Below are 72,089 nucleotides of genomic sequence, written 5' to 3' on the forward strand. Positions count from 1 at the left end.
AGCATTGTTAGTATAATTATACTAATACTGTTATTTACTCTATTTCATGCCCACTTTCTCTCCCATACAGGTGACTCTTACTCTAGCTTTATAGTCATCTCTCTGTACAGATCTTTTCTATGCTCCTCCTACTCCTACATACAGCTGCCTAATGGAGTTTGTTATTTTCTTCAGTGATGCTATAGTACCCATTCTGGAAAGTTCTAAAATGCCCTTCCTACTTCTCCCCTTGCCTTGCATGCCATAAACTTTTCTATTATAAAAACATGCAAACAAACTTTTAGCATATGATGAGGCGGCCTCCATAAATAAGAAAGTATACATGCATTGATACTCACATGACTCTTTCTTCTGATTTGCAAGGCTGTGATTTGATGACAGGTTCATATTCCAAAACTAGGTGTCACCGAAAACATAGGACATGACAACATGTACCACACAGTGTACTAGAAATAGGCCAATAGATGTTAGTTACTAAGAAAAAAAAAAAAAAAAAAAAAAAAAAGCATACCCATTCTCAATGTGCACTAAACAAAAAGTCAAAGTATATTTTTCAGAAGTGTCAAAGGAATGAGTTAGCCTGGCTATGGCATGAGAACTGAGAAATCCTCCCAAATGAGTTATTTAAAGAAGAAATGTTAATTTAAAGTCAGTTAAACATTGACATAAATGTCAACATGATGGACCTCTATGCCACCTGAAACCACTGGTGATTCAAAATGATCTCCATTGCTCTAGTCACAACATGCCCTTCCTCAAAAACTTTCAGCTGTCCCCTACTGCCCACACAGACGACTCTTAATCCCCAGCACAGCTTTCAATGCCCTCCAATACGAGGTCTCTATTCACTTAACTATACCTTGAACTTTCTCACCCCGTTTTTGCTTACAGTCATCTTGGTCAGATCTATCTTCTCTGTTGAAATCCTGCCCATCTTTCAAGACCTTGCTTGAATACCATCCTTTCTATGATCCACTCTCCATGCCTACTACTGCCATGAAATCCCAATGTCTTCTTCAAGAGCTAATTTCTCAGTCTTATGTATTTCTATGTCACTTCTGTTTGTTTCTCTCTTGCAAAAATTACTATATTTTGCTCTTAATTAAAAATTTTAGATATATAGCTTTGGTTAAATCACTCATTCACAGTGAAAATAATTTGTGGCCATGAGAAACAGTAATTTTGGTGAAGGTCTTCAAAATGTAATTCGAAAACTATCAAACACTATACAAATGTAAAATAGTCTTATTACTTTATTTTTATCCTGTGAATGAACATTTGGTTGACTTTCATAGAATGGTCATTCTTAGTTACATTACTTGGCAAAAGCAGGCCAATGAGACCTTAAATGGCATACTTTATACTTTATGTACTTTAAATGAGTGAATTTTATGCTATAATTATAAATTATATCACTATAAAGCTGTTATTTAGAAAATAACAGGTTAAATAACTGTACAGATGGGTCAGTAGGTTTATTCTGCCCCACTACCATGAATAGCACAGCTAACTCTGGCCAATAAGCCCAGACATGCATACATCTCTGGTTCTAAGCAAGAATAGATGAGTGAATCAATAAAAATCCATTCACCTGGATCGTCTCTCCTATGAAATAGGGTCCCCATTAGAGAGCAGAGAAGGAACGAGGCCAGCAGGTAGCTCATAGCAAGGTGTAGCGGGAATGGAGTCCTTTGTGAAATCAGAAAATAGGTTACAACAGGCGTGGATGAAAAAAGATGAAAGTGACTTAAAGAATACGAAGGTCTCAAGGATTTTATATCAGAAAATTTCATGAAATACTGAATTTTAGATGAATTTTAACATTTCATATGAATTTTTTAGATCAAATGCTATTCTAAAAAATGAAGGAAAAGCTTAGAGTGCCTCTGAAGGCAAATATCCTCTTTGCCACCTATGACTTTATAGTTCCCTTCAGTGATCTGCTGTTTAATGACTGTTAAAGAGCAGAACTAAGTTTAAACAAATTATGAGAGATGTCAGCTTTGGGTTTGCTCCTTTTATTTTCTTTTTCTGTTTTCACTTTACTCTAGGGCACCCAATATATTTAGTCACCTCTCTAAAGAAAATGCTCAACCTACTGACCCATTCCTCTCAGGGCCTTTCTCCCCAACAAATTATACTACTCTGAGTGAATCAACAGACTTAGTCAGTCTCTCTCTCTCTCTCTCTCTCTCTCTCTCATACACACACACACACACGAGAAAAAGGCTAATAGAGGTGGATCTAGCATCTCTCCCGGTAGAAAAGGCTTTAAGACAAAGGATGAATTTCCAATTATGAAATTACAGCCATACAGGAATGAGGTGAGGAATATCCTCCTACTGTTTTCCCTACCCTCCATGTCAAGAAAGTCATAAAGGCATAAAGCAATTTCTACCTGTTTTGCCTGTTCATAAAGTGTAATACTTACCAAAGAACCCAGTGCACTCTCAAGCTACGTAATAGTTGCAAAGGTTGTTTACATTTACATTTTAAATGTAAATATCTAGAGTGGAAAATATGTCTTTTTGATCTGGGAGTAGGGCAATGTATATATATATGTATATCTATATATATGTATATATATGTATATACATATATATATGTATGTGTGTATACATATATATACACACATACATACATATATATATATATTTTTTTTTTTTAGGTCATCCCACACTCATGGTAAGTTCGCAGAATTACAATGCCCATGATAAGCCAACATTTTTCAAAATAAATGGTGACGTTAAACTTACTCCTTTGAAGTTTCTAAGAGACATGTTCTTTACAAAGAACTGAGAATGCAATTTTGGCCTCTAATGTTTTCACCCCATACACCACAAATACATGTACAGTTTTGTACTTGCTTTCTTCTGAGAATACTTTCGAAATAGGCTTCACGCCAGATACCAAAAGACAACTCTGTCTCTGGCCTGCATTAGCACAACCTAGACTGATTAGTTTATCTATTCACAATTTATCTGTTCACGGTTGCAGTACATTTCAGGTTGTTTCTAGCTTTTAACGATTATGAATACAACTGTTACTAAAATTTGCTTATAAGTTTTTGAAAGAATACCTTTCTCATTTCTCCTGGCTTAATACCTAGGAGTGAAATTCCTGGATTGTATGATAAGTACATATTTAAATTTATAAGAAACTTCCAAACTGTTTTCCAAAGTGGCTATTCCATTCCCACCAGCAATGCATGGGAGTTGCAGTTGCTCTACATTCGTGTCATAGATGGTGTCAGTTTTCTTGATTTGAGCCATTTTGATAATAATTAAGGAATTTTTGATCTAGCCTGGGCTATAAAATGAAACATTCTGCTGGCTACATGCACTGAGTTGAATAATGTCCCTCTAAAATTCACATTTACCTGGAACCTCAGAATGTGACCTTGTTGAAAATAGAACCTCTGCAGATATAACTAGTTAAGTTTAGAGGTGGTCTTACTGGGTTAAAGTGGGCCTTAATTCCATGACTGATGGAAGCCTATGTGAGGACACAGAGACAAAGAGGACATCATATAACACTGGAGGCAACGATAAGCGCTATGCTGCAATAAACTAAGGAACACTAGAAACTACCAGAAGCTAGAAGAGACAGGAAGGATTCTTCCTTAAAGCAGAGCTCTGGAGGCAGTGTGGTCCTGCTGACACTTTGATTTCAGACTTCCAGCCTCTAAAACTGAGAGAATACATTTCTGTTGTTGTAAGCTAACCATTTTGTGGTAGTTTGTTACAGTAGCCCTAGGAAAATAAGACACTATAAATATAATTTATAAAATACAATAATACAAAGAAGTTTGTAAGGGTATATTTGACTTATATAAGGCTTTCAGTGGATAAAATCATAATTGTTTGTGTGAAGATATAGTTCTAATTAGTATACATATATTCTTAGCAGCTAAATTACTGATAGACATAAAAATACCTGGACTGTCTTTGAATAATCTATAATTCATCTTTTTACTCATTGGACTGAACTTCTACTAATGAGTCCAAATCAGTGAAGACCTACTATTTATCAAGAATTAAGGTTCAGTCCAGAACCAAACCCAAAGGTTCCTAATGCATGGCTGATAAATATGTGAGACACACATTTTTCAGAATGTTCTATAAAGGATTAAGAGTTACTTTCTTTTAGTTCAGTCATTTGTGGTATAATATATTATTGTGAACTTACAGATTTTTAAAATTGTAAAATTATTAGTTCATTTTCCCTATCATGCGGTATAGACCAGTTTTGAAAACAAAACTTCTGTGGCAGAGCCAGTCTTGGCTATTTCATAAGGAACAGACCATATTTCAGTTTCAGCACAAACTTCTTCTGGCTCCTGAGGAAGAAAAAACTATTCTAAGATCCCTATTAGACTTCCTTAGGCAGGCAGAGGGATCCCCATCCCTACCCCAAAACCTGTGAAAAAGGTTGATTCTTCTGTCACTCCATTATTCAGAAAAAAAATTATTAGCCCAATGATAATTATATTAGTTCAATAATACAAAATAAAGGAAAAGCTACAGTCAATATCAGTTTGTGGCTTATGCTAACATAATTTGCTGAGTAGTTATTGCAATTGAACAGAAATTCAGGTAACAGGCGGGGCAGGAGGGGTGGTACAGATGTGTAAGCAAGATTTCATGTTTGTATAATCATTCTTCTATCTACACTATTTAAGCCTCATTTTTTCCCCCATTAGCAACATGAGTTACATTAACAAGCCCACCAATCGAACACTAGATATCATTATATGGAGCTCTGGGAAGTGCATGTGGCACTCACTGAGCCCCTCACGAGTCATCTTCCGAGTACTGTGGTTAACGGCTGTGCCATGCCTATTTTACAGGGGTAGCTGGAGAATACAATCGTGCCTTCCACAAAAAGTTTGCAGAGCAAGGCAGTGCGTCATCTGAACAGAGTCCAGCAATGTTCAGTGACCTGTGTAAAAGGCCATTTTTCCTACCTCCACTCTCTAATCAGCATAAGCTGTTCTTTGAGTGTTTTAGGAGAACGTAAGGTTGGCCTATTTTAGGGGGGATAAGGTTTGATAATGTGGGACCACCCGTTCCAAGTTTGGGCAATTTCAAAGGACCAGGCTTTGGAGACTCGGAACGACCTGTACAATTTCACTGTCACTGGGTCTGACTAAACACAGAAACCAGCCTCCCTTTTAATCTCCATCCCACGTGTGGAAAACCATAAACTGAAGAGTGCCCGGATGCACAAACTAATAAAGAAAAAGAATTAAAGAAAATTTCGTTCCAAAGACATCCTGTAGTGTTCCTTAGGATAAAGCCCAGGGTATGGTGTCACCAGTTTGTGATTAAACACACACACACACACACACACACACACACACACACAAACACTTGAGAACAGATAAGAGAATAAAAGTCGTATTTAAGAAAAATAGTGAGCACACAAACCCCTGGGATCGCCCGTTACAGCCTCTCTGCATCGATGACTACAGCACTACTGCCCGTCTAGAAAAGGCACACTGCGGAAAGGCTTGGTGACCAGGCAGAGAGAAAACTTCAGCTAGGAGTCTTCGTCTCCTAGTCCCTCGAGTTTCCCAGCTGGGCCCGCGCAAGCCCTTTGCTCTGGAGGACATCGGCCCCCTCCATCCTCTAAACTCTGGCAGCGCCCACCCTGCTCCCGCTGATTGACAGGCGATGCAGCGACTCCCAGGAGCCCCCCAGAGATAACAATCTTTACTGTAGCCAATGAGGTCCAAGAGGCGGGGCCTGCAGCAGGGAGGTGGTGCTGGTCAGGTGCTCTGCTCCGAGGTTGTGTGCAGGTGTGCGGCTGCGGGTCCAAGAAGTGCCCTTCGCTCCCGACACCTCACGGCTACTGCCGCGGGTCTGCCGGAGGGAGCCTTCTCCAGATCTCCCCTCCCATTGCCCCAATCCAATGCGGACTGACCCGGTCGCTACGAAGGTAAGAGTCCAGGGGAGTGGGCAGATTGCCTCCAGGGGACCCACACGACTCCTGTGGGTTCCCCAAAACTCTCCCCCAGTTACACTGCGCACGCGCACGCGCGCGCGCACACACACACACACACACACACACACACACACACACCCCACATTAGGACATCTGTCGGCCTCGGTGGGCGTACCCTACGCTGCGACCCTTCCCAGTGGCTAGGATGGAATGCCTGTGGAGAAGATGGGGCGAAGCATCGCCCCCTTTTTGACGTCTATTCGTTCTACACACACATACTCCTCCTCCACTTTCTCTATTCTTCGCGTTCTTGGCGCCCCTTCCCTACAGATTTACAAGGCTGTCTGTGGGGGAAGGATTGCAGTGGAGGAGGAATTGGAAAACAGCCCAGTGAATTCTGGACCCAGAGGTAGGGATTCCGCCGCACTGTGCAGTATTTTTTTGTATGAAAAAGAAAGAAATCTGAGATTTCTTTCATCCCACCCCCACCTTTGTTTATTGCTTCATGTAATGGATGTGATAACGTTGGTTCTGCTTACCAAACATTCCTAAGCTTTAGACAACACTTAGCTTTTGTTTTCCTTTGTTTTGCTTACCATAGCTGCTGAACGATTTACTTAGAGGAAAATCAGGTGTTTCAAATAGTCGATTCTTTTTCTAGTCTTATATTTGATTCATATTAGTCTTGTCTTAGGAAGGTGAAGGAGCGGGAGAATGAGGGAGGAACCACCATCTTCATCCACATATGTTAGTAAATATATTTGCATTTCCCTACTGGAACTGATTGTTAATGTTCCTTCGAATTGGAAATATTATTGCCATTGGAGAATTTTTTAAATTTAATTTTGAACGGTTGTCTGGAGACCAATACGTAAGACAATTTCAGTTTAAGTGGTGTTCTAGGTATAGTGAAATCATGATTTAAAAATAAACAATACAGAATTATTGGGCAGGAAAAGGAGAGAACAATAAATGCTTGATTTGCAAGTCCTATGAGAATTGACAAAATTTCCTTATGTATTGTTTCTCCATATTGCCTCTTATTAGCTTTCTTGAATAGAATAAAAACTTTTTTAGAAATATACGGAAATTTTTTTAAAAACCAATAGCCTTGGTCCAAAGAGATTATTTAACTTGGGAAGTGCCTTTTCTACAGGTATCACTGACAAGATTAAATGTAACAAATTTTGACATTAGGAAGGTCAACATCAAATTTCAAAATTGGGTTTCTGTTTATACTTAGTTGAGAATCTGTTTAGAGAAGGCTGTGACTTGATTATTAAATGAATGTAGATTACACTTCACAAATACATTTGAATGTCACAAATTTGATGTCACTTCAAGAAACCAAGTTCATTTATTTTTTCCTCTCTAGTAACATCTCTAACCACGATAAACCAAACATAAGCCTTGGCTTTGAAAAAGCCAAGGTGTATACACACACACACACACACATACACACACACACACATATTAAATATATATGGACATATATATTTAAAAGCATTATTGGATTTGCTAATGGTACTTCCTTGTTGCTAGGTTCCTACAGTTGGTCTAAACACAATGATACCTATGTTCACAGGTATTTTTCACTTGGAATCTATATGATTTTATTAACCAATGTGACCCCATTAATTTTAATAAATATATATATATATATGTTCACAGGTCTTTGGCTACAGAAGTCTGAGTCAATCTGAAAATGTTTCTAAAAAGTCGTATGTAAATTATGTCATATTTTAAAATGACATTTGGAAGCTTATTTAAATAATTCCTTTGAGGAATGTTTTGATTTTTGATAAATTCTTGGAAAGTTTTTAATGCAGCAAAACTTCTTAGCTTTATTATGCAGGTAGCCCCAGGTCTGTTGTTTAAGATGGAGTTCTACGACATAATCCTTTTGGGCTCTAATTTATGATATAACTGGGATTACTAAGCATCATCGCTCTCAGTTTTGGGTAAAGTATACAAAACAAAATTATTGTTACTAATTTATATATTTTTTTTTTATATAGATCATCTTACATTGAACTGATCAAGTACTTTGAATATGACTTCAAAACTCCTCTTGGAGGCCATCATCCTTGCTGCATTAACACTTTCAATTACATTTTCTCTTTCACCAGACCAGCAAAAGGTTCTACTAGTTTCATTTGATGGATTCCGTTGGGATTACTTATATAGAGTTCCGACACCCCATTTTCATTATATTATGAAATATGGTGTTCATGTGAAGCAAGTTACTAATATTTTTATTACGAAGACCTACCCTAACCATTATACTTTGGTAACTGGCCTCTTTGCAGAGAATCATGGGATTGTTGCAAATGACATGTTCGATCCTATTCTGAACAAATCTTTCTCCTTGGATAACATGAATATTTATGATTCTGAGTTTTGGGAAGAAGCAACTCCAATATGGGTCACAAATCAGAGGGCAGGACATACTAGTGGTGCAGCCATGTGGCCCGGAACAGATGTAAAAATACATGAGAGCTTTCCTACTCAGTACATGCTTTACAACGAGTCAGTTTCATTTGAAGATAGAGTTGCCAAAATTATTGAGTGGTTTACATCAAAAGAGCCCATAAATCTTGGTCTTCTCTATTGGGAAGATCCTGATGACATGGGCCACCATTTGGGACCTGACAGTCCACTCATGGGACCTGTCATTTCAGATATTGACAACAAGTTAGGATATCTTATACAAATGCTGAAAAACGCCAAGTTATGGAACACTCTCAACCTAGTTATCACAAGTGACCACGGAATGACCCAGTGTTCTGAGGAAAGGGTAATAGAACTTGACCAATATCTGGATAAAGACCACTATATCCTGATTGACCAATCTCCAGTAGCAGCCATCTTGCCAAAAGAAGGTAAGTCTGACAGAGTGGTGGTCTGAGACTAGGTCTGCGCATGCCCAGTGCCACTGAGTGGGGAATTTTTGTTTCTATGCCTTTAAAGTATGCTCGCTCGTGTCATGGTAATAGTATGGAATTTAATATTCAGACTCTGAAAAGATAAAATCTCACTCTTTTTTTTTTCTTTCTTTTGTTACCGAACTGAACTTGGGTTCTCTTCTTGGTGAGCAGGGAACTAGATATTACACCAAGAGTGATTGCCACACAAAACAAAATTGATTTGCAGCAGATAAAAAGCCTATAGGGGATACTTTCCAAAGCTGTGGTTCCTGGAAGTGGAGAGCCCCTGTGCTTTTATCCTGTCAATTAATACATATTCATGATGGAAATTTTCATCATAGCATGTAAGGGGGTGGTGTCGAGTTGACACAGGCACAGAAGCAAGGAGGTCAGGCCTCTTCATGGGCACATGTTCAGAAAATAGTATCCAAACTCCTCCCAAATGTGGGGATTTTACTATTATAATGAGCTCTTGGTCACCTTAAATTCATAATAGCTACCCTAAGCAGTTTGAGCTAGTTCTTTTCTTGCTTCTTTTGGGAGTATCTGCAGATGCTTATCTGAAGGAACCAGCTAAGCATACAGGATGCCCCATATTTTCCCTGGAAAATATGCTAACAGGATATTATTTGCTCTAACCACCAACCTGATGGTATCACTTGGAGTCTAATTTTTCACTCTTTGCTAGAATATTGCAATTGATGCTCTCTATGTATTTAACTATTTGGAATCATCAAATATGATGAAAATGACAGCTTTCCTTCTCAGAAAACTTGAGATGGGTATATACATACAAAATTTGCATGCAATTACAGTTATTTCAGGCCCTAAATCTTTCTATAGAGCCTTAGTTAGGCCCTGCTCCATTAGAAAGCAATGGAGTGTGGGAAGGAAAAAGCTTTGGTCAATGTGAAATTTCTTTTTCTTATGTATAAGTAGAGGAAGTAATAATACCTTGAACTTTTTATAAACCTCTCCTGTAAGCCTCATACCTGTCACCTACATGTTACATCCCCAGATCTCAATGTATATGCAGAGCAAGACTCAGGCCTGCTCTTCTGACTTTTATTTTATCACCTCCTAGGGCTGGCTGGGTGTCAAATGAGAGAACAGTTTTTGGAAAGCTGAATACTTCACAAATGAGAGTTCTGTCCCTCCTAGGGGAATTAAGAGGATCATAGAAAACTGACTGTTAAAATATGCATGTCCACCTACACGTAAACTTTTCAACAAATTCGATATAAACCAGCAAGCTTTTTGTTTTTTAAGAAAATCACATTAACTCTTCCATTTTCCTTATAAAATTGGTATGGCGTTGCCTTATGTGGGAGGCAGGGAGGAACCCCCACCAAATAGATTTGAAAACAAGAAAAGGAGTGACTATGGTACCCAGGTTTACTGCATTTGAAGTTATAGAGAGTACGTTTATAACACCTCCAGGGTTTTAAAAAACTTTTCTGTTATAGTCTGCTTTCCCCCTCTAGGCCTTTCCCAGCCCTCACTCTCCACTTTTATATTTTCTTACCTAGAGATTCTCTACTTTGCACTCCTAACTACCAATGTAACTCTTAGTTTGGGTATTGCAATGCCCTAGACATTTTACTTAGCACCTAAGTATGTACATGACTAATTAGTGTGTGTGTGTGTGTGTGTGTGTGTGTGATTAAGACATCTCAAATTAGAGATTTCTGGTTCTAGAAAATGTTCTCTTAATTCTATACGGTGAACTTACTTACAAGAGAAGATGAATTATTTCTGTTTCTCCTTTCAAGATTCTTTCCTCAAGATGGGAGTTCCAAAGTGTCTGGCTATATTTCATTGTGTGTAGCTTGCTGGCTTTTTACTTCAATGGAGTGTCAGCATCGATTGACCTCTATTGCCATGACTGTTTCTTTGATTGTGACTGCGAGTGTCTTATTCTGAATGCCTCGTGTTCTCCCTTCTCTTTTAGGTAAATTTGATGAAGTCTATGAAGCACTAGCTCATGCTCATCCTAATCTTACTGTTTACAAAAAAGAAGAGATTCCAGAAAGATGGCACTACAAATATAATAATAGAATTCAACCAATCATAGCAGTGGCTGACGAAGGGTGGTATATTTTACAGAATAAGTCAGATGACTTTCTGTGTGAGTATATTACAGTATTGCTTTTCGTTCTGCATCTTCGTTTGCTAAAGTGTGTGCTATGGATGATACAGCCAGCCATTTATTTTCCCGTTGAATAACTAGTATCATACATTAATAGCAAATTTAAGATTCTTGGAGCTTTAAAAAGAGGTAAACTCCTAAAAGTGAAATATTTACTTCTCTTGAAGCCATTAGACCAAAAATATGCACAGTGACCTATATGGCTAATTATAATCATTATGTTCTTGAGAAAAACATAACTGAAATTTATAAATTGAATTATTCTGTATCTGTTTTATATTCTGACTTCATAAGAATTTAATCTCTATTTTTATTTGAAATTGCAGCTTTCTAGTTTGTTTTTTTTTTCTCCCTTCTGGCTTTACCAAATATAGGCCAGCTTTGATCCTTGGAAACATTTTTAAAAAGAAGTGAATGTCATGGAGAATAATAATATATCAAGATGTGTTTTCCTAATACCTAGTAATATAATTTTGGAGATATTGCCACTGATTAAATTTAGAATATGATGGAACTTCCTTTTAAAATTCAAATGCACAAAATAAGGCAAAAAATAAATAATTTTCTCTTTTTATAAATAGCTTTGGAAAAATCATGCCCAGTATTTTACTTATTGTGTCTGCCATTTGCATATTTGCTCCCAAGCTCCCTGTCCTTTCTCTGCTCTACTTTGTGTCACCAATGACAAACCCTACAGACTAAATTCCCCAGGCTCCTTTGCAAATTGGTTTCTGGTTAGGTTTGACTTATGGAAAAAGACCCTGGCAGAAATTTGAAAGCCAAGAGGAAGGGAGAAGCTGGGGTATTTGTCCTCAGGCTATGTCTCTAATGATGGCTTCATTTCTTCTGTGATCTCAGCTCCATGTGGACAGTGTCTTTCTCTATGGCCTCAGCTCCTTCTAAGTGGCCCTGTCTTTTGGGCTCTGGTACCACCACCTCTTCCTCTGTCACTCCATCCCTGGGGGCCGTACAGGCTCTCACTGTTCCTAATCACTGAATAAGGTCATCCCATGTTTGCTTCTCATCTCTTCAACCCTTTTATAACTAGTCCCCACATTAAATTCCCTCTATTAGACTACCTGGCATGAGTTTCCTGATTGATTTAGGTAATAGTATGCACTACTGATCAAGTCACTGGAACTTGTTTCTACTCTGTTACTTGAATATTGAAGGAATCACATTGTGTATATATCAAAGACCAATGCACTCCTTCCCCAGCCCGCGCCCCCCCCCCGCCACAAATGCTTTTTTTGGGGCATTGGTCCTTGATATATATTAAGATGTACAAAAATGTCCCTTTAAGTAGAACTGGGTTCCTATCGTGTTAATTGGGGAAAAGAAAAGCGGTTGCCTGACAATGGCACTTGTAATATGTATATAAGTCATAGTGATAGATTATGTCATATAATTTCTATAGGTACATGGTTCCTGGTTCTTAAACTGGTTTTAAATACAGATAATGATCTTCAAACCAATATTTAATCACACCAGGGGAACTGTTTTAAGAAGAACTTTAAAAATGATTTCTTTGGCCATGAGAATAATTGCCACTTTTTCGTGTATCATGCAGGTAGCTCCTATGCTAGATGGGCTACTCAAAACTTCACAGTTAAAATGAATGTAAGGGGCTCTCTTGAAATTTGGTTTGGTGAGCTACAAATATACAATGGATCAGTGACATCTATTTTTGACAGAAAACCTAATGCTCCTATATACATTATGTTCATTTATTCAACAACATACTAACCACTTCAAAACATGGGAAAGGTTTTATAAGTCATAATGACTTCATTTCAAATCTAATTTTCTAGTAAAAAGTGAGATATAAGAGAATTATCTTATATCTAAGGGTCTAGATACCAACTTTTAGAAATGAACATAGCAATCACCCAATTACAAATTATATAATGGCATATTTCCCAGTGTTAATGTTAGCACTTAACTAAATAGAATAGCACAGTACCCTGTCAGATAATTATAAATGAGTTCATAAAACCAGCATTATTTTTCCTTGAATAAATTTGAAAGAATCATGGCATTTAGAAAGACTTCTTTAGATGGATTTGGCCAGGCATATTTGGAATTACTTTGAGGAGATGACTATGGGTCAGTTTATGACTTTCGGAAAAATTGATTTAGGATTTTTTTTAATGTTGTGTTCCCATTGCATATTTCTCTGTAGTGGTATAGGTACTAGAGACTGATTTGCTAGTCATTGTTCTCACCACCTTTAAAATAAAGACTGTCGGTTTTCTTAGGTTGCCATCTTAGCTGCAGTAGCTCCTTCCCCTTTGCACCCTGATATTATGCTAGGCACACATGCCTTTAAAATGTAGCTTTTATTATTCAGGAGTTTTCATCCTTCAATTTTGTATCACTTGATAAGTCAGAAAACTCCTCAAGTTTCTATTTTATTTGTATCTGTACTAAAGCACACAATGCTAAGTTGGGTCCTGATTTGAACCACCAAAGTCAGGATTTTACCCACAAGTCTTGACCTTTATTTTTCAGTAGTGGACTGTAGCTGTCACTAGAGGTTTGGTTTTTGTGATGTCTTTTGTTTTTCTTTTTTATTGTTTTTCTCCTTTTGTTAGTAATTATGAATTCATTATCTTCATGACTAAAGAGCAATAATCTTTAGAACAATAATTGGAACATAGTAGTTACCTATTTGCTATTAGTTTACCTGCCACCAAAAACAAATCAGTTTTATTTTCCCCTAACTTGGCTCAGCTTTGCTCTTTACCTTTCTTCCTCTGCTGCTTGGCCTTTGAAAAAGATCTGTGATCATTTGACTTTGCACTTCCTGAAATGAATTGTGATGTTGATAACAGCAAAGATTGTCTTTAAATGATTATTTTATTTTAAAAGTCGAATTGGATAGAATTTGTGTTGACTTGTTCAGACTTTGACAATACAACAATTATTTCATCTTAATGCCTTCTGGCTGGCTAACTTATTCATGCATTTTATCTTTACAGTAGGCAACCACGGTTATGACAATGCGTTAGCAGAAATGCATCCAATATTTTTAGCCCACGGTCCTGCCTTCAAAAAGAATTTTACAAAAGAAGCCATGAACTCCACAGATCTTTATCCACTGCTCTGCCACCTCCTCAATATCACTTCCATGCCACATAACGGATCACTGAAGAATGTCCAGGATCTTCTCAGTTCAGCAGCTCCAAGACCAATTCCTTACACACAGAGTACTACGCTCCTCCATGGTAGTGTCAAACCAAGAAAATATGAGCAAGAGGAATCATATGCTTATTTCATAGGGATCTCTCTTGGTAGCATTATAGTTATTGTATTTTTTATAGTTTTCATTAAACATTTAATTTGCAGTCAAATACCTGCCTTACCAGATATGCAGGCTGAAATAGCTCAACCATTATTACAAGCCTAATGCTACTCTGAAGTGGAGATTGCCTAATTATGGCAGTGCTTAAAGGTTTCAATTTCTAGGAAACCACTTTCAGACATTTGCACAGACCATTGAGCAGTTACATGCATATACAGACACAGCCTGCCCCTCTCTCTCCCTCTCTCTCTCTGTCTCTCTCTCTGTCTCTCTCTGTCTCTGTCTCTCTCTGTCTCTCTCTCTGTCTCTCTCTGTCTCTCTCTCTCTCTCTCTCTCTTCTCTCTCTCTCTCTCTCACACACACACACACACACACACACACAGGAATACACACAAACGGACCAAAATACATATATCTGCAAATAATTAAAAATGTGGAATTATGTTTCCATTTTCCTTTCTGGTCCAGGGGTAGATAAGATCCTGCTTTATTTGTACTTGGCACATATAATGTATATATTTAGTAACTTTGCACTATTTAAAGTATATATTGCACTTTAAATTATTCTCCTAATGGGTACTTTTATGTGAAATGCACTTTATTGACAACTATCCTATAACTTGATTGAAAAAGACAACTATTTGCACCCATGTCACAGAATACTTGTTATTTGTCATTCAAACTGAATGAAATTCTAATAATTCCTGATTAATATAGAAATCTATCTCTTTAAAGTGGGAGAGCAAGAAAAAGTGAAAACTGTTGAAAATTAAATTTGTACATTAAATTTTGGAGAGACGCATTCCTAACAGCAGGACGAATCTATGGGCATTCCTTGTCATATTTCTTTCCAAAGGACATGGGTTTTCATTTTATTTTCCCCAAAAGGTTCAATTACTGACACATTTATTCTAAATATATTGTTTCTGTCATAAAATCATGCGGCTGTATTTCCTGATTGGTCATTTTACTCTAATTTTTATAACACCATAAATATACATTTCCCTCTGTAGTCCAGCAGTGGCCTGGATATTAGAGATAAGACATGATCTCAGCAATGTTTTCTCTTGTTCTATAATTATTTGCTTCTTTGAAAACTAAATCACTGTTAATCACATTAAAAGTTAAATTAGGTAAAAACGATGTTTGTTTTCTTTCTGGTAACTCATAGTAACAGAGCACAAGCATCTTTTAGATACAAATATTTGAAGATCCAGACTTGCAAGAGAGCATAAACTCAAAGTGTAGGCCACTCAATCCTTGTAGAGCTTGGGGGAAAAATTAGGCCCGTAGTACACAGTGTACCCAGAACAGTGCTGAAGGGTGCATAATAGCAAAAACTAGCAAAATAACTCCTAGAAGTAACAGGTGTTGAAATAAGAAGAGCTGAGATTGTAGCTTTGTTTAATGAAATATTGGAACACCTGCTCCCCAGGTGCTCAGTGGAATCAAAGATGAATCCAAGTTCACAAATAGTCTTTTCCTCCTCAGTAGTTTTTCACCTGCCTGGTCATTTCAGTTCCTCTCATTCCAACCACCTAGAGGACCTTTTAAGTAGCCGGGTTGGAGAGAGGGAGATGTTACCTACGGTTTCTTAGAAGAAAGAAGAAGCCTCAGAAAGAACAGTTTTCTTTGAGGAAAATAGAAGCCAGTTTATTATAGACACATGGCCCATAGAAAGTACTGTGATTTCATGTATATTTATATATCAACTGACTAATTGGAAAAGTGGAAAAGGCATTTCAGAAAGAAAGGATAACTTAGATTTAAAGAATAAAAATGGCATGGTTAAAAATACAATTGAATGTAAGTGCTTCCTAAAATGAGGTGGCTTAATTATCTTTAAAATGATACCAGTAAAAAATGTTAGCACCTCATTCTCATTTTATGATATAACCTCTTAATAGGATAGAATGGAATCACTGAAAATAAACTATGGATTCAAAAGCTGAGAAGTTAGATGGTAGGTAGCAAACTCCTCAAGAAATCTGAACTCTAGATTAGACATTCTAGAATATGACCAATCACATTGGCTTGCTTTGTAGCTATGAACTTACCTGTGTGATTGAGATGCCAATATAACAACTAAAAGATAAAATTTGTCTACTTAAAAGCATTACTATTCAAGTGCTATCTGTACATTTAAATTAATTGTTTCATTAAATTCATTTTAGAAGGTGCTATTACCTTAGATGAAAGTAAATTCTGTAACTTTGGTGAAATCATTAAAATTCCGATAGTAAGATTTTGTTATTGAATGGTTTCTTCTATTTACAGAAACTTATTTTCCTGTAAAATATCAGCAGGAGAGTTTACCTGAAGGAAAATAAAATTTTAACTTTGCTGTGAAAATCTAGTCACTTATCATCCTTTGATAGCTTTTTTGTTGTTTTGATTTTACCTGCATGCATGTCTTCATGCTCATACTTTGTATACAGTGAACAAAAATTAGCACATAGATGTAAAATTTAGGCTAGCTAATCTTACTAATTGAAAATAATTTTAAAAAGGTCAGAGGAATGGAGTTCTCCCCAGCCCACCCTTTTTGCTCATCTTCCATCAGCTATTTTGTACAATTAATTGATAAAATTCTTTTCTTATTCAGTGTGTTTTGCAATTTCTCCCTTTACCACCTGCCATTTAACTTTAAAATTGCTGAAAATGAATGAATAAATAAATTTAAAATTGCTTTTCAGGGGGTGGCTCCATAGTGTAGTGGTTAGTACATCTGCTTTGCATGCAGAAGGTCCTGGGTTCGCACCCCAGGTGAAGCCGCAGACCATATCATGGGGGTGCCAGGCCCAGGGGCGCCAGGCCCCTGGAGGCCCCAGGCCCCTGGAGGCCCCAGAGCTGGGGCTCACCCCGAGAGCATGTGGGGAGGGAGGGGATAGCCTGCTTTTAGAGATCCAGTTCTAAAGGGGAAACGGCAACATCCATGGGTCAGGGGTGGAAGTGGGGCTGGGGGAAATAAAGAGGGGGAAAAAATTGCTTTTCAAAATGCTTTCTGACCTCTTAAGGTAAAACTAGGATCCTATTATTAGTTTCAGTTTCTTAAAAGAAGCTATCATTTCTAGAAAATCCAATAAAGATCCTAGTTCTTCTAGTTCTGATTTTTTTCAGCTATCCATTAAGAGTGACAAACTCAAGAGGCACAGAGCCAGGGACCATTCAACCCCCTGATTAAACAAGGGCTCTTAAAAGCTGTGAAGTGACTTTCATGACATAATTGTTAGTGCCAGCTGGTGTCGGGATCCAGGTATCTTGATCCAGTTTGGTGGTTAGGACATCAACATAATGACCTCTGAAGAGACACAATTCAGCCTGTAATGGGCAGGTAATGCAAAACAAAAATAATAAAAGCTCCTGGAAAAAAATGAGAAGCTGTACAAGAAAATGCATTGACATAATATTCCATTGTCATTCAAAAAGGTTGTCAGGGTTGCTGTTGAGAATTCTTTTGTCAATTTCTCTCTCTCCCCTCTCCGTTTCCTCCTCCTCCTCTCCCCCGCCCCCTCCAATAACATATGTTTTTAAATCCTCAGTTCCCTGAAATTTTACACTAAGAGAGATACCCCATTTGTCACTCACGGTTCCCTTTCATTTTAAATGCTCATATCTTTTTTAGTCTAACAAGTTCTCATAGTTTATTTTAGTTTATATTTTCCTTAAATCCTTTTTCTGTTTACCCTTTTTGGCGTGCCTATTAGTTGGATGTTGAAACTTCTGAATTGGTTGATTGTTCATCTCAGTATCTTCTAGCTCTTCTTTCTGTTACACCATTTGAGATACTCCATCTCCAAGGCTTAGCCCTTTAATTTTTTTTACATATTTAAAGTTTTTATTTTTCAAAGCATTTTTTGTTCTGTTTCTTCATAATATGTATTGTTATTTTAACTTTTTTATTGAAGTAAAACATTCAGAAAGTATACAAATAGTAAATGTGGCCAATTACTAATAAATGAGCAAATTTAGGTAACTTTACTTTAGAAAAGAAATAGAAGATAGAACATGACCAGCACACCGGAAAGACCCCTTTAAGACTCTTCCCAGTCACTACCTCCTCCCTCCTGCTTACAGGTAACCCTTTCCTGACTAGGAACACAATAGAAGTTTCCTCTATTTTTAAATTTTATCTAAACGGAATCATACAGTATATATATTTTGTTTGGCTTTTTCTCTCTCAAGATTATGTGAGATTCATCCATGTTCTGTGTGTAGCAGTGGTTTATTTTCAGTGCTTCATGAAATTATGTGAATAGACCACAATTTATGTATTGTTTTTGGATATTTGGATCATTTCCAGTTTGATGTTACTAGAAGTAATGCTGTGATGAGCATTGTTTTACATGTCTTTTGATGTATATGTGTATACATTTTTTGTCAGATATATTATATGGATCTACTGTTTAACCTGGGTTTTCCCCAAATCAGAGTCTGAGACAAAGGCTTGTTATGCAGGCAATTTATTTGTGAAGTGATCCCAAGAAGCAAGCATGAGGGACAGAGCATGAAAGAGAGATGCAGAGAAAGCATATACATATATAAGTTAGAGAATTGGCCACTGTTATGAGTGACTGGTGCTCAATCCCACAGGGCCTTTAGAGGAACCTTATGAAATGTATCTCAGAACTGACTGTCTGAGCAATGGAAGAAGGAAGCAAAGCATGTATCCACTTCCAAACCCACATGGATATTAACTCCAAGTACTTCTAATAGTACATGCACAAATGCCAAGTGTGATATCAGGCATCCAATGTCATAGTGTCTGGGCCAGAAAGAAAGAGACTAATCATTGTTAGGTTGCATCTGTGGGAAGCTGGTTTAAACCAGGATAAATTGGAGTAAGGGGTGGGTTGAATGGATTTGAGGTGGTATATAAGACATGTCTAACACACCCACATATGTATGTATTCATCATTTCAACAAAGGTCATCAAATCTGTTCATCTATTTGTCTATCCTTGTGTCACCAGCATACTGTTTTAATTATTGTAACTTTATGATGGCTCTTGACATCTGGTAGAGTAAGTCCTATCATTTTATTTTTACTCAATTGTCTTGACTCCTTACATTTCTACAAAATTTGGAGTCAGCTTCTATAATTCCATGAAAAATAAAACTCTGCTGGAATTGCTTAGATGCATGATCAATTTGAGGAGAATTGCCATCTTTACAATACTGAATCATCCAACTTATAGACATAATATAGCCTTCATTATTTTGGTCTTAATTTCTCTCAATGTTATAATTTCCTGTGTAACATTTTTCTGCATATGTTTTGTTAGATTTCATCCTAGAGATTTCATGCTTGTTGATACCAGTGTAAATGATACCAGTTTTAAATTTTCATTTTCGGTTTTCTGGTAATATATAGAAATACACTTGATTTTTACATATTGAGCTTATATCCAGCAATTTTGTTAAGCTCACTTATAGTTTATCTGATTCCTTTGGATTGTCTATGTATGTCATGTCATCTGTGGACCTGACAGTTTTATTATTTTTTAATTCTTATATGCTTTTTCTTATCTTTTTGCACTTGCTGGGACTTTTAGTGCAATGTTAAATAGAAGTGATTAGAGTGGTCATTCTTGCTTGTTCCTGATTATAGGAGAAAACACATTTAATATTTCACCAGTCTATTGAGTGTAGGTTTATGATATTTTAATATATAATTCAGTTATTAGATGGAATTTGTGGCATGCATATGTGTGTGTGTGTGTGTGTGTGTGTATAGATAGATAGATAGATAGATAGATAGATATCAGCTTGAAGTTTCCTTCTATTCCAAATTCAGTGACTTGTTTTTTTTTGAATAATAGGTGTTGAATTTTGCCAAATGCTTTTTTTCACATTAACATAATCATTTTTTTCTATTTCTTTTTTTCCACTACTAATATGATAGATAACGTTGATTGATTTTCAAATATCAAACTAACGTTGTACTCCTGGGATAAATTCCACTTGTTCATGTGTATTATACTTTTGAAATACTGCTGAATTCAATTAGATAATATTTTGTTATGGAATTTTTGTTCATAGGGATATTGGCCTATGATTTTCTTTTAATATCATTGTCAGATTTTGGTACCAGTGTTATACTGGCCTCGGAAAACCAGTTAGGATGTGTTTCTTTTTCCTATTTCCTATAAAAGTTTGTGTACAATCATTTCTTCCTTAAATGTGTTATAGAATTAATCAGTGAAACCACCAGGATTTGGAGTTTTCTTTGTAGGGATGTTTTTGATAACATTCATTTTTGTGATAGATGTGACTCTTAAAATTTTTCATTTGATTTTGTAACAATTTCAACGTTATATTTTTCAAGGAATTTGACATTTTATCCAAATTGTCAAATTTATTGGTATAATATTCTTGTAATATTTTTCTGATTATATAGGATCTGTAGTGATAGTCCCTTTTATTACTGATATTGCTAATTTGTGCTAGCTCTTTTTTTTTTCTTAGTCTTTTTTAGGGACTTATCAATTTTACTCATATTAAAAAAAACAAATTTTGGTTTTATTAATTTTCTCTATTTGTCTTTTTCATTTCATTGATTCTAATTTTATCTTTATTATTTCCTTCCTTCCACCCACTTTGGATTATTTTCTCCATCTTTTACTAGCTTCCTAAAGAAGCAGCTTAAATCATTTTGAACCTTTCTTCCTCTCAAAGACAGGTATTCAAGGCTATAAATTTCCATCTAAGTACTGCCTTAGCTGTGTAGTACAGACTTTGGTATGTTAGAAATTCATTACCAATATCAGTTCAATATTATTTTCTCACTTGCTTTATGATTTCTATTTAGAAGTATATTGTTTAACTTCCAAATATTTAAGGTTTTTCTAAATCTTATTATTGAATCTAATTTAATTCCATTACAGTCAGAAATATACTTTGTAAGATTGCAATTTTTTGAGATTACTTACTGAGACCTATTTTATGGTCTTCAGTATGATCTATCTTGGTGTTAATTCCATGTGCACTTGAAAAGAACATGTCTTCTGCAATCTGGGGCTATAATCTTCTTTAAATGTCATTTATGTCAATCTGGTTGATACAATCACTCAGGTCTTCTATATCCTGATTTTTTTTCTTGGTCTAGTTGTTATATCAATTACTTAAGAAAGAAGTGCTAAATTTTTCAATTATGTTTTTTCAATTATGAATTCTCTCTTTAGTTCTCTCTTTCTGATACACAAACTTTTATGTTCTTTTTTTTTAGGTGTGAAGATTTCTAATTGTTTTCTTCCTGATATATTGGTCTTTTCATAGTTGTTAAATGTCCCTCTTTATCTCTGGAAATTTTGTCTTGAAGACTACTTTATCTGATATTAATATAGGTAGTCCAGCTGACAGTTTACATGGCATATAATTTTGTTTTCAATTCACCTTTATATTTAAAGTGTGTATCTCTAGACTACATATAGTTGGATCTTGCTCTTCTATCCCATTTGACAATCTCTGCCATTTAATTGGAATGTTCATTCTATTTCTATTTAGCTATTGACACAGTTGATTTTCCTTTTTTTTTGAGATTGGTCCCATCTGGTCTAGTGTTATTTAAGGCTGCCGTTTCCTTATTGATTTTGTCTGGAAGATCTGTCCATTGGTGTCAATGGGGTGTTAAAGTCTCCTGCTACGAGTGCATTACTGTCAATATCTCCCTTTATGTTGGTCAATAATTGCTTCATATATGTAGGTGTTCCTATGTTGATGCATGTTTGCTAGGGTTATGTCCTCTTCTTATATCGATCCTTTTATCTGTAGTTTCTTTAGTACTGTTTTTAACGGGTTTTATGTCAATGCTATAATCACCTAAAAAACTCATGTATTTCTTTTTCTAACACACTGGTTTTATGAGGCAACTGTAACATTAATAATCAAACCCAATAGAGGCACTAAAAAAGATTATATTGTCTTTTTGGGCCTGATACTCTTATTGCACAATAGTTTATAACTTCCTCAATCTTTAATACAGAAATTGGTTTTAGTTTTTCTTCTCTACTGGAATCAAGTTTGTTCAACATTTTTCCTAGGGAATTATCCATTTCATCTGTATTTTCAAAATCACTTGTGCCAAATAGTATAAAGTAGGCTCTTATGATTTTTAAATGTTCTGCTTTTTTGTCTTCATTACATCCTATTTTTTCTCTTTCTATCCCCCGTTCCACCCACCCACCGCCTTTGATTAAGTTAAGCTTTTCAGCCTCTCAGATGCCTCTTCCAGAATTCAGATTCCATTAGGGGCTCACTTTTACAGATTTCTTTCTTCTGAATCTCGCCCTCTTGACTCTTCACTTTCTTGGTAATTCCTCAATGCCATAGCACAGATCTTTTATGTTTCGTCCAGCTTTCTAGAAAAAAAGTTTGAATTATATAGCTACCGTTTTATTGGCAACATAATTCCTATATCTTTTTACAATAAAAAAATAAAAGCCTTCACAGAAATTTTGTTAAAAATGTATTCACTCTCCTCAGTGGACAACTCAAACAACATGTAAATCAATATTACTGGGTCTAGGTCTGACCTCTAGGAAAATTCTTTTAGAAAAATGTATATTTGTAATTTGGGATTGTCTAGAATTATTTTGGGGTTAATTTCTATTGATCCTTTCCATCACCTCTATGAAAGTGAAGTTAAGCATGGTAGATACGAAAAGATTGCTGATTGGGTCACTGGCAATTCAGACCTTTAACATAGGAGGGAGATCTGAACCAGAGACATGTATCTGTTAACCATCATTACAGAGCTGTCAGCAGATGAGCTCACTAGATTCAGTTTATTGACAGTTGAAATCAGATTTGAGAAGTCAAGGAGGTATACGATACGTGAAAAGATAGATGGTCTGCACATCAGTTTGGCTTGCCCTTTGGGTAAGACCACCTTTGCCAGATTACTTTGGCCATGAGACATGAGTCACAGAACCTAGCAGTTTCGACACTAACCGCCTACACACATACACATTAGGAAACGTGTGTGTGTATATATATGATCAGTGTGTGTGTTACATGACTCCAGGACCCAATATGCTCATTTGGATTCTCACATGTTCTCTGAAGCAATTTGTGCATGTGTGGGAATATAATGATATCTAAGCACAGGCACCAAGAAGGCCAGATGGTAGGTAAAAAGAGGTGAATCTGTTATCCAAACTTGAAGCACAGGGCCTGGAAAATGGTTCTGGAGTTAAAGATCTATGCAGCAAGAGCTTAACCATGAGTAGACACATAAGTAATTTGTTGGTATAAAGTTTTGTCACTTTTGAAATGCTACTGAACTCTCTTCCAGAGTAAAGGAAGTGCCTTTTATTCTTTCGTTTTCTCACAGTTTCTAGCAGGGTTCACTGAATGTGAAAGTAGGAAATGAATTAATCTCTGCTCTACTAGAGGAAACTTTGTTGAATCTACACTCAGACATTAAACAGTTACGGCAATGTGCAAAACAGAGTTTAAAACTATAATCCTCCCTTACCCTTAGTGTTTTCTAATCAGCTTTTACAAATTTCTTCCTTTCTGCTGTAATCCAATAAATTATAGTTCTGGAAGCACCACAAAATTTATACTGGCTTTCCAATGATGTCATCATCATGCTGGACTGTATATTTATACACTGTTTAAAAAATTCAGTTAGATGTTATAAATAATCCTGGTTTTAAAAAAAATCTATATGAATGCTTATGCTTATTGCAGTATTACTAAGTCATGTCGAAATCTGTCACAGTATGTATACTGTGCAAGAAAGTGAAAAATTAAAAAAATATTCAATAATGTTGCATTCTATATTTAATAATACAGTAAAAATGTTTTGGTAGATTTTATTCATATAAGTTTTTTAATCATAAACAAAGTCATGAATTCAAACAATACAATCAAAATATATTTTATTTTAACTTAAGGCACAAACTTTTTTAAAGCACGCGCATATCAATTTTATTTACACACTATATTAAGAATTGACAATAAATACATACTTTCTATTTCATCTTTGTCCTTCATTTGTAGCTTTATGTATTCACAATAAAGTAAAACTCTCCAAATAAGAGGAATTAAATGCAATCATCCTTAAAGCTTACCAGATATGGGCAAGAGAGGGAGACACCCAAGAACAATGCAAAGGCATTTTTAGTCCTCTAATGTTCCAATAATTTATCTTTAAATTCTTATATCAAGCTTAATGGAACAATAACACAAAGCCTATAATACCCAGCAACTGAAATAATCTTTAGTCTATTGCCGTTTACAAGAACTTGCACATTAATGACAGCAGCAGAACTATCCCTATGTAATAAGTAAATGTAGTTATTCTGAATTCACTCACTGAATTAATAAAAAATGCTTAATAAAAAGTTTTCCAATTACCTTTGAGTGCTATTGCCAGAAATGATTAAATGTTTCCTGGAGCCAAAAACACAGCAGCATATTAGTTAATTATGTAACAAAGTACACTAAAACTTTAATGTAAAAGGATAGCTTAACTAAAAGATTTTCTCAGTGTACTAGAGGAGTCATTGGCTTTAAGAGTGATAATCTTTTAAAGATACAAATGAATTACACAAAGTTCAGTATAATAATATATAAATGTCTCGACTAAATACTGTTCTTGTCCCATGAATATATACATAAAATTTACAATTTTAATTAAAGTTAACATTTTGAGAATGAAAGACAAGACAAATAGGTAAATGTCTTTTTTCCAAAGGTTAAGACACTGACAGGGCATCCTTCCTAAACCACCTTATATAAAATCCACTTGCAGGTTGGATGCCATGTACAGACTTCTGAAACTTATTACCACCAAACTAATGCAGTCACTAAAACTCCAAACTAGTATAAAATATCCTGCTATTTCAAAAATGTTTACTACTTTAAATGTGAATGTTCTTTGTTTTTTAAATGGAAACTGAAGTAGAAAGAAATTTTTCTATTATTTCTATTATTTCATTCAGATCAACTATTAACCTTTAGGATAAGTTTTATGTGAGGAAAAACATCAGAAATAAAATTTGTCAAAAAGCAAAATTAGTCCTATTGGTTTTATTTCATTTATTTACTATGCTGCTCTTATTATTGGTCAACTTAGGACCAATAATAGCATGAACTATTTATGCAGGATGTGGAAAGACTTCTCAAGAACCCCAAATACAACAGGCATTAGATACCAGGATTAGGAAATTAGCAATGCCCAAATAGGGTGAATTAAACACCTAATGAATAGCACTATTGTTCTTAACCATCACAGAAAGTCAACATTTAACTGGCTGTGTATTTACTATAGATTAGTTTTGTATCTGCAAAACAGTTACCTAATTTATTTTATACCATCAAAACTTTAAAGATCACCATGTCAATTATCAACTGCTTGCCTCGTGTCCCAATGAACAGTTTGTGAATCCAATTTTTCCTCTAACAGATACAATCTAGTCTGCCACAACTCAGTTTCTTCATGTTAATTTTGATTATTAGAAGGTATGACCTGGCACTCAGGCTAAGGAATGTTAGGCCATGCTGAGACTTTATCCTACCACGTAACATATGAATAATGGAAAAGATCAAAAGATACTAAATTCTATTTTAAATTTAAGGTATGAGTCCCAAAAGTGAACATAAAAATCTCACTTCCTCATTCTGACCTGATCAAAACCAGATTTGTTATCAGGTCATAAATTTTTCTGCAGCACTCAGATACCTTTGGTTACAATAAACAACATGAGAAAGTTAAAAATGGTACCAAATATTAAAGAATTTTAAAAATTATGATTTCAACTTACGAATTAGAAGATAAAAAATATGAACTCCAAATATAACCTTTCCTGAGAGCTGTGTTCTATGGGAATGTGAAAGCCTGCCTACGGTCCAGTCCATCTCTGATCTCCTTCTCTAAGTCATATAAAGTCTGCACATGCATATACATACGCACATTTGTGCCCATACACAACTAAATAATTTACACAAAGGCATTCAGCACAAATAGAAAAATGTACTTTTCTCTATTTTCTTAATTTCTTATTAGCAATAATCTTCAAAAAATAAAAGTTTTGAGACTTTAACAGCTTAAGAGTCTTAATAAAGACAATGGAGAAGATAGAGGCTTTGTACCCACATTCTTTGTTAGTTTGTCTTTTATAACAGTGTCTCTTAAAATAGTATCTTTATATACTAGATCTTTTAACTGATCTTATTTAACTGATTTTATTAACCATCACAGAAAATTTCCTAACTCAAAGGCCTACTTGGGATATAACCTCTATTAAAGGTAAATATAAAAATATAGGAAACTTTTCCTCCCTGATACACAAAATCCACTAACTGCATAAAGATTCCATTGTTTCATTTATACATATAAAAACTGATTAGAAAATCATGCCTACTTAAGTTTGGTATATTTTCATCTAAAGATGTGTTAAATCTTCATTGCAAAAGGAAAAAAAGACAGAGGCACTATTTTTGTTAAACAAATGTTTCTAGTTAGAGAATAGTTGGTATTAACTAATGATTTACTACCAATTGTTACCATGGTCAGGGTTTGTTTTTGTTATTTATTTATTTTTTTTTTGTATTAGCTAAAGCACCAAAACAAAACACAAGGAAAAAAAAAAAACAATAATTTTAGCATGCTTGATGTAAAGTCTTTGTCTTTCAAAGTATATTTTTTCAGACTTACAACACCTTGGGTATTTCCTTGGGTTTGTGACTAAGCATAGACACTTTGTATAAACCCCAGCACATGTTATTCAATTAAAGGATCATCGTCATCTTCTTGCAGCTGAAGTCGGGAAAATGGCTGGGGTACAGATAGTTTATTCTGCATGATTATCATGAGTAACGTTAGAGCGGTTAAGACCAAGAGCACACCAATAACAATTCCAATGGCTTCTGGGAGTTTAATGCACCACTGGTCAACTAATAAACACTTAGTATGACCAAAGGTTCCATTATTGGGATGTGGTTTTAATCCCAGGATGTGGCACATCATTGGATAAATATCGACATTGTTAATTGTGCTGTGTTTGTAGCCTTTGTGAAATGCAGGACCGTGGGCAGCGAGAAATGGATGCATACTAGGCAAAGAATTATCATAACCATGGTCACCTACTGAAAAAGAACAAAATAATATTAGTAAATAAGATCAGTCTATTATAAAATAACTTGCTTCACGTGTAAATATACTAGAGTCTTAACTGTAATTCCTACTCATTAGAATTCTGATAAGTTGAACTAGACGGGGGTCAGAAATCAATTTTTCTATTTTCTTCAACTCATTTCTTCATTCTCTATTTCATATACATACTCCCTTTCCTAATAAGTCATGACCTCAGGTTTTAAAGCTATTTCTCAATCTGATATACTTATCATTCAGTCCTAGTCTCACCTATTTCATCTGTTTTTCTCCAGCACTGTTTGCAAAAGCCCACTACAAACAGCGCCAGTGATAGAAAGAGTGGTCCAGCTGAGAGTCCTGAATAACTAGGGAGAGTGGAAGTGATTAAAACCTGTAAATGGCAAAGAAGTAAATCTGCAGACCTACCTATGTCAATTGCTCCTGTGATAAGAAAGAAGATTATATAATTAGATAACTGGTTTGACAGTTAATGAACACCTCAACATCTGGCCAGGTAACTGAGAAAGTTACAGATGGGATTCTTGTATTGAATGTGAAGTCTAATCAGATGACTCCAATTTGTAACGTGAATAAAAATCTAACTCAAAAATGTGATGGTCCCTGATAGAACTCCAATACTAGATTCTCAAATTTTAGATTCATTTAACGTGGACTGCCTTTTAATGTTCACCACTTGCATTTAATAAACTCCTACTTTCATATGAAGTGCAGGGACTGAGGGATGATTATATCAGTATTTGTTATATTATTCTGTAATTGTATGTTTAAAACATTTCATAATAAAATTAATGTATATGACCAATGTAATAAAAGGCAGAATATAACTATACATCAATATTATGATTTCAATAATGTAAAAATATGCAAGTATATGTAATAGAAAAAAAAGATTAGAAGAAAAAACTCCCACAATTAACATTTATCTGTACCTCTATATTGAGGCATGATACAATTTTTGTTCTCTTTTCTAAACTTTTCTGTATTTTCCAAGCTTTCAACAATGGGTATATTTAACGAATATAAACAATACATAATTCCATTGATCCTTAGTCTTATTCTTGTTTTATGCTTCTGAATTGCTATAGATTAGGGATCTGCAGACTACGGCCCCTAGCTAAAATCAGCCCTTTGCCTGCTTTTATAAACAAAGTTTCATTGGAACACACCTGTAAATTTATTTACACATATTGTTACTGGCTGCTTTTCTACTCTAAAGGCAGAATTGAATGGTTGAGACACAGACCAGCTGGCCCACAAAATCTAAAATATTTACTATCTGGTCTTTCATAGAAAGTTTTCTGACTCCTGCTAAAGGCTGCAAAATCAGATTTAAAAAAAGTATTCAAACTGAATGTAATATATGGATAAATAAACTTGTATCAGTGAAGACCCAGTAACTCTCCCTTATACATTCCTTTAGTTGTAGGAAAGATTTTTATACATCCATTTCGTTTACTCAGAGTTTTGTTTACTTTCTGATTCTTGCCCAATGTTCTAGATAGCTGTAACACTCAGGTAAAGATTTCATCACTGGGGAAAGGCTTAGAGTTACCTGGCCATTTTTTTTTTTTTAAATATACACACACGAGAAATTTGAACTAGTTAATCTCTCTCCCTTTTTATTTTGTTTATTTCTCTCTTTTTTATTTCTTTGTTCCCTTCTCTTTCATTTTCTACAAATCAAAAGAACCGATCCTGAAAGTCACTGAGAGTAACTGCAGTTCTGCTAATAAAACTACACTTCACCCTTGAGGTCACCCAACCTTCTAATCTAAGGGTAAAATTGTGGGTACTGTAAATTGCTATCAAATGAAAACCTGAGAATCGAATAAAGACCAATTATCTAGCTGAAAATTGAACTAATTATACCGTGTCAACATCTCTACATCAAAGTACCCTGTTAACAGAACAATGTTACAACGTATGATTTATCCCTAGGACACAACAGAAATATCCTAAATTAATACTTACACTTTAGTGATGATTTATTTAGCACAAATGTCCAGCCTTCATCAGCAACCAAAATAAGAGGCTGAATTCGATCATTATGCTGGTAATGAAATCTGGCAGGAATGTCCTCTTTGAGATAAACATTCATGTGAGAGCTACAGTTTTTTAGTTTGTTATAAACCTCTGTTTTATCTAGAAGCAAAAGGAAATAGTAAAGGGAAAAAGTCACAGTTGACTGATAAGGAAAAAAAAATACTGCTAACTAGAATAACCAGAAAAAATACTGAACAATATCATGTATTAAATCACTTTTGTTAAAAAAAGAGCAATAATCATATAAGTGTTGGGACATTTACATGCACGCACAGACACACCACACAGTTTTTCAAAGCATTCACCTCTCTCTTTTTTCATTTTGTTATTAATTCCTGATGGACTTTTTGTACACAGGGGACAATTTTCACATCTAGCTTCTTAAAATAAATATAAACTATTACATATTAATTCTAAGATCAGTAGACAAAAGGTATATCACAAAAATCCAAGATGTTTTTCAAGCATAAAAATTTCCTTTTTCCATTAGTGTTAATAATTACAAAATGTATCAAAAAGCAAAGAAATAATCACTTTGAAGCTAAACCTTAAACTGCTTAAAACATGTAATTTAAGGAGGAAAAACAAATAATATCACTCTATGTAAGCATAAGAATGTATGGTCCTGAACTACAAAAGCCAGAACCTCATTCTCTTACAAAACTCTCCCTTCTCAATCGACTGCCCCATTCAAATATCATTTGGCTAAAAGTTTACTTACTTGTTTTGGGAAGAATCGCAGCAACTGGGGTCAAATCTATAAGAGTGTATTCTGAATGGTCAATGCAGAGATCCAAATTTATCAGTCTGTCCTTAGAGCACTGGGTCATCCCATGATCACTTGTAATAATCACATTAAGATTTTCCCACAATCCTAACATCTTGAGTTTGTAGACTAGGTCACCAATAAGGTCATCTATTTCTTTCAACACTCTGAGCATGTTTTCTTTATCTTCGGGTCCATATTTATGTCCACTTGCATCTGGTTCTTCCCAATAGAGTGTTGCAAAGGTGACTGGTGGGTTCGAATTGCTCAGCCACATGGTAATATTATTAAGTCTCTCCTCAAAGGACACTGAGGAGCTATAATTCATAAAATAAGAAGGTGTGGTATTGTGAATGGGTACATCAGTACCAGGCCACATAGCAGCAGCACTTGATCTGTTTTCCTGAAGCTGGTTGGTCACCCAAATAGGGACTGCCTCATTCCACCAAAAAGGATCCTTGTCATTAAAGTCCGAAAAATGTTTCCGTGTGATTACATCATACATAGAATTAGCCACAATGCCATGGCTTTCTTCATACAAGCCTGTCACAATACTGTAGTGGTTTGGAAATGTTTTTGTGATGAAAACATTTTTAACATGTTCTACCAAGACACCTTCCTTGATAAAATTCTGGAGATGAGGAAATTCATAGTTCTGTAGATAGTCAGCTCTGAAGCCATCAAAGGACACCAGTAGTAACTTCGGTGGCAAACTATAGGAAGAGTTACCTCTACAAGCAGTTATAAGTCCAGAAAATAAAAGTATTACTAATGACTTCATAATGAATGTGTTGAAAGAGAGCAATCAGGAATCCTAAAATATAAAAATACAATTCATAAGCAGTAATGCTATATGATTTGGATTAGGTTTCAAAGTATAGCCATCAGGAGAAGAGAATCAACATTTATAAACTTTTTATAGGCCAGCTTTACTTATAGCAACTTAAAAATTAAATAATGTCATTTACTGAAAGATAACGGAATAAATCTAAGGCTGAAAAGCCAAAAATTACCTTTACTTGTCCAATATATATATATATATATATATTTCTTCTGCCCCATCCTTCATGTTCTGAATGGGATATGGGCCATTCTTAAACATCACATAAATACTAGTGTTTGGCTGCTTGCTCATATGCAGCAGCAAAAATTATTCTAAAAGCTTCATAAGAACAAATAAAAAAACAAAAATTATCCGTCTGTACAAAATAGAAATAATGCCAAGCTTTTAGAGGCTCCAGAGAGGGAGATTATTTTTCTAGTTTAATGACTGCTACCACAGAAATAGATGGTGTGAATTCTAACATGTTGGCCCATCACCAGCTCTTGTTGGAAAATACTGACATACGAAGGAGAGTAAAAAATAAATATTATTTGAGATAAAGGTCCTACCTCAATTTGTACTTATCTCAACATTCACATGAGGCTGACAGACAAAACCTACAGAGACTGGGATGCCACAGAAATTTCTGAAGAAATCCAATAACTGTTGAAATGCATTTCATCACCACGTCCTTCTTAAACATCCCTTTTACTGTCAAAGATGTAACTATTCTATCTAATATCCCAGGCTCCGAGGTCTCCCTGATTGTTCATTCTTTTTTTTAACAATCCACAAGTTACAAAAATAGCTTTCCCCCAATAAATCTCCCTGCCTCCAGTCCCTAAGGAAATAGGATATGTGATTTTGGAAGAAAGCTTCACTGTAAATGGGCAGGATACCTCTTCTATCATAACAAGAGAGAAGGAGCAAAGGAATGAGCTAACATTTGAGGGCTGGAAGTGAAGGAAACTGCATTCTCTGAGTTGCAAGAGGTAAGGTCAATTATCGAGAGGGAGTAGGGTAGTAAAAGGGTCAGACAGAGGTTTGAGGAACACAGAGAAATGGCCAATGTGGAGAATGGGAGAAAGTACAAGGAAACAGCAGGATTGGTGGTCAATGTTGACAGTGGGTGCCATGAATTTTTGAAGTCACATTGTTGATTGGTTTTCTCCAGCGATTCAGTAGCCCTAGCACAGACATGTACAAATAGGCAGCTGATCCAACCTGGGTTTGAGATTCTTCCAGAAACTGAAATATGATGAAAGAAACTGAAGACACTATCAGGCTGACATCTGAATTGCAGCATTTAAACTGAATCGAATATAGATGCAAGAAGTAGAGAAGTTTTTAGACTAGAGGTTCTGATAAAGTTAAAGAAATGGTGTTTTAAAAGTAACTTTCAGCAAAAAGTTGCAAGAACACAGGTTTGTGGTCAGAGTGAGGTGAATGAATTCATTATTTCAGAGTAAGAAGACTCAAGGTATAGCCGTGGGAATATGCACCTACAGGTCACAGGCATAAGCAGCTGGGAGTTAAATCATGTGGTGACTAAGTTCACAAATCATTTATTGGGTTCTTCTCTCTCCAATTAGACTGCAATTACCTGAAGGCAGAGACTTTTCTTTCAAACATTACTACCTAGATGATCTGTATATGTGTAGTCATTCAAATTCTTACTGATCGAAGCTATGACCCTCTGAAAACCAGAGACTGAAGATTTGGAAGACCAAAGGCACAGAATCTTGTTTGTGAGGATCTCTGGGTCTGGAAAATCTCTAGCATTGTAACCTGATATGGGCTGCCTTCTGAGTGTGGTGCATATATTATCTGTAGCTAGTGCCCTTCAAAACACCAAAACCAGCATAGAATAACAAAAACCACCTCTCCGAAGAAGAGTAACAACTCTAATTAGTACGAGACATATTTCCAAAGACAAAGCCCCAGTCACATCTCAGCGTTTTCATCTATCAAGAATCCAGACAGCAGTAATCTTTTCATTCAGTGTGGTGCCCCCTGACCTAGGATTTATGCACAACACGTCTCCCACCTTGGACAGTCACAACTGGGTTCAGTCAGACAACAATATCATGCAGGCTGCTCTTCCTAGGTTCCAGTGATCTTAGAACTCGTATAGAGGGCACACAAGTCTCCATGAAAGCCTGGATTGAGAAGATCCCCGGGTTTCTTTCTGAGTATAGCTACTTCCCCGGACCAAAATATTTGTTTCCGGTAACAGAGTAGACTAAAACAGAAAATAAGTGGCACAGTATCTTAAAGATACCCATAAATACACTTTTTTAAAGTTCTTTATTTACTATCCCGGCTCTTGTCCTGAGTAATTATTCTATATTCCCAACCAATCCTACTGCACAAATTATTCTGCTAGTAAGTCAATCTGATACATGTCAAATGGAATGCATCCTCCAAATGTTCCCCCTTTCCCCAGTTCCCTAATCCTTTAAAACAGCTTCACCGTACTCTCAGTCACACAGAGATGTCCTGAGTACACCATTAGTTGCTAGCCTCGTCAATTCTATTTTCTACTACAGCATAGCAGACATAAGAATCACTGAGGGAAGCTTGTTAAAAGTGTAGCTGTCTAGATCTAGGAAACTGTGGTTCAGTCAGTCTAGAGTAGAGGCCAGGAACCCACATTTTTAACAAGTGTTTTTAAGAACTGTAGAGTTATCGATTCTTTTTCATCTCCACTGCTGCCAAACTTAAAGTACTCAATGCTTCCTGTCTGGAGTACTTACGTCTGTCCCTTAACTAATCTTCCTACCTTTATCACCTTTCTCTTTAATACTCAACATCTGCTCCCAACTTAATCTTCCTAGACATAGCTCTGTTCATGACACTCCCCCTAAAAAAAATGTTCAGATTCCCCCTACCTATACAAAAAGTCCAAATACCTCAGCATTCAAGCCCCTCTATGTCCAAGCCCAACTCACATGCAAATTACTATGAAAGTTACAGAAATAATTGCCAAATTTAATTTCCATTTACCATAGTTCACTGTCACAATCTGTCTAAAATGTATTACTATAAAGACATGTAAAAGACAATAATCATTTATCCTCAATAACAGTCTGTGTTCTTAAAACACCCTAAAGTTACTTCCTACACATGAAGTCTTGCCTATTCTTTTAGGTCATTAAAAAAAATCATTCCATAAATATCTAAGATAAATAAGTTCATAACATAAAAATTCATGTATGTGCCATTTATCAGAGGATAAGAACTTTATACTTTTCAAATACATAGTACTCAAAATAGGAGCACAAATAATCAAATTAATAAATCAGCCTGTCACCTTGGAAGAGGAAAGACAAACTTGAATAAATGTTGTTTAACAACACCAAAACTTCCTTGTGATGCTGTGCTTGAGATCCATACACCATTAAGTACTATTTAAAAAATCAAGCCCTTCAAGGAATTACTACAAATGAAATATCTCAGTAAGTCTAAAACTTTTCCAATTGAGTTACCTCTAAGAGCAGAGGGGTACCAAGACAATTCAACAAATGGTGCTGAACAACTAGATAGGCATATACCAAAAAAAAAAAAAAAAAAAGAAAAAAAAAAGAATTTAGACTCCTCATCTCATATCACACACAAAAATTAACTCAAAATAGATCACAGATCATGAAGAATAGGATGAAAAAATAACACGGAGTCACTACAGTCATGCTGCTAAATTACTAAAATCTAGTAGTAGGTTTAGGTATGAGGAAATGATTCTATTCTTGTTTTAACTAGCCTGGAAATGTAAACTTTTGAACTTGCCAGTCCAGCATCAGTATACATCAAACTTCCCATAGCCCTCTGATTACACTCTGAAAGACAAAGAAAAAAAGTTCTTTTTTGGAACACTCTGGGTATTGGCCTAGTTGTATAAATCTTTATCATTTATTTCTAGCCAAAGCCTCTTGATTCATGTACACTTGGTTGACAACCAAAATTAAGAGCTAAAATTATGTACACACACACACACACACACACACACACACACACACACACACACACACACACACACATATATACACACACACACACACTCTCTTAGAAGAAAATACAGGAGTAAACCTTTATGACCTTGGGTTAGGTTAAGTCTTCTTAGATACAGCACCAAAAGTACAAGAGATAGATAGATACATAGATAGATACATAGACAGATAAATTTGACTTCATTGAAATTAAAGTTTTGTGTTTCAAAGGATATCATGATGAAAGGGAAAAGACAACCTAATGAATGAGAGAAAATATTTACAAATCATATACTTAAGATTTGCATCCAGAATATATAAAAAAACTGTAACAACTCAATAATGAAGTCATATAATCCAATTTAAAATGTCCAAAGAACCAGAAAAACACACTTCTCCAAAGATATACATAAGTGTGTGTAAATATATGTGTGTGTATGTGTGTGTATATGTGTATATATATTTATATATTATATATGGCAAATAAGTCTATGAAAAGATGTTCAATGTCATTAGTCATCAGGAAAATGCAAATCAAAACCACAATGAGACATCATTTCACATCCGCTAGGATGGATATAGTAATCAAAAAGACAAATAATAACAAGTGTTGGCAAGAATATGGAGAAATTTGAATTTTTATACACTGTTGGTAAGAATGTAAAATGGTGTTACCACTTAGAAAACAGTTCTTCAAAATAGAGTTACCACATGAATCAGCAATTCTACTATGAAGTATATGGCCAAGAGAAATTAAACATATGTCCACACTAAAACTTTTACATAAATATTCACAGCAGCATTATTCCTAAGAGCCAAGAAACAGAAACAATTCAAGCGTCCATCAAGGGATACATAGATAAATAAAATGTTATATATCGCACAATGGAATATTATTTGGTAATAAAAAGGAATGAAGTATTAATATACGTTTCAATTGAATAAACCTTGAAACATTATGCTAAGTGAAAGAAGGCAGTCACAAAAGCTCACTTATGGTATCATTCTGTTTAGATAACATCCTAGAATAGGCAAATCTATAAAAATGGAAAGTACATTAATAACTGCCTGGAGCAAAAGGTATGGGGAGAAAAGAGTAAATGCCAATGGTTATCAGGTTTCTTTCTGGGGTGATAAAAATGTTCTCATATTGTTTATGGTGATGTTACACAATTCTGTAATATTTTACCCTTTAAATGAGTTAATTAGATAGCATGTGAATTGTATTGCAATAAAAAATATATATATGGTAGAGAGAAATTAAATTGTAACCTTAAAAGCATCTGAAATGCCCTGCCGCAAAACAGGAAACATCTCTGAAGTCTCATTTTATCTCAAAAATTATGTAAAATTTATACTTCATAATACAGACTTGGGTGTTTTAATATGAAAATATTTTACACTGCTTCCCACATGCAAAACAAAAGCCAAAAGGCTGTGTCTATCCCCTCTCTCTCCCAAATATATATACATATCAAAATCTTTCTTTCCCAAATCTTGAGTGAAAAGGATGATCAAAGTAATGTAGGGAGGAGGCAAGAGAACATTTAAAATGTTAAATCAAGCTATATTCAGAGACTGCAATATGCTGATCAGCTCTACAGCCAGATCATAAGGAAACCTGCAGAACAAAGAAAGATTTCTGCTGGGATTGTTAATGAACCATTTCCTCACACCAAGAAAGGAAAACAGGAAAACACCAGTCTTTAAGTCACGCCCTACACAAAGTAAAATCATGCATTCCCTATGGCTAAAATGCTGGATATTGTTAGCAGGCCTTTTCGGGCTACACATGCTTATCCATATTATCAAAGGAAAACGGACAAAGTTTTTAAACTGTAATTCACCGAAACTAAAAATGATATATAAACTGGATTCCTTGACACTTGGGGCTTTTTTTCTTGCCTTGGCTTTTTGTCTTTGCTTTCTCTGTGGAGCATTACCCCTTCTCTAATAAACTTTCTTTTTTGACTCTAACTCTGGCATGTGTTTGAATTCTTTCTTGCACTCAGCTATGAAGTCTATCCATGCAGGGCTTCCCCAACTCAGGAGAATATGCCCTGTCCTGCATCAAAGGTACATATGTGTTTACTCTGGGGTCAGTAATCCCTTAACACACTGCTAGGATCAAAGTGCCTCATCCTTGGCCCCAGATTAGAAGCAGACAAAGTGGAAAGATTGTAGGCTCTGAAACCACAAGGATCCTAGAATTTGAGCTCACACTTAGATGGGCGATTTTAGGCAGATCTAACTTCTCCCAGATTCGGTCTCTTTGTGTGTAAAATGGGGATGCATAAAGTGTTATAAAAACCTGCAAATTTAGTTTCCTTTTACCTATTCTAGTTACAAAGTTAATAAGCTACAAAAAAAAATCTGTACTATGACAGGCAGAATATTATTGTGGAATTACAAAATAACTAGAAATAATTTAATCTAATCCCTTCTTTTTACATATGATGAAGCTTTAGTTGAGTGCTTGCCCAAGCTCAGAAAGCAATTAATAGCTTTACTGTGCTCTTATTAATTTTGTCTTCAACAAGTTTATGTCTAGTAACAGCAAGTTAACAAGCCTAGTAATAATCTCCAAACTACTAACAGAACTTTTCCTGCCAGAACATCTTTCATTAGCGGTGCTTGCATCTCTGTGTCTACCTCATTCTGTTCCATTCTGACAGAGTGTTAAACTATAAACAGAACACCAGTGAGAAGGTCTCAAGTAGTTTTCAAGGAATGACAATCACTAATTGTTATATTAGAAAACAATTTGGAAACATTCTGTAATTTTTCAAACCAAATAAATTTTGAATGGTGAGCGGGGGAAGCGGACTCATCTAGCTTCCATCCAAGTATCCTAACAGCAACCGGAAGTAGTAGGTAGTCTTCTTCAATTCAGCAGACAAAACGCACTCTACTTGGCCTGGGATAACTTTCTTACCTAGATAGAATGCATGTCAGGCAATTCTTACTGGCATTCCCGTGTGAAGTTGGGAAAATGTAACAGGTTTAGGAATATGGTGAAAGATATCTGTCACCATTAGAATGCCATCTGCTCCATAATACAAAACCTTTATTCTAAGCGCTTCACAAATACTATTTATAATGAAACTCTTAATACAGCTTTAAAACATTATTGTCCATGCACATAGATAACTTAGGTGGTTTCCTTTAGACTATTAGTTATTTTCTTAATGTTCTAAGAAAAAATATAACTACTCTTTGAGACTTTCATAGTGTAAGATTCTGAATTATCCTCCAATTTTCCAAAGCACATAAAATTGTCTAGCAAGCATCTTCAAAACAGCTAGCCATGTTACTCTCACAGTAAAATAACATCCCCACAGACTCCTTGTGTTTTCATCAAAATTTCTCCCAAATATTTTGTAGCTAACTTAAAAGCAAGGAGAAGATACTTTATTTATATTAAGTAAATTTCCTTAAATTGCCTGGAACAACCTTTGGGAAAAAGACAGAAAGAAAAGAAAATCATAATATTAAAACAAGCAGGTAGGTGACTTCCTATAGCACTTGGCAAGTTTTTGGGCTTAATTAAGTCCCCCAAATATTCTGGTGGTTAAGCAAAATCCTTCTGGAGTCAAACCTGACATAAACCTGAATCTGCCTGTAACTAGCTGTCCAATCCTGGATACATCATTTCTCTGAGCCTGACTTTCTTCATCTGTATAATGGAATGCTATTATCTCATAGGGTTGTTATACTCAGAAAAAAAAAAGTGTTTTTAAAGTGCTTAACACAGTGTCCAGCCTATAAAAAGTACTTATATGTGATCTTTACCCTTTGGTTACTCAGGAAATTCCTTTTTTTAAATTGGATTATATAATTACCATAAACTCTAATGTAATATTCAGACAGATGCATGTCAGATGCGTTCGACAGCGTTTCTTTAAAATCAAACGCCAGCTTTTCCGGCCTGTCTCCCCTCATTTCACTCTCGCCCATCTTCTCCGCTCCACTGCTGTTCAGCCAACTTCCCTCTTCATCCTTCACACCACGGCCTTCCCCAACCCAAACCCACCTGCTAAACTGTCTTTCCGTTTCCCACGCCGCCCTCCTCCTTCCCCTCCGCCAGCTGTCTCCCGGCCGCTCTGGCTCCCTTCGCAGACGTCCCTGCCAGTGCCCCAGGATGTGTTGGGGGTGGAGGAGAAGGGTGTTTCTCACCACCTCTACTTTCAAAGCCCCTGATGGACTCAGATGGGGGTGGCATTTCCCTACAGAACGCTGTGCGCGCGAGGCTCACACTCACCCACTGCCGACGCCGACGGCGCTTCTATCCAGCGAGCGGAAAGCGGCGCTCGCGGAACCCGGCGCTGGTGGATACTAGGGACCAGGGAGACATGAAGGGACAGGGGCGAGGCGCAGATCCTCCTGAGGCGCCTGCGCAGTAGCGAGCGTCCCGGCCGCGATTAACAGCCCCAGCCTCCTAGAGATGTGCTCTGCTGGGGGTGGTCCGGAGTGTGCGGAGCTGCGCGGCGCTGCGCGGCGAGCGACAGCGGAACTGGCTTCAAGCCGGCGGCGACCCGGAGGGCGGTGGAATCTGAGACATGTCCTAGGATTGGATGCCAGAGCCGCGTTAAATGTAACTCCCTTTCCGATTGGTTAGATTCAGGGACCACCTGGAGACAGCTGCTTTGGGGGCGTAGAACTGGAAGTAGGAGAAGTTCGTTCCGCTCTCTAAGCATGGCCCTTTCACATCATCAGAGGACTGAGTGCCCTTCTGGGGACCTGAAACGAAGTGAGTCCCAGAAAGGCCCTGGCTACTGCCCAGTCCACGCCTATTGCCACTCCCATTTTGCCCCTAGTTAATATGCATGCACTCTGCGGCTTGTGTCCTCAGGAAAGACGACTTTGGCTGCTCCAGGGCCTAGCACAAATCTAAAGCAGCTTCAACCAGTTCCAGTGAGCTGGAATAAATACGATGTGGTTCTACCACAGCAGTATCTAACCGTCTTACCGTAGAAGTGAGCACCTTCAAGCGCAAAGTTGACTAGTAGGCAGTTTACCAGTAAGGTTACAAGAAACACACAGACTTTGCAGTTGGGAAACTAGTAATGGGTAAAAGCAGAGAAATGGGCACTTCTTTTGGCAGATGCATGTGGGATTGTGCGCCTCTCTTTAATTGGAAGCTTACTCGGTCGAATGTAACTTTAAGCTTACTGTAGCAAGAAAAATTACCAAACAGAAGTAGATTTATTTGTTAACACTTGGATTACCCAGGTACACTTGGCAAAGAGCAGACAGTATCTTTTTTTCTCTTTGTGCAGTGCCAAGCACAGAGCCTGTAGAAAAATTACTTTCTAAATGCTTATTGAATTTAATGGAAGGTTTTAAGGTGCTCTGGATTCATTATCCCCACTGTTAAAATGCATACTCCAAGAGGATTTTTTCTTCCCTGTTCACTACTATAGCTCCAGCAGGTGCTTAAAAATGTACAATTAAATGAATTAAAAATATTAGCCATATGTAATATTCTCAGGTGTTAAAGATTTAGTAATGTAAGACTACTATCTGAATTATTAACCTGCAATAGTGGACCTTAGAAATCAAGGTCTGAAATTTACTCCATGAGTCTGAGCTTTAGAGTATAGCCATCACCAAGATCAGGAGTCTACAAGCAGCTGCAGAGACACTTAGGGGTTGGCTACAATCAGTTGATTATTAGTTTGTACCTTCATAAGGTAATTCCAGTGTCAAACCTCAAGGCTGGCCTGTGCATTGCTGAGTTGGGGCATCTTAGATCCCCAGGCTGTCAGAGCTAGAAGGCATGGCCAAGGCCCTTGTCCTCCGATCCCTAGCATCTGCCAGACCTGAGTTTGAATACTCACTCTGCCACTCAGTAGCTGAGCAATCAAGCGCCAGTGTCTCAACCTTCTGAGCCTCCATTTCCTCATCTGAAAAATGGGCCCTCTTATGGAACTAGCCTCTTAAGGTTATTGTCAAATAAATGAGATAAAGCAAGTAAAGTACTCATTACAGAGTCTGGCACACGGTAAGTGTTGGTGATTATTATCAGTCTGAAATATTCCCCAACCTGAACAGTGACTAGAGAAGGCTGAGTTCTGGGGAATTTATGTAATATCCAATTTAGTAAAAGAAATATTCTGGCATTTGGGGCATATAGTTATGCATATCCTGTTCATTCGCTAGGTGCATGATGGTTTAAAGAGTAGACTAAGTTGACTGCTATGTAGATGAGATGTGTAACAGAGACAGTGCAGCTGCATCGGCACTAGTTAAAAGGGCTCCCTTTATCTACTGCCACTGCCACTGCCCATGTGGCTGGGTCAGAATAGGGATCAGGGCTCAGCTCTGACATTCCCAAGGAACCTTAGGTGAGCACCTTAAGTTCTGTGATTTAGTAATAACACAGACATAAAGGGCACACTTATTTACAGGCCATTTGTGAAAGCCAAATAAGACCCTAATGTAAAAACACTCTGTAGGTTTAAAGCACCAAACAAATTTAAAGCTCAGTTATTATCCTAGACCCTCTAACCTGCCTTAAGCATTTAGTGACCTCATATTGCCCATTGACAGTCTGAGCTTCCATTCTATTTATTGCAGAAGGCTCCCATGTTTCACGCAATAACTTCTTTCTATAACCAAGTGTCCCCGTGGTGTCATGTTCTCAGATACCACACAAGATTTATTAGATCCAAATCTTTGGAGGAGGAACTTGGAACATTTCTAACAAAAGCCATTAAGTGATTCTGAGGTTTTGCAATTTTGAGAAGGAACTAATGTATGCAAATGTGTTAGTTAACTGATAAATTACTCTATCCAATTAAAATGTTTGCCTTCTTAAATATCCTAAAGGGATTACACTAATTCTGGGGATTTCAAGTAGAACCCTAGGAAGATTTATGGGTAAAGAGAATTCCTTAAAGTCACACTGGTAGGAAGAACGTTTATTAAATTCTACATATTTTTTTTGTAGTTCCATAGTTTAAGAGAGAGATGAATATCCTTGGAAGAAAAACTGTAGAATGAGTAGATGATTTAAAATGCCAAATAATAAAAAAATAAATGTAAAGCAATTAAACTCATTTAAGTGTAGAGATGAGCCACTTTAGCAAGAGTCTTTACAATTAAGAAGAGATTTTATCTTACTTCGCTGGTTTTAAAATATACACTTTTTTCACATTTATCATCTCTGAAATCAGAATGTACGTTACAGATGATTGGTTGTAATTTTTCATAGCGGTACGTAATAGAGCTTCTTAACCTATATAGTGTCTTGGAGTCAATAAAACACTGAAATGAAATACAATGACATTTTTTCTCATCTTTACTGATACCTAACAAGTGATCTAGGTGTACCCCTTTGTCTCTTCCTCTCCACAAGCCTGACCACACTTGAAGTTCTAGCAGTCAACAGGTCCATCCCACTTGGGGCAGCCTGCCCTGCTCAGCCAGACTGCAAAGATCTCTGTTTACTTCTTATAGCCCTTAGTATCTGAAGAACTTATTTTCCGTTTCTCTTGCTTAGCATTTCTGCTACTGTCTTGTTAACCAATTAATTTTTGTATTATCTTATCACTTTATAAATATCTTTGGACCTTAAAACTAGATATTAAACACCTTGAACACAGAAAATTTGTCTCTGCCTCTTGCTTTTCTCCAGGGCCTAACGCAGAGCTCCTGCCTTGTAATATTCAATAAATAAATATTGAGGATGATGGCTCTTAAGTGGGGTGACCATATCTTTGTCATCCAAATCAGGATATTTTTTAGAATGCAAGGGGTGGGGCACTATGCATATTTATGTGGGACAATAGGCAAAAACTAAGGCTATCCTGGAAAAATGTGGTCACTCTACATACAAAGGTCTTTTTCTCCTACTAGATCGTAAACTCTTTAACAAAAAGGACAATATTATACTCATTTCTATTTCCACAATGCAAATAGCACAGTGCATGGTATCTCATTACCTACTAAATTAAGTTTACTTCCCTGTCTACAAAACAATATAGTTTTAATTAACCTATCCAGCCTCAACCATAATGACTCCCCAAATACATATCATTATTTTCCAAGAAAATAGGATTATTTTTAAGGACTAACACACTTTTCTTATCCTGGTGCCTATGCTGACGTTAGTCCCTCAGCCAAACATTAACAGCCTCCCAAAGATGTCTTCATCCTGATCTCCAGAATATATGACTATGTTACCATGCATAGTAAAAGGAACTGTGCAGGTGTGATGATGGTGAGAATCTTGACATAGGGAGATATTACCCTGGATTATTTGGGTGGGGCCGATGTAATCACAAGGTTCCTTATAAGGAAAAAAGAGGGCAGAGTCAGAGAGAGAGAATAGAAGGTTCTACACTGCTGGCTTAGAAGATAGAGAATGCGGCCACTAGTCAAGAAACGTACATGGCCTCTAGAAGGTAGAAAAGGCAAGGAAATGTATTCTCTCCAAGACTCTCCGGAAGGATCCTTTCTGCTAGCTCATTCTAGACTTCTGACCTCCAGAACTATAACATAGAAATTTTGTGTTAAGTCACTAAGTTCGTGGTAATTTGTTACAGCAGCCGTAGGAAACTACTATACCATCTAACCTGCAAGAACCAATTAAAAACCAGCTCATCCTAGATCTGTTTCTTGACTCCGGCAGCTGAATTTAACCTTTACGTAATCTAACCTCTCCCTCTTTGGGGTTTCTCTTATAGCATTTACCTTACTTGATAGTATAATGTAAGCAAATATTTGCTTTTTTTATCTCCTTTTTAGATATAAGTGATAGAAACCCAATTCAAACTAGTTTAAGCAAAAGGAGAATTTATTGAGTCATGTGAATGGAAAAGTCCAGGAATGAAGCTTCAGGTAAACCTGAATCTACGTGCTCAATGTCATCAGGTGTCAGGTTCCATCTCTCAGCTCTGCTTTCTCTGTGTTGGCTTCATTCCTAAGTAGACCTCCCATTTACAGTGACAATGATGATCACCAGCAGCTACAGGCTTGTATTCTACTTATTTAGCTGCTGCTGCTACTCAAGGACTGAATCTTTCTCAATTGTTTCAAGAAAAGTTTCAGGATTGAGTCTTTTTGGTCTGGCCTGGAGCATGTCTCCATCATGGAATCAATTCCTGTGGTCGAGAGAGCGGAATTGGCTCTGATAGGCCAGATTTGGGTCAGAGTAATTGTAACTGACTCATCCCAATTTGCCTGAGACTTTTCTGGTTTCAGCACTAAAACTCCCATGTTCCAGGAAACTCCTCAGTTCAGGGCAAGCTAAGTTAGTTGGTTACCTTAGGAGTCCATGCTGGAGCCTGGGGAGTTGAGTTTGGCCCCATATAGCTTCTAGGCCTAAGAGTAAAGTGTGATGGTTTCCTAGGTGAATCACCAGAAGAAAGGGAAATGAATTCTGTACAGGCAAAAGCAACAGGGTGACACCCTCTCCATTTGCTTTCTAGATTTGCTTTTTGCCCCTTGAGGGCAGGGAATGAATCTTATTTATTTCTGTTTCTTTTGAAAAAAATGAACACATTGTCTTCCACATAGGAAAGCTCAAAAGAATTTATGCTTTTTTTTGTACGACTTTATTCATATTTGAAAAACTTCCTTTAGAGTGAAGAATATCTAACACTAAATCGCGATGGATAATACGGAGTCACTTTAAACAGGAGCATCTAAAAATATTTTACAGTCTTATTTGATTGAGATCATTTAAATGTCACCTTGTTGTAAGTGGCATGGGTGAAGAGTTTTTGTTAAATGAACTTTCAAAATCACTGAACTACTATGATTCCTAAGATCCTTTCCCCCCTTATATTTAAGATAAAACATGTATTATGTTTTCTGTACATTAACATCTAATATATATTAAAAAGTGAAACCTAAAATACCCAACCAATGATTTGAAATTCAATTCACTAGTTTCAGTTTTGTTTCATCAGACGAGCAGTGGACAGTTATTGTTTTTCTGAGCAGTGGACAGGAATTGGGCAGGGTGTGACTTTTGCTCCGAAACTCTCTTCCTGTAACCTCTAACTTCTGACCCATTCCTGTCAGCACTGTTATCTATTATAATTAAGAGTTTAAAAGAGAAATAATTGCATAAAGAGCTATTTATTGGATTTTGAAAACAAGATAAAAAATTTCTAAGTATTTTACATTAACGAATAAATGATAAATCTTGAATCTGGGGATAGAGGGAAAGAAACTGTCTCTAACATGGTGCTTCCAAACCTCGCATTGGCCACAAAGGAAAAGACCCCAGTTGTACTTAGTTTTGATCTGTTCTGTTTTGTTTTCCAGTTTCGGCAAGTCAGTTTACTTTGGGGCACAACATTCATCTGTAAATGGTGTGTTTAGATTATTGCTCCTAGTTCATTTCAATCTCTAACACAAAGAAATCAGAAACCATCTCTATTAATAGTCAGGCAAAAAGTTAGAAAGAACCCAGCATCTCAACAGTGACATTGTTGAGATGCTAATTCAACTAGTCCTGAAGCCTGCCCTACCTCTGGACTTCCTGTTTAACAAAATTATAAATATCCTTATTATTTAAGCCTAGCTGAAACAGATTTTCATTTGTGGTATAAACAGTAAATATTTGGAGGATAACAGAAGCTTGATGCCAAAAGATCTTTATGAACCATTTTGTCATCCGTTCACAACCACGTCATCTGTAAGATGGAGAACAGATAGGACTCCCTGATTGGACCCAGTTTCTTGGGTAGTATCAGTAGTAGTGGATAAAAAGGGCCCTTCTTTCCTTATGCCCATCCAGCTACTGTCTCCACTACACATCTCATCTACATGGCAGTCAATTTACTCTTTAAACCATCATGCACCTAGCGAATGAACAAACAGGATATGCATAACTATATGCCCCAAATGCCAGAATATTTCTTTTACTAAATTGGATATTACATAAATTCCCCAGAACTCAGCCTTCCCCTGGTCATTGTTCAGGTTGGGAAACATTTCAGACTGATAATAATCACCAACACTTACCGTGAGCCAGACCTTGTGCTGAGTACTTTACTTGGTTTATCTCATTTATTTGACAATAACCTTAAGAGGCTGGTTCCATAAGAGGGCCCATTTTTCAGATGAGGAAATGGAGGCTCAGAAGGTTGAGACACTGGCGCTTGATTGCTCAGCTACTGAGTGGCAGAGTGAGTATTCAAACTCAGGTCTGGCAGATGCTAGGGATCGGAGGACAATGGCCTTGGCCATGTCTTCTAGCTCTGACAGCCTGGGGATCTAAGATGCCCCAACTCAGCAATGCACAGGCCAGCCTTGAGGTTTGACACTGGAATTACCTTATGAAGGTACAAACTAATAATCAACAGATTGTAGCCAACCCCTAAGTGTCTCTGCAGCTGCTTGCAGACTCTTGATCTTGGTGATGGCTATATTCTGAAGCACAGATCCATGCGATCAGCAACCAGCACTCTTACATGCATACTTGCTAACAAAACAATATAGATATATTATAGAGAAGAATTTTTAAAAAGCATGATTTTTTATAATTATGCCCAAGATTTCTATATAACTTCTTATTTGCTTTGAACTGCTTTGGATTGTTTTACGCTAATTTTAATTCCTAAAGATGCCTATTTCCTCTTCTTTTCCATTAGCAAAAATGACTGGGCCCTTTCCTATTTCTGACTTGTCATAAATTCAATCTGCCTTATTTAACCTAAGCGCCTGGGTCAGTTATGTAACTGATTTTGTTAGACATAGTCACGTATCCTTGCTCCAGGTACAGGAACACTGGGTATTTTGATACACTCTGACATCCATTACAAATAAAAGATACGCTTGTTCCATGGGCTATTTTTCAGTGATAAACAGAGGGCTGTTTCTCTTTTCTAGAAGTAATTTTTCTAGAAGGAGTACAAAATTGATTAGCAGAAGTTTTATTGTGTTAGTGCTTCCTGAAGTTACAATTACACAAACAAAACAGAAACTTTTAATAGATGTCACTTTTTATAGTAAAATTTAGTTAAAAAATAAAAATGGTCATTACAAAATAATGGATCTAGATGAGAGCACAGAGTTTGAAGCGACTCATTCATACTGCCTGCCGAGGCCTAGGCTGTGTTAACTGATTCTGCAATCCCAAAAACAGATTAAGTGGCAAGAAGTTTGGTAAAGCAAAACATTTGATAGGAAGAGAAAGTTAGGTTCTGCATTGTGCCTGGGTGAAAAAGGAGCTGGATTTCTAGCCCCTTTTCCAGAAGCCAGCGGAGTCCTGACTTCTCACCATTGCTGCTGTAGATGATAATGGTATCATTACTGACTCCACCCAGAACACTTTGGCCCAACTCCCCACATGATACTCAGTGTCATGGTTTCCAATGGCCCTCACAAGCTTCTCAACCACAGGCCCGCATGTTATCAAGGGCCACCTGCTATGGTCCAGCCTCTAGGGATTCAGTAGTCATCAAGATGCTCATCAAAATTCCATATCTTTTCATTTTCTTCTTCATGTAACTCATCTACAGTATTCAGAAATTCTTATGCCAATAAACTGTTTTGCTATCATCCTAGATTTTTGCCAAGGTCATCTGATTATTATTTACAGAATCCTCTCCAGTAACTCATGAACTTCGTATTACTCTCTCATGTCTTCCACATACTCAGCGTCCCTCTCAGCTACTTATATATAGCACTAAGACCATGCAGGACCTCCCAGAGAGTCAAGGATGTTTTCTAACTAAATTAGTTTGTTAGGGCTGCCATAACAAAATACCATACACTGTGTGGCTTAAACAACAGAAATTTATTTTCTCACAGTTCTGAAGGCTATAAGTCCAAGATTGAGTTGTTAGCTCGTCTAGTTTCTTCTGAGGGCCTCTCTCTTTGACGTATAGATGGCCATCTTTTCTCTATGTCTTCACATGGTTTTCCCTCTGTGTGTGTCTGTATCCTAATCTCCTCTTCTTGTAAGAACAGCAGGCATGATGGATTAGGGCTCACCCATAAGGCCTCGTTTTACCTTAATTACCTCTTTAAACTCTGTCTCCAAATACTTACTGTCATATTCTGAGGTACTAGGGGTTAGGATTTGAACATATGAGTTTGCAAGGGATACAATTCAGTCTATAACACAACCTACTACGAGGTGGCTGGTCAACATGGCAGTATGATTTACCTGCTTGAAAATGTGCCCCACCTGCTCGTCGGTGTCTCACACTTACTGGCCAATGTCACATGACTACTTGCTAACATCGCCTACCTGCCTGGGTGAGCAAACTTTATGCAAGAAACCCCTGGCTTGGTAACACACAACCTGACTCCAAAATTACCTACTTGCAAAGCTGGCCCCCAGTTTACTTCTTATCTCCCCCAGCATTACCGCAGGCCACCTCTTCTTCCCTGGACCCTGCTATATCCACCTCCTGAGCTCCTTGATTCCCTTCCTGCCCCTACTGTCTAGCCTTCGCTCAGCGGCCAGACAGAGCTTTTTAGTTAGAAAATTGCTTCCTGTGGCTCACCTGCTCAGACTTCACAAATAGTCCCTCATCATAGTCAGAATTAATCCAGGTCCCCTACTGTTGCTGAAGATGACTATATCACCTGACCCCTAAGTTTTGGACCTCAGTTCTCTCCAACTCATTGCCTCGCACATGTTGTTCTTAACAGCGGCCTCTCTACTTCTCAAAGACATGAAGCTCATTCCTGCCTCAGAACTTTTGCCCCATTCCCACTGTCCAAATCACCTTCCACGCAGCTTTGCATATCTCACTCTCCGTGCTCTTTAAATCTATGCTTAGATAGAAATTCTCTTGGTTAGTATAGTTTATACAATTGTTAATAATTTCAAATGTTTTGAAGACTGCAATTTTGTGAAAACTTAGAATTATGGAGATAAAATTTATGCTAATTAATGTTCTTTTCAGGAAGAACTACATTTTAGGCACCCTAAGCACACGGTTATCTCATTTCTCAAAGGCCCACAGGAAAGATTATATACAATTTTTCAGAAGTCCATTCTTTTGTTTAAAGATCTTAATAATGAATTCTGTCCAAACTAGTTATGTGACCTCAGGCAAATTAGTTAATCTCTTTAAGTCCTTAGTAAAATGGAAAAATTTCTCTTTGCCAACCTCAAAAAGCTGTGTGATATTCACATGGGACATGCTCCCATGAGAGAATTACTTTGAAAAAATATAGGGCGAGTCAAAGATGAGATAAAGTTTTTAGCTCACCTGGATATTTCATGCTATATTTAAATAAGTGCCTCTCTCTGAGAGAGATGAAGAATATTTATACTGATCCTTTATGTGGCATCCTTTGTTGGAGCTTCTTTTCTCTATTTTTTAATTTTAGTTTATATTATGTCACCTTAAGCCATTTCTGGAATAAGGTAAAGTTACGTGGAAATACATTTTAAAACAGCACTCATCCTTTGTATACTTGAATCATGCTTTAAAAATTAATTTAAAAATTTAACTACAACTTGAGTTCCGTGATGTGTATTTTATCAGCTCTGTCTTTTCAAACTATAATTTGAAGATGGTTGGAGTCATTTTGCAAATAAGGAAGCAGAAAACATTAAAATGACCTAGAATGTAAATTTATCCTTCTATTATCTCACCCGCTACGTACACATTTTTATCTTTTTGATTTCTCAATGTGTCTAGAATGCTCTTGGAATAAACCTAATGTATTTCTTCCCTAAGAATGGCATATAATGTATGAAATGATTATTTCTAAGGGTATTTAAGTTTATGAATGACTAAAGAAAGTTAAAGACAAAAAGGACCTTTTTATTGAATTCAATCCTGCCTTTTACATGTAAGAAGCTTTAACTATCAGCTTAGTTCTAAATAATAATTGTGAAATTCCTTGCCTGAGGACATTACAAAGCTGTCAGATTGTATTGCGCGCCTTTGAGCAGCTTTCTGAGGCCCATTTATTTATGCTTTTTGGATACTTTAGAAACTTTATAATCGGTGGAGAGGTCTTGTAGCCCAAGTTTCTTCTATCTGAGCAGATGCTTGGTTCTGGATCTGTTTACTTAGCAGGTAGGCACAGAATGCACTTGGACCCTGGGGCAATTAGCTGAGCACAGGGATTTTTCTCTTCTACAAGATGCAATTCAAACCCCCAAAGCTTCCACAGGGCTTCCCTTGTTACATGGCGGATTAGGTGGGAAAGGTAGGATGTCTAAATCCGACTCTTTTCATTCAGTACATTGGTGAGGGCCTACTGTGTGCAAAACTCTGTGATAATCCAGCAAGAAGAAGAGTCAAGAGTTTTCATTGGAAAAAACCTTGTAATCTAGTTATCTGCCAACCCAACTAGGAGAATATCATCAAGTGAATGCCTGAATGATGGTGGTCAGGTGCATTATCTTGATTAAACTTATAAATAGACCGTTTCCTGGTCTCAATAACATTGAGGGGTGGCCTGGGCGAGAACAAAACTAAGTGGTTTCTCCAGTTTCGGTAATAGAAGAAAATAGAGTTATCCAATGTGAAAGCTGGGAAGTACCTTGGAAGGTGCATGAGCTCACACCACTTGCTATCCGGGTGAGGAGGCTGAAGCCCAGAGGGGGACAAGCTCAAGATCACAGCTCATTACTATCAGTCTTGGAACCTCCACCTGGATTCCCATTGCAAATCTTGATCTCTTTCCTCCTCTCTTCACGTTGTCAAACTACTTCTGTCTTTAAGCAATAGTCCAGTACTCTTAGGCAATTGTGCTGATACATCTAACGTTGCAGTCCAGAGAGCAGATGTTTAGGGGATTCTTATCAGTGTTCAGGAATCCCAGAAAAGAATAGTGCAGGTTTCCTTGCTTTATTTACTATCAGGGTGTAGTCTTCATCTTAAGGCAAAATTTAGAAAGGAAGCATGCTGAAGTTGTTCCCCAGCTGGTAGTCCACACTGGTCCTGGCATAGTGCACCCCACTTTTCCTGCAATGGACCATAGGATTCAGGCGGATGGAGAAGAAAAATACCACCAGTGACACTGTTTGTCAGTTGGCACTACCTTTGTGGCTGGTGCCCTATGGCTGTAGAGCACGTACACAGAAATAGCTGAGAGGTTACCAGTGACCTAAGATCCTTCTCCAGCTCTCAAACAAGTGTTCTGGACCATGCTTCTCTGCCACTCCTGCCTCTGATGTCAATTAATGTGGCCAAGGAACCTGATGGCATATATCTTTGCCTTCTATTTTTTATCTGCGTGAGTGACCTGCCACATCTTAGGGCATAACTAGTTAACTGGACCCATTCACAATGGGGAGTGAGGCGCTAAAGAGATGAGCCAAGTTGTGGATGCCAGGAGGGAGTTTATTCTGGAACACAGAGCCCTGTATGGGCTGGGGCAGGGAGGGGCCGTCCACCATAGACTATCAGGTTCCTCTCTTGGGCCGGGATTAAAGGGCAGAGGACAAGCCACCACATTAAGAGGATCTGATGTGATGGCCATGTTTTCAAGAAAGTGACATATCATGGACCCACTGATCAGATCTAGGGTGTAAAATAAGGACAGGGCCCTGGAAACACACCTGTAAAAACCAGCAACAAGGTTGAACCGAGACTAAAAGCAAGGTTGACTTGATGCTGAGTTATATAGTGCTGGGAAAGAGCTTATTCAAACCCTCCTGCTTAAGGCCAGCTTTGGTCCTAGAGAATGAGGAAAGAGGTATCCAAGGGCTCATCTAGGGTAAAAGGAGGAATGAGGGGTGGAAGACTAGGCAAGTCACGATGTGATTATAGACATATCGTGCTTGAATAAGGGCTATTCATAGCTGTGCCCTCAGGGCTATTTTTACTGCCGTGGCTCTTGGTCAAACCCACATTGCTACTCCCCTACTTTGAACTGTCAACCTTATGAACTATCCTAGCCTAGGCCCTAATATTTATGGAACATTAAACTGACAATAACTAGAACAATAGGCATGTAGCATCACTGGTCCATAACAACCATTCTGACAATTGTTTTGCCTAACAATATGTACCAATGATCTTGGTAGTAAGATTATCTCGGGAGAAGTAAGTGGGACTGAGTGCCTGTCTTGAGGCAAGAGGGAAACTAGCACAGGGAGGTGGTTGAGAAGAATTTTCACTTTTTATTTTATATTCTCTCATATCTTTGAATTTCTAATGTTGTGTGTGTATTCATGTATTTCTTATATAATTTAAAATAAAAGTATATAAAATGATTTTTTAAATTAGAATGAATTGGAGCTCCTGAGTGACACCAGCCTGCTTGGACCCCAATAAACCACAGCCACTGTGTTCTTAGTTGTGTGGAGCCAGAAGACCAGGGAGGGGTGGGTCAGATGAGAGGGTGGCTAGAAAGCTATAGTGTGGGTAGAGCAGCTCCTGCAGCCTGTGCCAATGCATTGTGGGCCAGCCTATGGCAAGCCCCAGAACCTTACCACGCCTCAGTTTTCTTATCTTTAAAATGAGAGTATGAGCAATGATATCAGTCCCAGCAAACCCGCAGGATTTAGGTATTGTTTTGTTTTGTTCCTTTGGTTTTGCTTTTTCCTGGCTACTTGATATTTCCATGCTTTGTAGCTGTGACCTAGTGATTGGAAACCGAAACAACATGAAGTCAAAGGCAGACGAAATGACCAGAGCCAAATTGGAACGAGTTAACGAACTGACCTACTTCTGCCTGGCATCTGCGGAGAGTTAAAAAATGGGATCTGAATACCATCTTTTCCAAGAAAGGAAAACTAGTGGCATTTTGTCAGTGTGGCAGAAGGGAAGTCTCAGCCCTGTTTCTGATGGCCTTGTGAATTTTAAATAACCACAGGAAAGCATTGGAGACTTTCGAGATATAAGTCTCTCCCTCTTTCCTTCTAGAAGGCTCCATGGACAAAATACCATCAAAATGATCACTATTCTGCCATTTATGTTACTGAGGAAATGTGCATTTTAAAAATTTCCTTTACCTCTTGTCGCAGAGATAGGGCACAGAGAGTGCCAGCTCCAAGTCCAATGTATCCGCACATTCAGCCATAATCGCACACGTGGACAACAGCATCCATCTGCAATTTTTTATACCGGTTTTACTGTAGAACTAGCTTCATTGTTTTCCTGAGTTTTACACATATGTGGTCTTTGTATAAAATCCTCTTTTTTTCCTCCTTCACAGAAAGTGCTGTTTTTGAGGGAAGTTGCCTTCCCCAAGGCTCCCTGTTATTCACAACCTAGGGGCCTCCCTGCAGTTGAAAGGATTATTCCACAGTGTCGCTGAAAACTTGATCTGGTCATTTTTCAGCAGCAGGTCAAGTATCCTGAAGGCCAAGGAGAGTTTTGACGTTTGGGCAAGACTCCTTCTCTGGGGAGTGTTTGCAGATTTAGAGTCCAGTGCGATAAATTATCTTCTTCCTAGAGTTTAGTGTTTTGATTTGATTATTTCAAAAGTAATATCGAAAGAGTCGTTATGGTAAAAAAAGAAAAAAAAAAAGGAATTTTATTGGCATTCCTTACACTTATTCTATCTATGGAAGGTGGGGAGGAATCATGTCCTTTGCAAGCATTACCACCATGAAAGGGGCTACCAGACTAGCTGGGGTATAACCGTTGCTTCCTGTCCCCAGCTAGGTGTCAGCGCCATTCAATTTGAAAGTCAAAGTTCCTGAGCATGGAGCTTGTGCCTGGCCCAGACCGTTTATTTTAACACTGTGAACTGGATTGAGAACAATGTGCTAATTGTTCTTTGTTTGCTGAGCAGAGCCTGGTGCCAATGCAGAACTGGCCCTGAGAATTTTCCAGAACCTGAAAACCAGGCCTTGGGGAACCACCACCACTGGCTGCCCTGCTGACTGCCAAGGTGGTGGTGGTCAGGTGGTGGTGGTGAGGAGGGCACGCAGCAGGTACAAAATAGATGGAATAGAAACTTCGCTGAACTTATATAGGTTCAACGTTTCTCTAATTAGAGCAAGAGATAGAAAAATGGTTAAAAAGTCAGGCCAGTAATAAATATCAAGTATAATATATTTTCTAAACAAATATTTTGGTGCCTGCCTTAAATACATGCTTAGACTTTTTGTAAGGTAATAATACAGCTATGCTGACAGGACATATACACATCAGGATTTGAGAAACTAGCATCATTCGCATAGATATCAGCTTCAATAGGATTAAAATAATTTGTGCCAATAAGATCTTATTATTTCTGGGAATATAAAACTGAAGTTTGTTGTATTTTAATGTGAACTCGTCGACTTATCACACTTCTGATATAGGGAAGAGGCATGAGAACAAAATATAAAACCAAGGTGTATTCAGAAATGCAACTTGCTGATGCAAGACCACAGGAAATGTACAGAACAGAGGAAGATTCCTGCTGAGATTATGAACAAACTATCTACCCACACCATGAAAGAAAAACAGGAAAATAGAGTCTTTAAGTCATACCCTACTCAAAATAAACCCTACCATTCGTCCCCTACAGCCAGACCATGAGGGAACCTATGGAACAAAGGCTGAGATTGCTAGCATGCCTCTCACACTGCATATCCATACCATCGAAGGAAAATAGGGAAACAAAGTTTGTAAACTATAATTCATAAAAAGTCACATGTAAACTGAATTCCTCAAACACTTGGGGGTCTGTCTCTTTCATTCTGTCTTTGAGAGGAGACCACACTCTGTCTGTGGAGTGTTATTCCTTCTCTGATAAAATTTTCTTTTGCCTCTAACTCTGGCATGTGCTTCCGTTCTTTCCTGCGTGCCGCCAAGGAGCCTCGCTCTCTCTCCCGATGTAGGACATGAGTCCCTACTCCAGGGGATTCGCCCCGTCCTGCATCACTTTGATACATATCTCTAACAGCTGGAAGAGAAAGATACCCTCAAACTGTAAGAATTTTTACTCTAAACAACATTCTTTGAAGTAAAAATAAGTATTTTTTGCAGTGCTGTTTGAAGATTTTTTTAACTTTAAAAATTTGAGGTCCACTACATGATAACTAACTAGATTTAAAATTACCAGAAGAGCAAATAAACAGTACATATGCCCAGGCTTCATCAATAAATGGTGTTGGGAAAATTTGACGGCTACAGGCAAAGGAATAACAGTAAACCAGTATCTCACACCATACAAAAAAATTAACTCAAAATGGATTAAAGACTTGAACATAACACCTAAAGTCATAAAACTTCTAGAAGAATAAAACATAGCCTGTAAGCTACTGGACATAGGTCTTGGTAATGATTTTTGAATCTGAAACCAAGAGCAAAAGCAACAAGAGCGAGAATAAACAAGCAGGACTATATCAAACTAAAATATTTTTACTTAGCAAAGGAAACCATCAATAAAATGAAATGTCAACCTACCAAATGGAAAAGAATAATTGCAAGTCATATATCTGATAAAGGTCTAATATCCATAATATATAAAGAACTTATATAACTCAATAGCAAAAAAAAACAAGCAACCAACAATCAAAAAATCCAACAAGCAATCTGATTTTAAAAATAGGCAGAAGATCTGAATATATATATATATATATTTTTTAAAGAGGACATGTAGATGACAAACAGCTGTATGAAAAGATGCTCAACATCATTAATCATCAGGGAATTAGGAATCAAATCACAATGAGATATGACCTCATACCTGTTAGAATGGCTATTACCAAAATAACAAGAAATAACAAGTGTTGACGAGGATATGGAGAAAAAGGACTCTTGTACATTGTCACTGGGACTGTAAATTGGGGCAGCCACTGTGGAAAACAGAATGGAGGTTTCTCAAAAAATTAAAAATTGAACTATCATATGATCCAGCAATTCTCCTTCTGGGTATTTATCTGAAGAAATCCAAAACACTAAATCAAAAAGATATATACACCCCCATGGTCATTGCAGCATTATTTACAATAGCCAAGATATAGGAGCAAAGTGTCCATCAATGGATGAATGGATAAAGAATATATATATATATACACACACACAATGGAATATGATTCCGCCATAAAAAAAGGATGAAAACATGCCATTTGTGACAACATGGATGGACCCTCAAGGCTTTACACTAGGTGAAATAAGTCAGACAGAGAAAGACAAATATCGCATGATATTTGTATAGAGAATCTAAAAAACAAACAAACGAACGAAAAAACCTTCCCCAAATAAGTTCATAGATACAGAGAGAACAAATTAATGGATACAAGACATGGGGGGTGTGGGATGGGAAAAACAAATGAATTTTTTTTCTCCAGTTTTAATAAATTTAATGAAAAAATTCCATTGCTTTAACAGTCCCCCTGCCAGCGTTCTACCCAGTAAGGAGGTGTGCCTACACCCCATCAGATGGTCCAGTACCAATTAGTGAAATGACTGACTCATCACTGGTTTTCACCTAAAAATCAATTAAAAATGTTATCATTTCAGATTAACTCAGCAAAAAATAAAACAAAAAATGTGTGGATTAAATGATAGCAAAATGTACTAGAGAGTTAGATTTATAGATAGAATTACAGACATTTCTAAGTAAACTATGTCGACATCTGAATTTTAGCCATCAAGATGTTTCATTAGAGTACTCGTGAATCAGGTATAGCCTGGAATGATGAAATTCAGGTCACAGATCATTTCTCCTGTTCTCCTAGCAACTCTAGTTGCCACTGACAGCCTCGAACCATGTTGATCTGTGTTCTTTAGGAGGCTTAGAGATCCTTTGTAACTGAAGGTCCAACAAAGACCAGTATTTCCAGGTCTTTGCCGCATTGCTTTAGTTTGTCTGAGTACAATTGGTTTTTACTTGCACAGGTGGTGAGCGGCAGAGCACTGCCCTAGCTCATCCAAATATGCATTAGAGAAATCAGCCCCAAGCTAGGGTTAGGGTTACAGAGGTAGGCAGAACTGTCTACTCACTGCTGGTGTTTTTTCTTTAAAACATTTTATTATGAAAAATTTTAAGATTTTATAAAAGTTAAAGAACACTCATGTTCGTCATCTAGATTTTACAATAAACTTTTTTTATATTTGTTTTATCTACGCATCTAGCCATCAATCTTGCCATCAGTACACCTTAATTTTTGATGCATTACAGTGTCAATTGCAGACATCAGTACACTTCACCTTGAAATATTTCAGCAGCATATGATTAATGATACTTTAGAATTTGTTTAGAGTTCTCTTTTTTAAAATAAAATTTACAAAGACTTAAATGTGCAAATCTCAAGTGTGCTATTCTCTGAGTTTTCGCAAATGTATGCATTTGTTGTACACAAATCTGTGGCAAATCTGTGTAACTCAAAGTTTTGTCAAAATATACAGCATTCCATCCCCCAGAAAGTTCTCTTATATCTCTTCCCGCCTACCCCTGTCCCCAGGCAACCACTGTTCTGACTTTTTTTTAAAAAAAGTATAGATTTGTTTTCCCTTCTATAACTTTATATGAAAGGAATAAAATCATGTAGTAAGCACTCTTTTGTGTCTGGTCTTTTCACTCAACACAGTGCATTTGAGGTTCACCCCCCGTTGTGCGCATCAGTAGTTCATGCCTTTTTATTAGGAGCCTTTGTCCCAACATTGACCAAGAAACCCTCCAGGCAGGCCTGAAAGCAGCTGGGAGCCAGGCAGGCCACAGAGGGTCTCTGTCTTGGATCACTCACATGATAGAAGTCCATGGCCCTGTTATAAGGACATGCAAGCATCTCTATGGAAAGGATTATGGAGCAAGGAAGGGAGGCCCGCCAATAGCCATGTGAGTGAGCTGCCTTGGCAGCAGGTTCTGCAGCCTCAGGCAAGTTTTAGTTGAACGAACCGAACTGGGGCCACTATTCTATGGTATGGAAATAGCAGCCAGCATTGCACTGTACGGATATACCATATTTACTTATTCATTCACCAGTTGATGGACAGCTGGAGTAGTTTCAATTTTTGGCTATTATGAATAAAACTGTTTTGAACACTCTTGTACAGGGTTTTTTGTGGATATGTTTTTTTCATTTCTTCTTGGTAAATATCTGTGAGAGGAACTGCTGGATCATAGGTTAAGTATATGTTAATTGTGTAAAATAAACAAAAAGACAACCAGATCTTTTCCCAAAGCAGGTATATTATTTTACATTCCCATCAACACTTTATGAAAACCCAGGCACTCAGACTATCTTAACAACATTTAGTGTTGCCCTATTGGTAGTTTTGTGACGATATCTCATTGTATTTGCATTTTGCTTTTGCTTTTTAACTTTTAATTTTCTAGTATATGTGAGTTAACACCTGCCATGTGCAAAATATTGTGCAAGGTATATTAGTGCTTTGCTACTCGATGTATGGCCCATGAGCAGATTGTATTAGTATTCTGTGGGAGCTTTTTAGAAATGCAACAAAATCCCCCAGATCGTTCTTATGCACGTTCAAGTTTAAGAAGCACTGTGTTAGAGGGTATAAAGATAGATAAGTTATGGTTACTGTCCTCAGTAATTCCGGCAGGATAGAAAAGGTGGTAGGGCAATACTGATGGAAGAAAGGCAAGGCTATTATAATAGAACATGATGCTTTTACTAACAGACATGAAAGCAAAGACTGGAGAGATCAGAGAGAGCTTCATGGCAAAGGCATCACTTATATGGGTCAAGAACAACAGGAAGGAAGAAGATTTATGTATTCTTAGCTGCATTATAGGATGCTTAACCTGGTAAAAAGCAGAAGTCAGGTTGAGAAGTGGTGGTAGGAGAAAGAAAGAGAGAGAATGAGAGAGAGCAGCTTTTTTTTTTTTTTTTGGACTAGAGTGACAGCCCAAATAAGAGAGAAAGATATAACTACAGTGATCTCAAGATCCCTAATCTTGTATAATGTACACATACAAGATTGCATATACATGGATATAAATATATGTATACATTCATTCATTCAGGGAGAGTTCTTAGGTTTTAGTCCGAACCCTCAGGACCTAGGATCCTATGTGCCATATCAGCAGTGACAACAGATTTTCTTTAGCAATAGTGCATCAAGACACAGAACACCAAAAGTACCACAAAATATTGGTATGGAAATTGAGGACAAATATAATTCTATGTGTATATATACAACTGTGTATACATATACACAAAATGGAATCATTCTGATTTTGGCGTGGACAATCCAGAATTTAGGTAGATGCCACTACATATTTTCTATTTGGTTTGAACATTATGAGTCTTAGGAGCTAAGACTTGGGGTAAAATTTTATGAGTACTTAATTACTTAGGTAATAAGATGAACCAGGGCAGGAATAAAACACATTTAAAGGTAGTTTGTATATTGACTTTAGAAAGAAAAAAAAATCTAAAGAGAGAAAAACTTTAAAAAGGCTGCGAAGGTTTTCGTAATTGGCATGCTTAAAAAATGCTATCCCATTTGTTTTTGTTTGTCTAACAAGTCTAAGAAGGCCTCATTTCAACTTAATTTCCCATAGAAAATTGAGTTAGTATAACTTAGAGAGTAGTGAAAAGAACTGGGGCTTGGGATGCAAATAGACTTGGATTCAGATCTGGTTTATCTGCTTTACTGTCTGCCTGACCTTGGAGATATTACACTCTGAAATGGTTTCCTCAGGAATTAAGAAAAACGAATGCTATAAAGGGCTGTTGTGAAGATCGAATGTTTTTTACGACCTCCTTTCCCCCTTTAATTCAAATATTAAAATTCGTTTATTGAAATGTAAGGGATTTTTTTAAAGTGGGGAATTCCGCTTTAACGTTAACATATATAGATAAAATATTTTAAACATATTTTGAATTTGAGGCACCTTATCCTCAAAGCAAAATAATTAGAAAATGGGAAAAAGCCTTCAAACCGGGTTATTGTGAACTGCAACTGTCATCTTTTTAGCCTAGGAGAAGGAAACAGCTCCAGAGGCGGCGCGCGGTCCTCGTTGAGAGAGGATAACAGTGCCCCCTGGTGGAATATTAATGCAAACACACTAAGAGTTTTCAAATCATCTGGATGATTTCTGAAATTATCCTTTCTTGCATATTCATGCGTTTACCTTTGTCAAATCATGTTAATTTTTATCGCATTATATATCACTCTGGTTCAATTATAGACATCTCATATATCTTCTGACTCTACAGACCTACTTTTGCATAACATAACTTTTAAACTTTTTCTTTTAAAGCTCATGGCAATCTTTAGTTGTGGAAAAAGTTCACTGTCAACTGTTAGGGGACCTGGCCTCTAATCTTAGTGTTATAGACACTTACCAGGTAATACCCGCCTTACTTTGTCCTTGAGCAAATCATGCAAAATATTGTCCGTTAGTATCTTTTGAATGTTGCAATAACTACAAAATGCAAAATGTAATTATGATTTAGAGTAGGTATTAGGGTTATTGAAATAAAATAACTCCCAAAATGCATAATAATAAATGCAATGCATGGTAGTTCCATTAACTAAGTTCCATTAACATACTAACATGTATTGATTACTATGCTATTTAGATATATTTTTCCCCCTCCATAATCTCTTCATTCTGAGCTCTCTAGCCAATGAGGCTTAGTTGTGGGAAAAGAGTTGGAAACAAACACTGAACACACCTATGTAATCTGCCAGGCTCCGAGGTTTAACACATATTTTTTTTTTTTCATATAAACTTTCCATCAATGCTTTGAGGAAGGTGTTATTTTCGATTTTACAAATAAGAAAACCAAGGTTCAGAAAAGATAAGTAGCAGAGTCAGCATTTGAACCCAGGTCTGTTTGGCACAGTTTCCCCTACCCCATGTTGCGCGTTGCTGAAACAATATGCATTTCATTCTCCCTTCATCTTCATGTTTTTTGTTAAACAAGAAACACCTCAATAAACCTCAAGTTGTTTTTTTCATTCCACGATTCCATAATTTCTCCTCTCCCGTTCTCACATCTGCCCACTCTGCACCCAAATGCATTCGAAAACCAAAACGGAATTTAAATATGTGTAGATAAGTTGAGTATGCCATCAACAAACGGGGAAGTTTAAAGAAAAATCATCAGCCATTTCAAGATCCCTTGCATGACATTTAATGTGCCCATCCCTGCTGCGAGTATTATTCCTCGAACTGTCACTGTCACAACCTGGGAAGTACATATTGCCAAAACAATGAGTTTCCCACTTTATTGTCCAGTTGGTTAGGCCAATCACTTATTTAAACAAAATCCTTTGCCTTAAAAATGTCATTTGGCTGTACAATAAAAAAGAATCTTTGAATCTTTTAAATCAACAAATTGCATCAGCTAATATTTGAATTTACTATTGGAAAAGTACTTGGCTGGTCTTATACGAAGTTGCTTACATTTCATGTATATATACCCTATAATGTTGAAATTTTAAAAAGCAGAATACAAAGATAAACATGATTTCAATTAAAAATATATGCATATGGATAGAAAAGGAGTAAGAGAACTTTAACATAATTATCTTGGGTAGTAGAATTACAGGTGATTTTTACTATCTTTTTCTATAATGAGCACAAACTATATTTATAATCAGAAAGAAATCCTCTTAATGTAAAAATACAGCTTTGATGCCACAGCAGGAACCCAAGAAGCTCAAAAGGGCAGAGGTGTACACATTTCAAGGTAAGAGTGTGTTTCTTGTGGAGTGACTCAAGAGCAGTAGCCTTTGGCAATAATGTTCAGAAAATGTAAAACTGTCATATGAAAGGGCAGCTTACTTGGCACATCCCCAACCCAGTGGAATGATTGGAGTCAAGTTGCATTTTCAAAGCCCACAGTCCTTCCTCCACCTTTTCATGGATGGTTCACGGTAAAAGTTTGCACTATATTTGCTATATAGAGAAGTATATATTATACAGAGTGATTACTCAGAAGATTACTGAGATAGATGGCTTTGGGTTTTATAATACAAAACCAAACTTTCCAGATGTCTTTGGAGAAAAAAAAAAAAATCCCCAAATAGTAAAACCCTTAAGCCCCATAAGTCACAAAATAAAATCTTCAAAGATGGAGAAGTATACTGGAGGAAAGAAACAGGGTGAGAGAGCACAACAGAGTCAAGTTATTCAAGGCAGAAAGAGAACACATTCCCTTTAGGCAGAATGATGGAGAAGAAAAATACTCAGCCCAGTAATACTCCAGTAAGTTACTAAGTAAACTTAATATTTCTGCATATTCCTTCAGCACTCATGCAGTGTGCCTCCATCCTGTACCTGGCTAAAAGGAGGTCCTCCTCACCTCTCCTTTCTCCTCTTTGAAGTCAGCTGTCGGGCACCTCAGTCTTGGGCATCTGCAAGTTCATCTCTTTCTGGTTGCTTTTTTCCATACTGGAGTTTCTACAGAAGTAACAGAAAGCTACTAAGGGGGTCAAACCAGGAAGCTTTGGTTACACTGGAGACAGCAGAGGGAGGAAGCTAGACCACTCTGAATAAAGAGGAAGTGCAAGCGACAGCTGGAGGGCATCCTTGAGAGCAGGGCCCTGGGGTTGGGTGTGTCATCCTAGCCTGGGTCATCAGTGCCAGGGCAGAGCAGCAGGGACAGGCAGAGGATAAAGCAAGGGTTACCGTGACTAAGGGCTCGAGAGCATGTAGTTCGTTCTGTTTTGAAAATCCAGTGGCAAGTATCACTGGACATACACATACAGCTGCGTGAAGACAGAAGCAGAGATCGGAAAGATGCAGCCACAGGCCAAGGCATGCCTAGGACCACTGGAAGCCGGAAAAGGCGAAGGTGGATTCTCCCCTGGAGACTTTGGAGTTAGTGTGGCTCTGCTGACACCTTGTGTTTGGACTTGTAATCTCCAAAACTGTGAGAGAATAAATTTCTAGTTATTTTTGTCTGTTCATTTTCTGTTTTTTTTTTTAAAGATGTTTTTTGATGCTCGAATTTTTTAAATTAAATTTAAGTGACTTTGTTTTCCCTTCCCAATCACGTTAGATTTTTCAGTGAAAAGAATTCCGTCATCCCCCCAATATTTAATATTCCTCCTTTTCCTCTCACCTTTATTCATCTCCTCTAAGTAGTAAAACATCATTAACGACTTTTACCCAGGCTCCTCCAGGACCTAGGACCTCTCCTAAATTGTATCCTCTAAAACAGACAGCACTGAGGTGGACCACCAATGGAATGAGTCAAGATAAAGATGACTATTTACAATTTGAGAAGTAAAGAAGTATGGTAAAATTTTGAGATGATATGCAAGTAAGCATTAATGAAGAGATACATATGGTGGGGTATAATGGCTGGGTCAGAATCGCAAGGAATGAAATTCAGAAAGTTGGAACAACTAGGTGAAGGTTATGAAAACAAAAGCTATGCAATGACTGGGTGGGAATGGTGTCTGACGGAGCTCCAGGAGGAGAGAGTGCCAGGAGAGGTAAGTTGGAGAGAGACACATTCACAGTGACTGAAATGACTCAGCTAACCCATCAGGAATCAGGTGGCTTATACTCAGTTCCCTCTCTGTGCCTATATTGACATGTAGATATCACATTTTCATGTGCTAGTTAACCAACTGCTTCAATAAGCAATACCAGCTATTGGAAATGGTTTTCTCTGAGAACCTTTCTCTGCATTGAATGCAGCTGGAGTTTAAATGGTTGCAGAACTGAACTTCTGTGTTATGTGTCTGCTCGTCCTCAATATCAGCCTATGAGTATAAAAGTCAGATTTCTAATCCTGGCATTCAAGGCCATCGACAGGCTAGACCAGTACTCCCATCTCTCTACTTTTTCTTCAATCTGCTACTCCATTCAATATGGTTTACTCTCAGTCATTGTGAATTCTGAACTCTGCATTGTATTTAACAACTTAACATCCCTTCTCTACTACGTTTGTTCAGGTCTCATCAACGACCTAAGATACTCACTTTCCCTGCCCCTCGCATGCTATTATTCTCATTTTATATGTGGGACAACTGAGAATTAGCTGAGAAAGCAGGAAGTAAGAAATAGATCTTCTCTGAAAAGTGGAAAATGAGTTTTTATCATTAGCCATTCATTCCTTTGGGTTTGCCTTTGCATTTTTTGGAAATGAAAATATTACCGAATGGGTAAGTCATCAGCTTGTTTAGAGTAAGAAGCTCCTGAGAGGGGAAAAATAGTGATGAGGGGAGGGGCGAGGTGAAGAGAAGAGGGCGGAAAAGCAAGCGGAGGTACTGGCACTAGAGATAAACTTGCCCTTCTGAAAATAACTTACTAGCTTTTTTCCTCCCTCTAACCGTTTTCTTCCTCTTCTGAGGCCCACCGTTCATGCTGATTTTCCTGAAGCCCATGTGGCTACCTCAGGATAGAGGGTCATGTTTTCAGTCACAAGTTTACTAAATACGGCAGGACTGAATCAATTCGTCCAGGACCTGTTGTAAGGTAAGGCTTCACTATCTCTCCTGCCCCAGGAGTCTACGATTCGAGGATTTTCAGATTGGCTGGAATGGACTCTAGTGAGTACACCTAATGAAAATCAAATATTTGAGCGCTGTAGGAAATTGAGGCCTATGACTTTCCTCATCTCCTTCGCCTTGAAATGTTGAGCAGATTCCAAGCTCTTTTCAAACAGCCACTTTGACATATCCTCATTTCCCCTCCCCCATAATCTGCAAACCGCTAATAAGAACAACCTTAAGGAGAAAGATCCAAGTGGAGCAATGCTCATAGCTTATTCCCCAGTCTGCGGTGCTCTGGCTGTGCTCATCGTCTTCGACCTAAGCCCTTCCCTTGCTGTAAAAATCAAGCAATTCAGAGAGACCGCTTCTGTTTGGAAATTCACGGCCACTGGGTCTTTTGTGTCCCAAAAATCTCATCAAGGAGTTACCAAATCTGAACAGAAAGGCAACAAGATAGATATTATATCTATTAGAATTCTCTTCGGAGGGGATACTGGGTATGTTCTGAAGAAATTCTTGGAAAAGCCTGTTTGGGAAGGAAGGTAAGAAGACTCCCTTCTCCAAACCAAGTGTGAATGGAGCTTGCTGAAAAATAATCTGTGGGAGAAATTGGAAGAACTGATGGTTCCTCTGAATGTGGAGGCAAGCAGAAAGAAAGGGAGAGAGGAGGTGACTGGGAATCGGGGCGGGGGCAGTGAACTGGTGCTGTCTGATGTGATTGCTCCTTGTGACTCCAAAGTCTCCATTAAAAGTATAAAATTTGGGGCCGTGAGTAGATTTTTTTTTTTCAGAAACATGAAAGGATAGCATTTTGCATTTGAATGATACATGCATGAACCCAGATTCAGAGAAAAAGATGAGGAAGAAAACTGTGAAATGGGTGATTGTAAGGCATATTTCCTCAAGTGTATAAGGATTGGGGAGACCCCAGCTGATATAAAGTGATGTAAGATACCCTGAAAATTTCTTAATGGTGCTGTTGATGGTAATCTGCCAGCATTGGTGGCCAGGATGTTGCTGGCGCCATGCACTTAATGCAAAATTTTCTGCTTGGCTTGTTCAGCCTGATAGCTGTAGTATAGGAAGCAGTGGGGTAGGTTTAACTCTCGTAACTTAATGATGGTAACCCAAGAAATTTTTCTCCCAGAGGAGGACGTCTAAGACAACTATTAACATGGCACATCCTTGCCCCTGAGCTATAGATGTGATCCTTAAAATCTTTACATAGAGTACCCATTAAACAAGTGATTAGAAACCATGTAACCCTTGGTATATTTTTAAGCTGACATAATTATACGAAATAATTTAGTATATACTCTTTTATGTCTGGCAACTTTCACTCAACATATTATCTATGAGATTCATTTTGTTGTCTGTATCAGTAGTTCATTCTTGTTATTGCTGAGTAATATTAATACATGTACCACTTAATGACAGGGATACATTCTGAGAAATGCATTGTTAGGCGATTTCGTCGTTGTGCAAACATCATAGAGTGCACGTACACAAACCTAGATGGTATAGCCCACTACACACAGAGGCTACATCTGCTACTCCAAGGCCACAAACTTATAAGACATGCTATTGTAGTTAATACTGTAGGCAATTGTAATACAATGGTAAGTATTTATGTATCTAAATATATCTAAACATTGAAAAGGTATGGTAAAAGTACAGTATAAAAGGCAAAAGATGGCACATCTGTATAGGGCACTTACCATGAATGGAGCTGGCAGGACTGGAAGTTGCTCTGGTTGAGTCAGTGAGTGGTGAGTGAATGTGAAGGCCTAAGACATCACTGTACACTGTTCTCTTAGGCTACGCTACCTTTATAAAACACAAGATTAAATCAAGCACAAGAGAAAATTATGTAATCAGGAGACTTGGTAAATACAAGATGTATGAGGCTGCTGCTGGAGTAGTATTATTTTACAGCAAACTTTTTAATAAGTAGAAATAACCATAAAAGGTATAGCATAGTAAATATGTAAACCAGTAACATAGTCATTTATTATCATTATCAAGTATTTTTTACTGTATATAATTAATTATATGTGCTATACTTGACTGGCAGTACAGTAAATTTATTAACACAAGCATCACTACAAACATGTGAGTAATGTTTGTAGTGATGCTTGTGTTAATAAAGTATCTAGTATCTTCACACATTGTGTTCTATTACAATGTGTGAAGATACTAGAAGTCACTAGGAGATAGGAATTTTTCAACTCCATTATAATCTTATGGGACAACCATTGTATATGCAGTCTATTATTGACCAAAATATCATTATACAGCACATGACTGTAGATGAATACACTACTGTTTGCCTATCCATTATCTTATTGCTAGAAGTTCCCAGTTTTTTAGATTATAAATCGAGTTTCAGTAAGCAATCTCATACAAGCCTGTTATGATAACTGACTTTTATTTTATTTTATTTATTTTATTTATTTATTATTTATTACTATTTATGCCTGTAGCACCTGGTTTTCATAGGTGGCCTCTCATCCAAGTACTAACCAGGCCCGACTCTGCTTAGCTTCCGAGATAGGACATCGGGCTTGTTCAGGGTGGCATGGCCATAGACCATGGATTGTGGCTCTACTGGGGTGTGAATTCAGGACATTTTGCATGTAAAACAGTGTGCTAACCGCTACACTATGGAACCACGTCCAACTTTTATATATTTACTTTTTTTCTTGGATAAATTTCTGAAATTTGATGGAATTTCTGTCACAAGGTAAGTGTATGTTTAATTTTATAATAAACTACCAAACAATTTTTACAAAGTGATTGTACCATTTTACACCTTCATTGTCAATGTGTGAGAATTCTGGTTGCTCTACCAACACTTGGTATTGTTTGTCTTTTTAATTTTAGCTGCTCTAATGGTATTAAGTGATCTCATTTAATCGCATTTCCCTCACAGCTATAATGCTGAGCTCTTTTTAATGAACTTATTGGCTACTCATATATTATTTTCCCGTGAAATATCTATTTAAGATATTGCTCATTTTAAAAAATACAAATAGTAAGATAGTATATTTAACCTAAATACATCTCAATTATATTAAATGTTAATGGACTAAATAGTCAAATTTAAAGATTGTCAGACGGTTAAAAATATAACTATCTAATGCTTATGTATAAGAACACAGAAAAGTTGAAAGTAAAATCTTAAGAAAACGTATACATAAACACTAAGCAAAAGAAAGCTGATGTCAGAAAAAAGAAAAATATATTACTAAAGATAAAGTGTGAAATTTTCTATTTAAAAAAGGCCATCTACTAAGACGATATAGCAGTTCTGAATCTGTGTGCACCTAATAATATAGCCTTAAAAATATATAAAACAAAAATCGAGAGAATTAAAATAAGATTTATACAATCATAAGGAAGATTTTAACTTTCCTCTTTCAGTAACTAATAGAACAAGCAGATGGAAATAGCAAAAATTAACAAACACAAAGTAATTATCTACAGAGCACTATAACTAACGATAGAAGAACACATGTTCTTTTCAAGTGCACATGGAATATTTCCAAAGCTGGTCACATACTGGGTCATAAAGCAAGTCTTAAAACAAATTTCAATAGATTAAAATCATAAAGACTATGTTCTCTGACCACAGTAAAATTAGCTAAAAATTAATAACAAAAACATAACTAGAAAATCTTTAAATCTTTAAAAATTAATCCATACATATCTAAATAATTTATAGACAAAAGGAAAAAATATAAACAGAAAATGTAAAATATTTTGAACTGAATGATAATCAAAATAAAACATATTACTACTTGTGGGATGTAGATAAAGCTTCCTAGAGGAAAATTAAGTCTTAAATACATATATTAGAAAAGAAGAAATGCAGAACACCAATGATCTAAGTATCTATCACAATTATGTTGGGATAAAAAAGCAGCAAAGTGAAACCAAAGAGAAGAGAAGAAAAGAAGTAATAAATATAAGAGCAGAAATTAATGAAACTGCAAAGAAATGCACAAAGAGATTATTAATAAAGACAAAGTTTCTCTAAAATAATAAGAAAAAGTGATAAATCTCTAATGAGATTGTTTGAGATTAAAAGAAAAGGCACACAACAAATATATGAAGAGATGCTCAAGTTCATCAGCTAATAGGGAAATACAAATCAAAACCATAATGACATAACACCTAACACCTGTTAGAATAGCTATGATCAACAAAGACAAGTAATAACAAATGTTGGAGAGGTTGCGCGGAAAAAGGCACCCTCATACACTGCTGGTGGGACTGCAAATTAGTACAGCCACTATGGAAAACAGTATGGAGGTTCTCAAAAAATTAAGAATAGGCTTACCATGTGACTCAGCGATCCCTCTTTTGGGTATCTTACAAAAATGTTTTGAATCATTTATCCGTAAAGATATATGCATCCTGATGTTTATTGCAGCATTACTCACAATGTAAACAACTGAAGTGGCCTTCGATAGATGATTGGATAAAGAAGATGTGGTACATATATACAATGGAACATTACTCAGCTGTAGAAAAGGTAAAATACTGCCATTTGCAACATGGATGGATCCTGAGATTATCATGCTAAATGAAATAAATCAGAAAAAGTCGAGAACCATGATTTCACTCATATGTGGGATATAAAACTGAAAACAACAAGTGAACAAGACAAACAAAAACTAATAGACACAGACAACAGTTTAGTGGTTACCAGAGTGAAAGAGGGGAGTGGGGCAAGTAGATAAAGGTAAAGGGGGTCAAATATATGGTGGCTGAAGGAGATTTGACTTTGGGTAATGAACACACAATGCAATATAGAAGTGATGTATTATAGAAGTGTTCACATTGAACTTATACAATTTTATTAACCAATGTCATTCCAATATATTTAATTTAAAAAAACTCCAAAAAGGGGCACAAATCACTAATACTGAGTTTTAAAAAGAAGGGTATTGTTTCAGTTCCTACAAACATCACATAAACGTAACATGAGGATATTATCTTAACTGGCTCCCTACGTAGACTTTGCTGCTGTGAAAAACTTATACTTATTAACCCAAGCTGGTATCGGGAAGTAAATTCATAAATTTGCATTTCAGTTGCTAAACTGATGTTTTTTGAATTTCGTTAAGAGTGATCCAGTTCTCCAATGTTTGAAAAACTCAAACTAACAAAATTGAATCTTCTGCAAAGCAGAAGACCAGACATTGGACCCAAAGTTAACCCAGACAATGAACAGGCTTGCTCTAAGTCCCAGTTGGATCCTTTCTGTTGAATTACTAGTTTGTAAGTTCCCTCAGTTGTAAGCACAGATAAGATCATCTCTTATGCAGATTTATATCCTGCATATAGTAGAGTGAGTAGAATTTTGTCCAGTGAGGCAATATACGTGCAAAAGCATAGGGGCAGGAGATGGCATAGCTCATCTCAGGAAAGAGCATCTTTTCTGGTTGCAGAGTAGGACATTTGGGGGGAGTGCTGAGGGGAGAAGCTGGTTGTAGAGATAGGCTTGGTTCCAATTGTGAAAGGTCTTGGAAGGAACATTTTCCTGCATATGCTTCAGAACCACTGAAGCCTTCCAAACATGGATAAGACCTGAGCAGAGTTGTATCTCATAAAGTATACAAGCTTAGTTTTAGAACTTCTCAAGCCAATGAATATGTGTCTTCTTTCCTTTCCTAGGTTATAAGTAACAGACATTTAGAGGTCTCAAAATATTTTGATTGATTAATTGGTTGACAGACTTATTCTTTTATAAGTAAACAAGCCAACTTGCTTTATACAAAGTGCTGTGGAAGATCCCCTTTTCAATTCTCTTTCTGTAGGAGTTTACAATATAGTAAGGAAATAATATTTACACATAATACAGAAAGAAACTGGACCAGAAATAAGAGTACATGAATTCCAGATGCATCTCTTTTATTTTAGCTGTTTATAAAACAAATATTTCAAAAGCACCTATTATATGTTAGATATCTGTTAGACTTTAGGTATACAATGATGGGCAAAAAACTTACATGTCCAGTGAAGGATAAAGATATCATATAATCACAGAAATGTATTCAACAAATATGTATTGAGTCTCTAATATGTGTCAGGCACTTTTATAGGTGCTTCAGATAATAATGGAAAAACAGACATCTGTATTCATTCAAGGTTTACATTATAGTGAGAGAAGACAGAAAATAAACTCGACATGATAAAAAATTAATGTATATATCTTATTAGAAGCTGACAGGTATATGAAAAAAGGAACAAAAATTCAGGTAAGGGTTTTTAGTAATGGGAAGGAGGTAACAGATCGGAGTGGGGATGGGTTGTCATTTTTAACAGAACAACCAGAATGGGCTCACTGAAAAGAGGAGATATAAGCAAACCTTAGAGGGGTTTGGGGAATTGACCATGCAGATGTCCAGGGGAAATGTATTCCAGACAGAGGAGACAGCCAGTATACACATCCTAATATGGGAACATTCTGGAATGTTCCAGGCATAGCAATGAGGCCAGATTTTCTGAAGCAGAGTAAGCAGGGGGGAAAAAAACAGGTATAGGGGAGCCAGTGTAGGTTTTGTAGGGCCTTGTGGGTCGTTGTAAGTACTTTGGCTTTTATTGAGAAAAATGAGGGGTCATTTCAGGGCGTTAGGCAGTGATATGACCTGACTTAACATTGTAACAGGATGACTGGTTTCATGTTACAACCTGTAACTAAATCATGATGGGTGTGTCCTGAAAAGGGACACAAGGGGGATCAAATTTATAAAGTGTGTTCTTGGTCCCTAAGCTTAACCAGCCTCCGCTGTCTCACTGGGTCATTCACAGCAAGGCCCTGGTAGCAGGCTGTGTACATATGCACAAGTTGTGGAATATTATTATTTGGTAATAATGCAGAATGGCATATAATCCAGTGCTAGATTATGAGTTACACTCAAGAAGTGTTTTAGCAATTAAAGCACACATTCTCAAAAAGAGCGATAACACCCCCAAAGGGGTGAAAAATGTTTCCCGAGGGACAAAAAACTTACTCTTTTTATAGAAAAAAAGCACAGATCTATCTATCTATCTATCTAGATAGATAGATAGATATACACAGCACGTAAACAGATATAAAGTATATCTGCAGCATCTCAATTTCATGGAGAAAGTATCTAAAACTGATCTTTCGGGGCCTGGGGGGAAGGCTGTGATCATGAAAGAAAGGTTGGAGAACGCCAACTTGAAGGAAGGTTGTGCATGGCAGTAGGATCACCAAGCTGGAGGTTAAGAAGCTACAGCTGAAATCAGCACGTTGTTAACTGTGCAGACTTGGACCACTGACTTCCCCCTTCTGGGTTTCAGGCTTTTCTCATCTGTTAAATAAAGTGCTAGGCTGAGTGATCTCTTAGGTTTTCTCCAGCTAAAATTATGAAAAGGGATTGAGCTGGGGCTTCATTCAGTTATAAATGCCTGATTATGGAGCCTATTGTAATTGATCAGGTATTTGCACCCATCAACTCTCACTTTTCAATAAGAAAAGGGGCTCGTGTCAACAACCTTTAGAGTCTGTCTCTGGCCTTTTCCCCCAAAAGCTAGAATTCTAGAAATATTGTTCTAGTTCATTATAGAAGATTCCTGGATACAATATTGGAGCTAAGGGTACAATAGAGTTTTGTCAATAAGATGTTCATCAAATCCTTTGAAATCTGTCAACCAGAGTTTCATTGCTTCTCAATTTTCACATGATGTTTAGACATTAAAGTTCCGTTACAATCCATTGGGTTGTCACTTCAAA

At 37.0% G+C, this 72,089-nt stretch overlaps 2 protein-coding genes across 3 annotated transcripts; one reads left to right on the forward strand and one right to left on the reverse strand.

Annotated features, from left to right (window-relative positions):
* Positions 1–5,738: 5,738 nt before the first annotated feature.
* ENPP5 (ectonucleotide pyrophosphatase/phosphodiesterase family member 5) lies at positions 5,739–14,584 on the forward strand. Of its 2 annotated transcripts, none has more exons than XM_039854918.1 (4): positions 5,739–5,940; positions 7,965–8,828; positions 10,825–11,001; positions 14,004–14,584. In XM_039854918.1, the coding sequence occupies exons 2-4, from the start codon at positions 8,000–8,002 to the stop codon at positions 14,429–14,431; spliced, it is 1,434 nt and encodes a 477-aa protein (XP_039710852.1). In that variant the 5' UTR covers positions 5,739–5,940; positions 7,965–7,999; the 3' UTR covers positions 14,432–14,584. The 2 variants fall into 2 exon arrangements, with proteins under 2 accessions (XP_039710852.1, XP_039710853.1); XM_039854919.1 differs by lacking the exon at positions 5,739–5,940 and adding an exon at positions 6,077–6,355.
* A 9,547-nt stretch (positions 14,585–24,131) lies between these two features.
* Positions 24,132–39,752, reverse strand: ENPP4 (ectonucleotide pyrophosphatase/phosphodiesterase 4). The gene is made up of 4 exons (XM_039854920.1): positions 39,331–39,752; positions 30,216–31,074; positions 29,423–29,593; positions 24,132–27,423 (listed from the first exon to the last, which is right to left on the reverse strand). Exons 2-4 carry the CDS (start codon positions 31,039–31,041, stop codon positions 27,059–27,061), a joined length of 1,362 nt encoding a protein of 453 aa, XP_039710854.1. The 5' UTR covers positions 31,042–31,074; positions 39,331–39,752; the 3' UTR covers positions 24,132–27,058.
* Between the last annotated feature and the right edge of the window lie 32,337 nt (positions 39,753–72,089).

This window comes from Pteropus medius, unplaced genomic scaffold (assembly GCF_902729225.1).
Source record: "Pteropus medius unplaced genomic scaffold, Ma_sr-lr_union100, whole genome shotgun sequence".
NCBI lineage: Eukaryota > Metazoa > Chordata > Mammalia > Chiroptera > Pteropodidae > Pteropus > Pteropus medius.

Excerpts from the sequence above, each read along its gene's own strand:
- ENPP5 (XM_039854918.1), top strand. The coding sequence starts at position 8,000 with ATGACTTCAAAACTCCTCTTGGAGGCCATCATCCTTGCTGCATTAACA. Across the intron at positions 8,829-10,824 it reads AGCCATCTTGCCAAAAGAAG|GTAAATTTGATGAAGTCTAT; the intron begins GTAAGTCTGACA and ends CTTCTCTTTTAG. Across the intron at positions 11,002-14,003 it reads TAAGTCAGATGACTTTCTGT|TAGGCAACCACGGTTATGAC; the intron begins GTGAGTATATTA and ends TTATCTTTACAG.
- ENPP4 (XM_039854920.1), bottom strand. The coding sequence starts at position 31,041 with ATGAAGTCATTAGTAATACTTTTATTTTCTGGACTTATAACTGCTTGT. Across the intron at positions 29,594-30,215 it reads TGCGATTCTTCCCAAAACAA|ATAAAACAGAGGTTTATAAC; the intron begins GTAAGTAAACTT and ends TTTTGCTTCTAG. Across the intron at positions 27,424-29,422 it reads AAATAAATCATCACTAAAGT|TAGGTGACCATGGTTATGAT; the intron begins GTAAGTATTAAT and ends GTTCTTTTTCAG.